Below are 72,089 nucleotides of genomic sequence, written 5' to 3'. Positions count from 1 at the left end.
ATAGATTTATATTATGTAACATATTAAATTAATGTCATCTTGCTTTGATTGTATACTGTAGGAAAGATGAGCAACGGTTTTCTTAAAAGTATAGTTACATTATGCAAATGGAAATTTTAATATGACTGATGCGTCTATAAATTGTACGGTCATACTATTTTTTGATGTGTCTTTGTCATTTGCCTCTTTCCTTTCCAAATTATTTTACACTTACTCATCGCGAATCATCGTGACACTTGCAAAGTTACGTGCAAAACACCTGTTTCTTGCCACGTTGCATGTTTCTTGTTCTTATGTCTTGGAAGCGATATTACATGGAATATTCCGCATTTTTTGAGTCATTAATGTGAAAAAAGTTATAAATTATAGTTTAATAAAAATGAAGTAGGCGTATATCTTCGGATTTCTATTTTTTATTTTATTATCATAATTCTTTTTGTAACATAATAGGTATATCTACAATTTTCTTTAAAATTCTTAAGAGGATCCTAAAGCGAAGCTCGAACTCCGACAAAGTCACTATGTCGCTGTTTTTCCAGCGCATCGACACGTCTTTATACTACCACATCAATATCTCACGCAACTTATGATACATTCAGTCGCAGATTCGTGTCAATTTTCGTATTACAAATTCGTCGCGATAAAGCGTCTAAGTCTAATTCTAAGAGCTCGACGTTGTTCGTGCAAATTACGTGTTTGTGGATTACTATTTCGTAAGTACAGGTTGCAAGACTTTCGTACCAAAATAAATGTTGTCACGACTTGACAGCTTGAGACGTCATATTACACTAAGAAATGATAAAAAATATATCAATTTCGAAATTTTTGGTCGTTCTCTCTCTCTCTCGGCATAAACTCACAAACACGTATTAATGCGTATAATTTAATCCTGGAAAAGGATTTTCGAATCTGCGAAAGAGAAAAAAGTATTTGTTATACAAAAATCATATGATTTAGTCGGTAATATAGACGGCTTTAGGATCCCCTTAAAAACTTTCGGAAAACTTCCAGATTATTATGAAAAACGGAGAACGTATAAGATTGTTGCGGATTCTTACATTGAAGTCATTTCATTGCTTTTTGTCCGAACGACTCCTGGCACAATCGTCGTGAGGAACATCGAGATAATTGAATTGTACATTTCTACTCTTTATTTTTGCAGTTTCGGACACCCTACTAAATGGTAATAAATTTGCTTCAGTGTATTAATTAATATGTGTTTTTATTACTGAATATAATTTAATATTTATTATTTAATAATATATTCTAGTATCTAAAATTATTGTACTTCTAAAATACTTTATTTTACTAACTCTGCTGATCTGTTCAAATTCGAACAGATTTGCAGGATTAATTATATGAAAATGCTATTCAAATTTTTTTAAAAGATTTTTATAGAAATTAATAAAATCGATAAATTTTTGTGTCATTTTTTAAATACTATAATACTTTATATATATTTTGAATTAGAATAAATATATTCGAAACATAAGATTAGATTTACAGTATCATAAAATTAGAGATTAGGGTTTAGAATCTGATTTCTTGGAAGATTCTCTTTAGAACTCAGGTTTTTGAAATATTATTAAATTGATTAATCTAATAATTAATAAAACTGAGTAAAATTAAATTAATTTCTATTAAATTAAAATTTGTGTCGAGAACCTTTTAATTTTTTTTATTTCAATTGCATATTAAAGTATAATGATATATGGTATAAATATATACATATATATAATGTTTAAGTATATTGATTAGTTTAGTAAATGATTTGAAAAATAGTTTAAAATTAATTTTATAAATATTTTCATAATTTTTTTATATACAATGGTAGAAATGCTAAAGAGCAAATTATTTTAATTTATATAATTCTTTAAAATGTAATTTTATGTTAAACATTTGCAAATGCAACAAGTTGCAGTCAGCCAATATTGATTGCAGGACAAATTGTGTACGGAGTGCAGCCATGAACTAAGAGCAACGCAATTTATGTGAGTAATGTCCTACTACTTACTTTTTTCATAAAAATCAGCAGTTTTTACATAATGTTTTTTTGTGTGATTTTATTTAAATAGTTAGCAAACATAAATAGATACATATTAGAAAGAATAATTATCAATTGTTATAATACAATATAATAAAATCTGACTGCGCAAGATGGATATTTTATGAATCACTAAAAATAAGAAATAAAAATTTCAGTATAAATGCTTTATATTGAATTTTTATTGATTTTTCGCGTAAGGTTTTGCTTGGTGATTTCTTGTGAGCTTTCTTACAGTTCGTTGGTAGTCTTTTCGTATAACAGAGCACTGTGTTATCCGTCGATATGTCGGTAAATATATAATTTTTTAATTTTAATGAAAATAATAAATAATATAGATATATATTGTATATTCTTTATCAAATCGGCCACCCCCTGCCCATTTCAATTTTTGAGATAAAATTCTTCAAAAGAACTTAAAATTTTCCTTGAAATTTATTATTTATTATACTACAACAATAATTTCTTATATCTAGAGGTCTGTTCTTTTTAGCTGAACTTTTTGCATTCTCCAACGTGGAGAAAAAAGGAGAAAAGATAAATTGTGCAAGAAATTTAGCCCAAAAAGAACAGACCTTTGCATTAATGCAGAGATGGCTAATCCACGGCACGTGTGTCGCTAATGGCACGCGAAGGCATTCTCAGTGACACGCTTAAAGAAACACGCGCTGTCAGAAAAGAATTTAAAAAACCAGTTAAATAGCAATCCTATTTCACTAAAATCTATTTTTTGTACTTGCGCTCTCTGGCTGCATTTTATTCGTTTTCATGCTAAAGGCATTAGGTTTATATTTCATTGTTGCGTTTTTATGATAAAGATTTTAATTACATGACAAGAAGTATATTGATTGGCTATCGGATAATTTTCTGAGAAATTCTATCTAATTAAAAAACGAAAATAGAATAAATGTGAAAACGAACACAACATATGTAATCTCTAATTAATATTTGGTTTTTGGTTTATAATAATTTACTTTAAAACAAATATAAAACAAATATAAAACAGAATATAATAAAAGAAATGAACTTTATTAAACAAAAAAGTTTTTTGCTTCCAATGCAAAAAAAGATAAGTATTTTAGTCTTTCCTTTTTTTGCTTAATTTTGTAATAATGCACATCGAAGATTTCGAACTTCCATAACAAAGACCAGACAAAAAAGTTAGTCATTTCCGCATAATGATATACATATAGTCCATTTACGGAACTGTTGTTAAACTGAAATATATCTACTAAAATGTATCATAACTGCTTTTTCCAATTTATTTTATCTTTAATAAAAGTGAAATAAGTATATAATAGATAAGGACACTAAAAGCATCATTTGCTTATCCATCAGGTGTACTATTAATTCATAATCAAATAAATTTATAAATTAAACCAAATTTGAGTTATTTTTAATTATTTCTATATAGGTTGCCACTGCTTTTACTTAATGTAAATTTAATTAACAATGGACCCAGATAACAAAAAGTGACTAAAATCGGATCATAAGATCGGTCGTTTTTTGCGTCTAAAAGACGTCTTATGTCACAATTTTAGACTTTATGTTGTTTGGGGAATTAAACGATTTAATTCAAGCAAATCTATTTAACTCAAATTTAACTCAAATTTAACTCAAATTTAGTTTATTATTTACTAAGTGCATACGTTAAAATAGATATTGTTTACTTTGAAATTAATCATAGAAATGAATTGATTTGTATTTCAACATACATGGACGTTAAAAAAGACAAAATGTTATTTAATTTAAGGGATTGGGTTATTATTGCTCTTTTGATATCTCAAAGCGTATAGATCGATTGAGAACATCATGTTTCGATATATGTAAGTAAAGTTCAGGCAACTCTAATATGTATTATATCTTTCATAAGTGTGATGCTTTCGTGGCAACTTTTATCGCGCGAGAAACTAGCTTCTCGCATGCTGTGGCGCGTGTTTTGGCGAACAAGAATATAAGGCAGTAAACGAGAAAGCAGGGATAAGTTAGTGGTAGATGGGAGAACGTTTATATCGGGGTTCAACTTGCCAAGAGATAGGCCAACATCAAAGCTGAACGGAAGTAGTAGTCTTAGCAAAATTTCAATTTCCTTTATCTCTTTATGATAATCGCGGTTCATAAAATAATGCTATGATGACTAAATAATTCATTTCTGACAAATAAGATAATTCATTTCTGAATTCTGTTAACAGATATTAAATTTTTCATAATATTTCTCTTTTTCTTCTGAAAAATTGTCGATATGCTGATATTTTCTATATTAATTAAATTTTATGCATTTTTATATTAATAATACATTCTTCTTTAAATTTTATTATTAATTTTTGGAAAAAAATTTGATAATTTTAAAAGCGATTAATTAAATAACAGTTTTATATTCATTTTACATTCTCTTTATATAAATGACATATACGTGCGCGCAAGTAAAAGTTTTATCATGTGAAGATAATATACATATTCAAGATGATGTATCAATTAATTTCTTAAAATTTACTATTTCCTATTTACTATTTAAAAATGATTACACAAAAAAAGGATAAAATTATATTATCTATTAAAAATAAATAATATTTCTCCCCCTCTCCCCCTCCCTCCCTCCCTCCCCCCCTCTCTCTCTCCTGTACATACATCGATATAAGATAAGATATGCTAGCGAGTGCCATCTGACGTTTAAAACGTGAATCAGACAACATTTCCGAGAGCGATTATGATGATGACGTATCTTGATGTCAAAATTTGACAGTTCGGACTTCGCATCGCAATATCTCCATTCGTAGGATATGTAGGCCATAAAAAACAATTTTATTATATAATTTAAACTCTTGAGTAAATTAAATTCAGTAAATTAATCGATAATTCAGTCGTTTATTTTGAGATCTCCGATAATCTCGGGATATGCTCGAAACTCATCGTAAAGAACATGGGCGGTCTCGCTTCGCGTTCACTTGGTGCGAGACACTAACGTGTCTCTTGACTTTAGCTGCGACATATAACTTGTTAGCAAGCCAGTAATGAGTTTACTTTACTTTGATATCGCCCGTTATGTAAGGATTTGAGGCTGAGACAGTATGGCTCGACTTTGCTCATTAAGTACTTGATAGGAAGTCCGTGCGATAATTTGCCACTAGGGGACAGACTTTCCATTACCCTTTAATCGTTTCTTAATAAATTTGACGCTTTTACAATACATAGTTGAAGGATGAATAATATTAGAATTTAGTTTTATTAGAATTTAGTGAAAATTCTAGCTTAGATACAATTCTTAGTATTTGAATTATTAAAGACGATATGTGAAGAAGGATCTCCATCCTAATATTATTAAATATTTACATTATTTACTATTACAATTTATTAAAAATTAAAAAAATGGAAAATAGAATTTCAAAAACAGCAGCGTTTTTTGTAATTAAACTATTATATAGATTTATATATGTATAAGAATATTAGATAACGAAAGTGAGATAATAAGAGATATACGATTATATTCGTATAATAAGATTTTATTACTTCTCTCCATGTATTATAGAATAACATTTACGGTTGGGAATCTCGATCGACTCACCAGCTGTGTGCCACGGGTGGTGGTAGAATTTGACTTTAGCAGGCAATGCGATAGTGGCCGGAATAGAGAATTGCAGGCCAGGTCCCAGAATATGTACAAGAGTGCCGACGAAGGTGACTATCCAGCCCCATCCTCCCTCAGGGTAGTAGTGCCGGTATAGTAGTCGTTTTGCTTGCACCTGTGGGTGGTTTTCGGGTTGAAGAGTCGCGATGTTGCTTTTGTCTATGCCGTTAGTAGTTTCTACTGGACGATTTTTCTTCTTCAGGGACGAGTTGTTGACGGAAATCGCACAGTTTCGTTTGCCTGTCGTGTCCAGCAATGGCCAGGATCGCGCGCGAGGGATCGACATCACAGGTGGGGCAACGATTTCTTTCGTTACTACGTGCCCGTATCGTTGTCGATTATACTGCTCGTGTACATGGTGTTCGTATACATTCTTACCGCACGCATCGATTTTGCGTGCAATCGCACACATTTTGTCAGAAACATGCTGTCGATTGTTCTGACGGCAGCGTACGTTCTTCTCATGAATTTCTTCCTCGCGATAACTGCACGCCAACGTTTGTCGATTTGAAGACGTATGAGATGCACCTGTTATACACTCTATACTATTTCGAGTATTTTGGGGAATCGAGAGAATCTAGTTTATTTTTTTTATTGTCTTTTTCTATTACTTTAATGTCTTACAGCAATTGGCTTTGGTTCACAATTATTAGAAAGTGCTTAAAAAATGAAAGGTTAACAATAAATACGTATATTTATATTTGTAAGATATTTAATACGAAGACTTTCTGCTTTCGATTTGATATTAAAAGAATAATTAATTATTGTTATATATTTATTTACTTTTATCTTTATTTCAACACTTGTGCTTGATTGATCATAATTGATCATGCTATTTAAATTATTCAATTTTTTAGTTAGTCAATTTTTGCTAATGATACATTGTTATTAAATTCATAGTATTCAAACTATACCAAATTTGAGTTATTCTTAATCATTTCTAGATTGCTACTGCTTCTACAATATGTTATTAATTTAACTAAAACAAAGTTTAATACAAACAATTTAACTCAAGAAAATGTATTAAATTTGACTCAAATTTAGTTTATTTATTAAATGTATGTATAATATTAATATGGACGTTGTTTACTTTAAGATTAACCCCATAGAAATGGATTATTTTATATTTTGATGTACATGAAACAAGATGTTATCTAATTCAAGAAATTGGGTTATTATTGCTTTTTTGATACCTAACAAAATTAGGATATTTAGATTATGACATTAATTACTTTGGTATAGAACATCAACTTCGAATGACAGAAACGTTTTTAATATCAGTCATGTCGAATCCAAGTTTCGAATTATATTCAATAATAGAACCTCCTTTTCTTTTGTTCGCTGTATTAGTTCGTTGTATTAATTCAGTCTTGATACAAAATGAAGAGTAATGAAACATGTCGTCTTGCGGACAATGCCACTGTCAATTTCGAAAGTTCGGAAGTTAAGATTAATCGCGATTTTTGTTCGCGATATGTCCGGGTGCTGTGTAAAATATGACTGATGTGAGATATTTTCCCCATGGGTTATTACGATGAATTAATTTGACGTGCTCGCCGAATCAGCTATTATAAATTACCGCGCGTTGCTCCTTTGTATTGTGGGATCTATCCATTGGCGGTTTCACTCCCGTTAATGCGCTTAGAGGCCGGGCTCTCTAACCGCTCGATTTTAATAAATTCTCAGCATGAGCTCCTCTCATTGTGCAGCACCGCAATTTATTATGTCTATAAATGCATCGCTCGATAGTTCCGCGCACACATTTTGCTGCCGTTCTCTAAAAGCCTCGTTACCGAACTAGTTAAACTTTTCGGTAAAAACAACGTCGTCTAATATATATGATTCGTTATGTGCGAGATCGCATCATTTTTTTAATTATCCGTTGGTCATAGTTAGTAGTTTAACTAATAAAATGAATTATTGTAAGTCAATTGGTAAAATTATAAGCCTATGCTTTATAATAAGATAACGGTATCATAAGCAGATATGAAGAAATGTTAAAAAAATTAAAAAACGAATAAACAGATGCTGTATAATTTGATTCTTAATTCATTTTAATTTTTATCTGCACGTGTATTCATATATTACTAGTATTTCTAAAGAAACGAACAATAAATATCTCTTGCGTTGAATATTTTATATCTTCCTTCGATTTTTTTGTCATATGATGCAGATATTTAAAGAGCTATAAGAAATAAACGCGCGTGACGTAAAACAATAATTAAACATAGCTAACATGGAAATCTTATAAAAATCATTATTATCAATCATAAATCATAACCAGTTTAGGATTTCACGCGGTTGCAAGACTATCCGGAGGTAATTGTGCCGACATAATAGCTGCTCGAATGATAAACAAATATTGCATGCGCCGGATTACGCTCAACCGCGTTCAATTTCAAGTGAGCAAGGAATGCGCTATAAAATTATTACCGAAGTCAGTTAATGGGCTTGTCTCTCGTGACCGATTTACGACTTCGTGTGCTCGCGTAAATTCACAGTGAGAGCGAAACTCCCGCGCGAGTTTCTCGATTGGGTGAATCCAATGTGGTTACGAAGACGAGAAGAAAGAATGAAGTATTTGCGGGAAAAGGTCACAAAATTGAACTCGTTTTTGCGAAATTTGAGCGCGAAAACAATTTCGAGAGTCGATGCGCATTCGGATCACGTAGCCTTCCGATCGGGATGAAGTAACTGACTAAGCTGGGTAAGGTGACTGTTGTTAAAGTAAGGCCGGCGGATTTGTGGAACGTAGGGTTTCACGCGGTATCGTCGACTGATGCCGCGCTCCGACGAGAAACGGGCTTTCGCTCTATTCCCTCTGTCCCCTTCCATCTCCATGGTCGTCTCTCGGGCACCACCACTACTTGGCGGAGATCACATCGTCATTACCAATATCGTTATATCGCCTTGCAAGTCTCACTGTCCTCGCACCTGTATTTCTAGATCTGTATTCCTTAAAAGAACAAGTGTGAGCATGGCACATACTCATTGATATATAAGATTTGTATCATTGTAATATTTTCAGAAACGAACTAGTGTCTCATCGATACTTTTTCACATTAAACTGTAATATACTTTTATGTTTTCTCTATCTTGAATCGATTCTGATCTATACATATAAGGGTAAATAATTCGATATAAAGAGTCAGAATTTTATTTTCTCTTCATATTATTTCTAGGGATTATATCGGAAACAAAAATTAATTGCTAACATTATAAATTTTATTCGAATAACGTTTCTTAATAAGTATTATTGTTATTTTTCTCTTAATTCTTCATTTATCGCTGTGCAAAGTATTCAGTTTATCATGAATTTTCGTAAATTTTGCGAGGCGTGCAAAAAGAAATTGGCAGATGCATCTAATTCCTCGTAGTTGATGAACATACAGATAACAATACTATGATGAGAAATTATTAATAAATGTACATACGATTTCAAAGTATTTTTTTGAAATTCCTACTATTCTATAAAAGACGCGAGAACGAGAGACACGTGCTCATAATAGCGGTGCTGACTTGCGACTTCCGTTGTCGAGAAGCCAAGTTAATTTCTCGGTGTTACGGGTATCCGGTAGGTCACGAAAACAAAGTTGAAAATAAATAAATCGTAAATGTTATATAAAAATTGCAAGAAGCTTGTTGACACATTTAGATCGTAGATTTTTCAATTTCATTTTAAATCAGATTAAGCTTGGTATTTACGGATTACATGTGACGATTTATAGCCCGATTTAAGAGATACAAATAACCATGGTTAAAGATGACTTGGAATGAGCAGTGCAAGGGAGATTTAATCTTTTGGTATTTCAGACACAAAAAAAAACATGTAACACATCAATATATTATAATTTGTATTCATATATCTCGCTTTTATCAATAAATGCATTTATTTTTTTTGAGATTTTACAGTATGTATATGTATGACATATATATATAGGTATATATGTAAATATATACATATGTAAACTATATGCTAAATGCACATTTAAAAATTGCATTTATCAATAAAAAGTGAGGTATGAATTCCGGATTTGTGTTTTTATTAATTCATTATGGAAAACTGAACTCATTTAAATTCATCATTACTCTCTAAATCTGAATCAGTGGATAGTCACTAATTACCAAGTAGCATACTTGGCACTGATAATCAGTGAAGTTCAATTAAAAAAGGAAGAATATTCGAGCATTATATAATTAAAATACTGATATTTGCATGTTAATTTCAATCTTTCAATTCCATATTTATTGAATTTATGCACTAAAACAAGGTTGGTTAGATCACATAATAAAGATCAGCTAAGTTAGGGATCTCACATTTCATTTACTGATTACCAGTAGCATACTTGGCACTGATATCAGTGATTATCCACTGATTCAGATTTAGAGAGTATATTTCTATTATTTTACAATATATTTTTTATTTAAAAATAAATTCCCTGTTTAGTGACGATTATAGTATTTTTCATAATATTTGATAATATTTTCATTTTCGTGACTTTGATGGTAACTGATATCGCGTCGAGCGAAACGTGGTCGCGAAGAAGTGCGAGGGACAGCGAAAGAAATGTGTCTGTCACGCGTCATTGGCGTCGTACATCCAAGACTTTAGCACAACAGATTCGAGAGGCATCTGCTCCTTCATGGCAGATCTTAGAGTTCGAACTTTACGGCCGTTCGATATATATCTTTACAAAGCTGTCTTTATAGACAGAAAAAAAAATGGAATGGTAATCCCTGCGAAGGTTCATCCATGTGTCATGCATTCTTCTTCAGTGCGCGCGCTCTTTTCTCACCGCAGCGCGTGTATCACGGACACGCGAGTGGCGTGTATAAATTATATGGCGTAATTATATCTTCGCCTATATACCGGGCGACGTATGTCGGTTCATTTCCGTCGTGCCAGACCGTTCCCCCGATATAAACGTCACTGCTGGCGAGTGTTCCTCGTAAAGCGTTCCTCATATTCCTTAGTTCTTAAAGTGCCACCGGCATATATTTTGAGTCATCCCATGATTAAACGTACGCGTAATTGGCGAATCGATCGTTCCCACTACTGATTAATGAAATTTATTGACTATCTTTTCGAATTTCTGATAGTGCGAAAATGAAACAACGAATCGCCTTACATTTTATGAATTGTATATGACCAATTTCTTTTAGCTAACTGCATGTTCGTTAAAAATTAATTATTAAACTCATAATAATAGTGTACTACCATTCCACAATAATATGATAATTTAATAATATATAGGTACATGACTTATCTAAAAATGAGAGAGAGAGAGAGAGATAGATATTACAAATTTATATCATTAAAATAAAAATTTGTGTAGTATATTTCTTTTAGTACATATTTTATTTGATGATAATTATTTTAATCGTTATAAATAAGCAATGATTAAGAAATATAAATTTGATGAAAATTATTTTTCAAATCATATAATTTAGTTTTACAATTTATATCAATTTGACAAATTATTCTTTCGGAATTAAAGAATTTTCTTTTCATTGGAGTATGCTTGTGTCGTCTCTGAATTCTGTGTCGCAGACGGAGGATTATACTGTTGAAGCATCGAACGAGCGGTATTTTCTCATATCTTATCGCACGATTCCTCGAGCGACATACTAGAGCAATGTGAATTCTGCCTTGTGGATGCAATTTACAAACCGACATAAAGAAAGTCCTGCTCGAGTTTCGCAAGGATACAAATAGCTTCGTTCTGTCCAGAATGTTTTCACGAACTAGGTTCATATACTTTTGCGTTTTGCGTGTTTTATGAAAAATTATTCTCAGAGAATAAGGTTATCTACAGAAAACTAAGGGTGATCCTCAGATAGTGATGTAAATATGGATATAAAAAGATTTTACAGACTTTATATAAGTAATATAACGGTTCTTTTATTGAAATAGTTAACATATATTCTGCTGTCACATTATAATTGTATGTAGAAAAATTTTCGCAATTTTTTTATATTCTTTTTTATAAGAAAACATTTTGATGATAAATTTGTTAATTTTTTTCTTGAAAATATTATAAAATTAAAAATTTTACAACGAATATATATATATATATACATATAAAACTGTAAGCAAATAGAAAGAACAAAATTATTAGTAATTAAATATTATAATTAATATGGTCAATTTTTTGTCTGGTGTTGATTAGTATTGTCAAAGAATCGCTTTTAAAAAACAAAACTCTTAACTGTTTACTAAAGAAGTTTAAAGAAATTTTCGTTTTCGTGCAAACTTTGATCCATCAGTGTCAGTTCTTCCAAACCGGCTCAGTGAAAATGCGTATAAGAGAGTTGCGAGTGTTATCAATTGCATATCGCTTCCTTACTTAAAAAATAACACAACTTAAAACACGTGATTTTCGAATTATTACATGAATGAACATGAATATGAATGAAATATAAACGTTACCCTATCACAGTCATAAAAAAATGAATTAATTTACTTCATATACGCATAAAAAATCGTTAAAATGTCATACTAAAAAATAATTTTTTAAAATTATCAAAATTATTACATAATTTAGAAAAAAAGAATGTTTTTTTGAAGATTATGAAATGAAAATGACAAAAGTGATATTTGATCATACTGACAATATATTCTTTTGCTGAAATTTGATTAGTAATAATTTTCTGTGTGTGAAAAATGAAAAATAATTTTCTCTCTTTCTGAGAAGCTAATTTTTTTTAGTTATATCACTTTTGTAAGAAAGTGCTTAATCACAATGTGAGAATAATCAACTATGATTGGTCAGTTTCTTACAACTTCATACTTTACAACCATTACGACTCCTTATATTGTAGATCCCGCTTTACATTGGTCAATGGTGCATTAGCCATATCCTCTTTATGTCACTTAAATATAGATAATACATAATTTTTGAAAATAACTTTTAGGTACGGTAAATAAGAGAGTTAGCGATCTAGTGTATAGTACAGAAGTGTGTTATATCTACATATATATACCGCGAAATTGCCAGTTTACACAGTTTGATCGTTTGCGTTCTGCTTTCCTACTTTGACCTAACGGTTTCAATTACGTTGATGGAAAAGAAAGGAAATATTCTACCAAACGCTTTTTCTTAAATTCGGTATTTGTCTAAGTGGGTTCCAATGTAGAATCTATCATAATTGTGATGCAATCTATACAGACATCACGTAAGCGTTGAATCATTTAATTTAATTTTTTAAATTTTGATTAAATTTTTTTAAATGTTTTGTATTTCTAAAATCTTAAATATAATTATAAATATATAATTATAAATATATGTATATTATGAATATGTAACATATAAATATGCACAGAAAAAACTATTTTGTTGAAGTATATAAAAATTTAGTTAGATGTAGATCTGAGAATAATTTTGTTTGACTACGAAAATAATTATGTAGGATTTTTAAACTGGTTGCTAAAATGTAAAAATTTTTTTGTAGCATTGCCTTATCATGCTTGAAGTTTATTATATAATTATTTTGATAGTTTAACAAAATCATTTTCAGATTTGTATCTACTTAAATTTTTAGCTACTTCAACACAATCATTCTTTCCATGTATGAGTGATCTTTGTTAGATATAATTGCAGTTAATAGAGATATTTACTGGATATTTTTATTTATCGCGGATATATAATAATATGTTGTATTACATTTTATGTAATATTTTTGTGTTATAAGAGTTGATTACGATTTAATTTTGCTCTAAAGGGGTTTGCTCTAATAGGAGTTTAGAAGTGAGTGGAAATAATTCGAGATTTTAATTCAATGTTTTAATGGTTGAAATCTAAACATTTAATTTTTAAATAATAAACGTTTAATTGTTTAAACAATAAAAAGTTTACTTTGTACTGAAAGTATTAAAGTTTCAATCAAATACATAACTGTTATTTAAATTTTGTACGTTTATCAGATTTGTCATAAGACAATTAATTAAGTAAATGTGAACAACAATTTAGTATTATATATCGCGCTTTTAAGAGATTCGTAAAAAATTATATTATAGAAATCGCTGTAGTTCCAGTGTTGTTCGCGATTGTGGAAAGAGACGATTGTTTCGGAAGGAATCAAGAAAGAAACGTTTATTACTTGGTGAGCATTATGCTGCGATGGTGGAGGTAGAAGAAAGGAACGGAAAAAAGTGCACGCGTCTGATAAACTCGTTGCGAGCGCGAAGATCCGGCCAGGGGGGTACTACTTTCACCGAATGAAAGTAAAACTTGATTCGGCAAGCGTGGTCGATCGAGCATTCATGGCGATGTCATCGCGGACATGCTTTCGGATGTCATTAACCGACCTAGCCGATTCCATTTCATTTGCCGTTGTATATGGCTGACATATTTGTGAACTATAAACTTTTGTTACGTACTAGTAACTAGAGAACCACTAGTTCCAATAAAGTTTTATGAGAACGAGAAGGAAGGAAACATTTGACATTTGAGAGGAAGAAGCGTGTATTCGTGTTGGGACGAATCAATAGCGCAAGCTGCATCCTTCTTCTATCTTAAGAAGATACATTGCTGATTCACGAGATGTTAAAGTTTATAGCACGCCGCGACATGTGGAAGCGACAGGATGTCTGCACAATTATTTATACATATATGCGATTCGCGAGCGATGCGTTCGTCTGGCTCGTTGATTTTTATGCTATGAATTCATAAGCAATGGCAAATTAGCACGCAATAATTATGGCAAATAATACTCTAATTTAGACGTCGTATTTTTTATATGACGTTTTCGTTAAACTTATAATTCGAACTATTAAATTTGTTGTAACGTAATTTTTGAAAACAATTTTTAACATTCTGTGATATTTATTTCGACAGAAATAATTTTTACTAGATCATTTATATGCAATTTAATATATTATTTAATACATTATTTCAAATATTATTGTATAAATACTTTATTATATCTATATATTATATATATATATATGTATATATATATCTTTATGAAATAAAATAATACACGAAAAGTGTATTAGAAGAATTTTGTTGAATCTAAAAATTTAGCTAGATATATACTTAAAAATAATTTTGTTGGATGATCAAAATAATTATGTAGAATGCTCAAGCATGATAATGCTTGTTGCAAAAGGTTTGATATTCTAGCAATCAGTTTGAGCATTCTACCTATTTATTTTGAACCAACAAAAATGTAATGCAAGTATCATATTTTTTCTGCAAAACCGTTTTTGTGTGTATGAATGCGTTGAAATTAGTTATAACTTTACTTATTTGCAAAATTTATTTATGCAGTTATCAATCTGACTAATTAATTAAATAAGATTCGACTGATTAATTAGCAACAAAATTACTCTCTAAATCTGAATCAGTGGATAGTCACTAATTACCAGTGGCATACTTGGCAATGGTAATCAGTGAAGTTCAACTAAAAAAGAAAGAATATTTGAGCATTATATGAAATACTGATATTTGCACATTAATTTCAATCTTCCAATACCATATTCATTGAATTTAACCATTAAAACAAGATTAGATAGATCACATAATAAAGATTAGCTAGGTTAGGAATCTCACATTTAATTCACTAATTACCAGTGGCATACTTGGCACTAATATCAGTGATTATCCACTAATTCAGATTTAGACAGTATATTTTTAATTTTCAACAAAATTAAATTTTAATTAAATGCATTTGCACGATCTTTCTGTTTCGTTTCGTCTTTGTATTTGATCTTTAATTTTACGTCTTCAGTATAAGAACGCAATATATGTTGTTAACATGACAGCCGAGTTTTCTCAGATATTCTTTTTATAGCTATCTGTGATTACTGGATTTTAATTTTAGATTTTTACATTTTCACGCTCGTATAACTGCCTCATATTATAACATTATTTTCATCTGGTTATTATAACCTTTAATTTATAGCCTTACGTCGTTAGTTGCCTGTTCTCCTTAAATCATCTTGATGCAAGTATATCTGGTTTTATGGTTGTTACTGCGACTGTCTATGAATTCCTTCAAAATGTTATTTGAGGCTTCGTGTCTCCTCTTATTTAATGTAGTGCGTCTGAGATAATTATGTACTGCATAATTATGCAAATGTCCACCATTGGATGTGTATCACAGCAATTAGCAATTCAATAACTTAGTTATGATAATGAATTAATCATTTCACTATATATATGCATGTCAAACAGCTGTAATTTATTTGCCGTTTCGAATGCATTGAGATGCATCTTGTATATAATATGATGATATGCGCAAATATTGATTGATTAGGTAATAATTGAACCAATGAAAGGAAAGCTAATATGTAAAATGCAAATTATTTATAAACAAATAATAATATCTAGAGCGTATTAATCGGATTTATTGCGATTTGCTTGTTAATTATTTAGCAATTTTTGTAGAAATTATACAGAATGAATATTAAGTACTTTCTAAAAGATTTTAAGACGAGTGATTTCTCATACAAATTCAGGCCTAAAATTTCATATGACTGTATGTCTGAAACAGCTTAGTTTCAAAGATACAGGGCATCAAAGTTGAAAAAAAATTTCTTTTTTCCAAATACTTAGAATACCATTCGAATTATTTTGATGAAACTTTAAATATATATAAAATTTTAAAAAAGTCATACATATTTAAAAAATTGCCTATTTTAAAATTGCCTATTGTGATCCCTTAATTTCTAGCGTACAGTGTTGTTTATTATATTTTATTTTTATCTTAGATTTCATTATAATATTTCTTTCTTTCCGATTTTAAAATGCAAGCATGCATGGCTGCATGTCGACAGCGAACTATGGTATCTACTAATCTGGAGTACTTTGCATTCACGACAGATGAGATGCATTTGTCTTTGCTCGCTCTCGTAATTCGGTAGAATAAAACGACATATATCGACGGCCGTGTCTCTTACACCATTAGTCACGCTCGCAACAAGCTTCTCACTTATTCTCGTGATTTCCTTTCGCTGCACGTCGAAAAGAAACACATTTGAGTCAGGCATCGTTAAACATGATAAATTTAAAACTTCGACAGATGTCATGCGAAATAAAATATATCCTTTTTATCTTTTTTAGCATGAATTTCTGTTTACTATTTGTGTATCTGTGATAATCAGTTATTTTTAACCACTTAGTAATTTATGACTTAATTTATGACGGGTCGAATTATTTTAAGAGTTCGATATAACATTATTTTCAGATCCGTATTTATAGCTTTTGTTGATACTTACAGTAAAATCGTTGTAAGTAAAGTTGTAAGTAATAAAATCACAGCTGTTTCTTTACTCCTCGTTGAGATTAAAATGCACATAATAAAATGATCTAAAAATATCCTTACATGATATCGTGGAATTCCATGTATTAACGCAAATCGAACTTGAGTAAAACAAAAGTATCATTATCTAGAATGGTAGTTGAAAGTTTGTCGCGAACATAAAAGGATGGGTATTTGATAAAGATCGTGCATTGACTAAAAACAGTTCTTTATGACACTTGACGAGGGATAATAAAATTTAACGACTACATAGTTGGCTAGTGGTTATCGTAAAAGTTATACTGGATTATTAACTGTTTATATTCTTTCACGATTTTCATAAAGATGATATTAGATTTTCTCTAGTTGACCAAACAATGTACCATTATAAATTTGAGTAATTTTTAGAAAAGTTACGAACCAGTTATTCGACTTTAGTGATTTTAGTGTTAATATAGATTGGATACATATATTTATTTTAATAATTTTAATATTTGTTATTCCATCATGTGAACATATGCGTTTATAAAGACACGAATATACATATTTATATTAATATAAATTACATTAATATAAATTTAACAAATTTCAAATAAAAATTATTAGTTGCTTGTATAACTCGTAGTATGCGCAGAATATCAAGAGAATAATTTGTTTAACACCCGAATAACTTATTCAATTAGAAATGTAGTGTAAAATGGAACTCACAGGATAACTACATGGAATTACAGACAGCTAGTACATGTAACACTATGAGTTTAATTAGTTTTAGTTTTTCATGTATATAAACAAACTTATTTAATCTAAAACAAGATTAGAACATGTTATAATTTATAATTTGCTTTTTTGTAAAAATCATTGTTTGAAACAGAATATTTCGTAAAAAGATCAACTCTCGGTAAACGTACGTAGAACCGAGTTGTCGGTAAGTTAGTATAAGCTGATAAAACGGTCTACGAGTAAGAGAGAATCGCAGTATCTACTTTATCAGAAAATGATTGCTAGAATATCAAGCGGTTTGATTTGTTTAAATATATAACGCATATTATATAATATATGATATAATATTGTATACAGAAATATATTATCTAATTCTATATTTATCTATCAAAATAAATATCACGGTGTGCAAATTTTGATTATTTTATTGATTATTATATTCATATTATTTGAAAGATATATGGTATTTACATAAAATGATACATATTATTAAATGTTACGTATAAGAATTATTTATTTATGTTGACTGTATGTGTACTTTAATTACGATTTTGTCTCAGAATTACATATATTTTTGTAAATTTAATATAAATGACTATGTTTACGTGATGATAGGTTAAAAGTTTGAGTTACTGGGAGACCAAGATTAATTCACTACTATTTATTTAGCGGCATTAGATTTGTTATAGTCAATCCAGCATGATGCATATCCAGTAATTTTTTCAGAATCCCGTAAGAAGTTTTTATGCGCGACTTGTCGTAGCGGATTCTGTAACTAAGAAAATGTTTGTCGTTTTTATATTTGTAAAAATACTCTCGCTTTAATAGTGGGTATACACAGAATTTGCGGAAATGCAATTCAGCAAAATAACAAATTTATTGAGCAGAGAATTTATTGAGAACATATTTCATTCGTAATGAAAAGGTGAATGTCAATAATTTATTGAAATAAAAATTGGTTAAAACTAACCTATATTGGTTTAAACTGACCTATATAAAAATCGATAGGGAGAACAAGGATTCGAAGAGGAAACGTATTGAAAGGGAAATGATAAAACAGACAATGAAGACAAATCTATCCAATGAAAAATTCGTTGAAGGAGTACTGACCCACTTATAACTGGACATGGTCAAGACAAATCACATCTACCAAATCGTAGGTCAAGCGATATCAAATCTTTTGTGTAATAATTCAAAAAAGTTTTCTGTTGGAGTAATTTTCTTTTCTATGATTTTTTTTCTTTTTGATAAATGTTCATCTCGATGAAGTGTTTTCGAATAATTTACCATTTGATTAAATACTCGGTCGTGAGTTGTTACCTCATTCCGTTTTCCATTATGTAGTTGAAATTTTCATCTGATTTAACATTCTCTTCGACAAATAGTTTCTGATTAATTATAATTCGTGCATTTATCACTGATGAACTTTTGGGTATATTACGAAACTGTGTCATAAATATAGATTTAATCCCATTATTATCTTCAAATTAAAGATTAAATTAAAAAATTATGCATTATTTCTATATTTTAATATATATATATATATTATACATTTTTTTAAACAGAAAAATGAATGTTAGGTTAATTCATAGCAAATGCTTAAAACACCGTATTAGTTTTTTATAAATAAATAAAATACTCAAAATGATACAAACGTAAATTGCAAAGAGAGAATTTATAAGTGTAAAATAATATTTATAAGATTCTCTGCAGTTGACGTAAATAATTTATATTAATTTATTCCTCGTATCGCTGCGAAATGATGTGCATTTTAAATTATTGATTTAGGTAAATATTAATCTATTGCTAAAATTATGATATTAATTGATTTTGCCATACATATGATCTTACATGTATCTTTAGTAAATAATATTGTTTAATATGATGTAATAGATATTTGGATCAGTGATCGTGTTAATCTAATCAGTGACGTAACTAACAGATGTGTTTGCATCCACGTTGTGCATGACACTTTACGTACGTGCGTATAAACGCGTGCTCTAAATTGCAGATCGTAAGATAGAGGCAAATTTGTACGCTGCTGTTCTAACGTAGTTTACGGTAGATGAGTACCGTTTGGACGACAGTTGTTGCAGGTATATCGAATCGTTTACATAATGCATATCTTGGTATCTCCTCTCTGCAACTCTTGCAGCTTCAATTTACTAAAAGTTTCGCAAAGTCTTACCAGAGCTCAAAGTACAAACAACATGTCTTTGGCCGGATATTAATCGACGTGGGTGGCGTACATTTGCATATTAATGAGTACCGTAATGTGACGTATATGTTCACCTCGTTTCGGTTACTCACTCGACTGTGATCGATTAGTTTCAGTAGAGAAGAGAGGTCAGTTCTCCTGATTTCGCGCGCCTGTGAACGCCTTGTCTTGATTGGATTTACTAATTATGACGCGGAACGAGATGTGCTAAGACGTTGTCTTATTATATTATTTTTGCTTTACGAACATCATAAATTTCTTAAGATACATCTTTTGAAATAAAGCACACAGTCGCGTTATTAATTTTTTTTTACGGTTGGAACGAGCACGATAGGAATTAATCATTTCTTATGCATCATTTATGACCTACATTTCTTAATATATTTTTGATACTAACATAAGTGTGTCAGTCTGATTCTGGTTATTTTTAATGCGTAAATCGCATTTGTAATTAACATTTGTAATTAACGTATACATTCTGAGAAAAGTTTGTGGTATTTGTGATTATAATTGCATCGTAAAATAATTATGGTTTACTCTACTTTACTTTAATTAAGGAAATTCTATTTTTATAGTTATTACTACTATAAAATCAACAATAATAATTTTATTTATAGTTTTATATACTAAAAAAACATAATATATAATATATAAATCGTTTCCCTGAAAACTACTATAATTTTATAGTCGTTTTTGAGGAAAACTCTTTTTGGTACATCTTATGTCTGTCTTATCATGCATTAATTAACTTTACTAATGAAAAAATAATTGAGCACGGAAATTTAAATATACCATTGTTAGCACCATCTAAGTTAACCGCGGGAACTTATGTATACACCTAATGCCTGGTTCCACCAATGTAAATTAACTTTAATCTCGGTTCATTTATTACTCTTCATCTTTTTCTAACTCTTATAATTAGAAAAAAATAAAAGTAAATTAAATCGAGATTAAGATTAATCTACATTAATGGAAACGAGCATTAAATGTATAAATAAAATTCCCGCGATCAATTTTAGATAGTGCTAATAACGATGTATTTAAATTTCCATATCCAATTATTTTTCTATTACTGACGCTGGTTTATTTCAATTAAACAATTAATTACATATATTTAATGTAAATGTTGAAAGGTGCATATTCGTTATTTATTACATTAATATTTTGCTTTGCTATTTTTATCGGGGGGTTTTTATAAAACTGTATGCCAGTGAAGCAACCTGCAGAATAATTTATGAGACTTATAATATTATCGGAAAGAACGTGCTAAGCTTAAAAGATTTGAAAGTGATGATTTCGATATGAATAATATAAATCGCTGCGAAGTATTTTTTTGCCACGGCATCCTTATGCTGGCAAAAAGTTAAAGATTTGAAAGGGAAATAATTTGATAGAAATGTTTATACCGTTTTTTTTATATATCAATAGATGTATTTAAAAAAAACCGTGAGTATACTTATATATTTAATAGATCTATAAATATAAAATAATTATTATTAACATTACAGCAGTAATGACTAAAAATGGAGCTTCTTACCATATTATTCTACTGTATAGTTATAGTCATAAATACCAAACTTTTCTCTTAGCGTGAGAAACGAACATTTGATGATAAATACGCAATCGGGGGGGGTCATGTGATATTTCCCCTAGGACGGAAACGTGAAAAGTGAAAAGTTACGTGAACTCTACGATCATCTACGATCGCGGTGTCATGTAACTCTTCCAACCGTGAAAATATGATATGAAATTGTTTACGTGAACTTTTTCGCCATGATCCGTAGCGGAAATTTGAGGAATTAATAAATATACTTCGAAATTAAAATAAATGTAGTCTGGCCATGTTATGTTCTTTGATAGATTATCTTGGCAGATATACGTACTATTATCTAGAAATAAGTTAACGTACTGTGAATATCGACTTAGAAGCTAGCGCATCCAAGCTATATACATAATCGCTATGCGTGAAAAGTTTCACCTTAATAAAAAATAAAAAGTGAAAAGTAAAAAATGGAACGTGAAAATTTTCACGTGAAATTACATAATCAATCACTAAAGCATGGAAACACGGTTTTCACAAGTATCTGTTTTTTATAAGTTTATTTATTGTTATAATTGACATCTCATTAAACTATAAAATAAATAGATTAGCGTCAAATCGATCGTTAAGCAAATCAATAATGTCGTTCTGTATATATAGTACCTGAGTTTTCAACTGTCTGCTCATATCGTGTCATTGCCGGGCTCATCAGCAAGCCGAACGCCAGTTGCAGCCCATGAGAGATTAGATGCACGAGAATCGTTATTATGATAATAACATATCCCCAGCCACCTTCCGGATAGTAATGCTTATTGAGCGTAATTTTTTTTCGAGCGTTTATCGCAGTGAAGGATTCCTCTGCCTCCTCCACGTTCTCAAGGTGATCGAACAGATTCTCAGATTCGCCAACGCTGCCGAGGCCTCCCTCGAGAATTAGTTGTTCGGAGAATCGCCTTCTCATCATCTTAGGTGTAATCGGAAGGATGCTATTTTTACGGTCAGTAAAAGCACTGGTACTTTTTCTGTTAGCAGCGAGATGCGCATTACTGTTAGATTTGTTAGCAGTTCGAGATTTACTATTTTTTGAATCTTTAATATCGATGGGCGTGGAATTCTCAGGATGAAACGAAACGACTGATTGTGTCATGTGAACTGTCGCTTTCGGAAATGTTCGCGGACGGGTATTACTAGCGATGATTGGTTCTGCGGCACCTCTGGTGCCTTCGCAGTTTCCGATTGCATCACCGACGAGTGGCTGCTCGGAGAGTCTGCGATTATCTACGCGGCCGATCTTGCAGCCGCGCAACGAGTGCGTTTGATCCGAGTACCGACGCTGGGGTATCGGACCGGCGGCGATCGAGTGCCGACGCTGAATCGTCGTCGTCCCGTTGTCCCCGATGTCGACGTAAAGGCTGCCAGCAGAGTTTCTGCCGGAGGAAGGAGGCAAGAAGCTCTGACAAGTAGACACAGAGTTTCCGGAGTCTTTCCGCCTCGCGCCGACTCCCTGAACCGAGTCGGCCCTGGCGAAGCAGGAGGACGTGGACGAAATCTTCCGGCGCTGATACTGACACTGAACGCAACGGCACCGGTATTGGTACGCGGAGAATTGCGCCAGGAAGCAACGGCATCGCATCATACGTGATAGGATCTCCGGATGCGCTAACAGTAACTCGGGCAGCTCGATCTCGCTCCATGATTTCGCAATGTCGCCGGAAGACTCTCTCGTCGACGCCCGTTTCGAAACGAGGCTCTCGGTCGACGTGCGAGTCTCGGATTCCACACTGTATATTTTCCGCGCGATGCATTCGCGTTGCCGGCAGCAACGTGCCCGCGTTGCATCGTCACGATGGGGATAGGATTCCTCTTCCTCTGGCTCTTCGTCGTTGTCATCTTCGTCGAGCGAATTCTCCTCGCTCATAGCCGCGCTGTAAGAACGGCGACGTTTGCGATATGCCGGTTCCTCGTACGACCTCGCCGAGTCAGCTTGTTCATCCATTTCGCGGTTCGTTTCTCAAACTCTTACAATTGAAGCGGATGCAGTCTCAGAATCTACGTGCTGAGAAAACGATTCGAAATCGAGTTATGTTACTGTTACGCGCCGTCGCTTTACTTATCGCGATATTTAAATGAGTCACAAACAATGCAGTCTTATCGTATATATTTAATCTGCTTTTCTTCTAAAAGAGGTGTTTATGATGCGTTTATCTCTCTCTCTCTCGTGCTCTTATCTGTTTCTAAAGCAAATAAAATTCACTATCAGTGAAATTCACTATAGTATTTACGGATACGCGTAGCATGGTAACAACGATACACCGGGAATGCGAAGCACTTTTTCACTCATTGTAACAATTCCACATTTTTCAAGTTTTGGTATTTATTCTTTTTTTTTTCACTTTTGTAATTGGATTCATCGTGAAAGGGTGCCTACAAATAAAACCGAGTATTAAGTTACACCAACATCGGTGGATTGCAAACGAGAACTATCCTCGATGTGTGAAATCCAGCGATGTTTCGTAGGTGCATCGCAATTCTTTGCACGCATTAGGCTGAACGTGAGCCGCGCGACGCGTTTCGACTGTCGATTCGTTGTCCTGATTTTTCTCGCACGTACGTTTTACGATGTTACGCATGATAGGTATTGTTCTTTCGTATGCATTAATCCCGAAAATAGTAAGCCCCGGATGAAAAGTATCCTTACGTTTTCGGAATAAATGATGATGCTAGGAAATACATACAGAAATTATTATCGTTGGAAAAACTTACTAAATTTTTTATTATGAAATGAGAAATTATGATCTTAGTTGATACAAACTTGAAATTTGATTGCGGTTTATAGATTTATATTCATTTTTATCTGCGTTATGGAGTTAATATCTATTTATTACTGTAAAAAAGATTTATTTGTTTTGTTTATTCGATCGAACTTTCTTACCTCCTATATACATATACTAATTGAATAAAATTTCTTAAAATTGTATATGCAAAAAATGATGTTATTGGTAGTAACTAATAGCAGTTTAATTGAAAATAATTTTGTTAATTTATAATAGTATTAATAAAAGCAAATACAGCATACTGTTGTTTTAATAAAAACTGTTTAACAAGATTATTTTTTTCTCAATTAGATTGCTGTTAGCTAATATTGTTAATACATCGTTAATACGTCTTTTTGATGTAGTATTAATGAAAAGTAACATTGAAAGAAATACTTTATTTCGTCAGAATCAAAAGATTCTGTGGAGATTGTAAAAACTGCGTTTGAACATGACAAGGCAAACAAATTGCGGTCAATTCATTGAAACTTGGCCTGTGGGAAACGCGGCAAGAAAATCAATGTGTGTCAGAGGTGCAAAGTTGAGTATAACTTTGATCTCAACTTTGACTACAGTTATCGAGTTTCTTTAGAAATGGTAAGCATTATTTCCTTTTAATGTTACTCAATGGCACATTTCATTTTAGATAAAACTTTTACAATTATTTTATTGTTATGTAATAAAGTTTCGTCAAGTTATATAAACTGCATTCTTAAGAATTCCTGAGAAATAAACATTACATTGAAAAAAATTTACTATTTAGGTACTATTTAAAATTTACTTTACTTAATAAATATTTTTTTAAATATTTATAAGTAAACATTTACTGAATATTAACATATGTTTATTTGATACAAGAACCATTAATTTAACTATTATTTTTTTCATTGAGTAAATGTTTATTTACTGTAAGTAAACTACTTACAAATATTAAAAAAAATATTTATTGAGATATAGTAAATTTTTTTAGAGAAACATAATAGTAACAGAATTAAAATTTTTTTGTATATGTAGGTCTGGTTTGGATTTATCATTCAGTATTTTCTAATAAAAAACTAATTTATTTGTTACGTCAATATTTAATCTATTACGGATTTTATTTTGGATAAAGCTTAAATTGAAAACACACTCTCTCAACTGTGCTAAATTAGAATTCTGATATTAGAATATTGAATTAGTGATAATAAAATTTTCTATTGTTTTATCATTTTTCTAGTGGTAAAAAATATTTTACCACTGGCACAAACTCTTTATTTAAAAAATGTGTAATTTTCCAACTTTGTATGAATAATAGAGAGAGAGAGAGAGAGAGAGAGAAAAATATAATACTTTATTTTAATAATTTTATATATATTTTTATTAAAAAGTATGAAATATAGGTGATAAATATAATAGACAATATTTACGAGGATCGCACATTGATTGAAGATCTGGATTTCTCGAGCTTTCATCTCTTCGCTCTGTGTCCAATGTGTCCATAGTACCTCTGGGATTATAATTTATGATACGACTAGATTTGAGAGGGTGTATGAATAGTTACGTGATCAAAATATCATCCGTAAGGAGACATATCCAGGTCAGAATTAGGATACTTATCATCGTCAAGATTTATCTCGATTTACTTCGATTATTTACCTCCGATGATGATAAATAGTCTTCTATTAGTTCGTGAAAAATAACGATGTTGTTCAAGAAAGATAGAAAGTATAACATTATTTTAACTAAATATGTAATAAAAAATATTTAATAAAAATAAGACTTTTTTTCACACATGAACATCAGAAATCAGCTGCAGTAATAACATACTGCAGTTTATTTTTAAATTTAAAAAATTTTGATTTATATTTAAGATTTATCTGAGAATATTAATGAATGATTAAAATTTTCATAAATACATTTGCGTTAAATTTGCATTATCATTCATAATTAGCATGTAGAATTTGTAAATAATAGCCACTGACAATTAACGAATAGAATATTGATGTGATACACATATTACCAGAATACATAGAGATTTGATTCATCAACTTTATTATATCTATCGGGAATTGTATTTATTTATTATGTTATATAACTAAGTACTATTATATTACAAGTTTTAGATGTTTAGATAAAATTAATTTCCGATGCATTAAGAATATCAAATTTCATACCTGCACTGTGTAACGGGGGATGTCGGAACTGCAATTCGGCTGTTATATGCCAGCATCCGGGCGCGGCGAGTTGCAGACCCACCCCGATGAAATGCACCAATACTGAACACGTGACAATGACATATCCCCAACCTCCCTCGGGGTAATAATGCCGTCTCAAAGTAGCCTCCTTTCTGAAGTCCATTGCCGGTCGCATCGGCGATAAATCGTAATTTTTTCTTTGTTGCTGCAGTTTTTTGCTATTTTTATCCACGTTTCTTGCTTCCCCGATTAGGCGGTCCGCGTACCAGGTATCTTTGCTTTGATGCTTCTCGATTTCCATTTTTTCGCGTGCGATCAGATCGCTTCGAACGCTACGCGCGTTCGTAGCATCGTTTTTCTTGTTCTGCGAAGGGGAACGAAAAGGATCGATCTGCGAGCGAAGGACACCCTCGGACGTGCACTTTGGACAGGCATGAAGATCATTCTTCGATGAAAATGACATGGATGTCACATAATCGTCATAGTCCACCACCTTGATATGCGGTGGCGAAGATGTGTGTCTCGCTGAGGATGTGGGCGAAACGAGAGTTTGATATTTTTTCCTCATCTCATCTGTTTCTCGCGTTTGTGAATGATTTGTTTGCGCGATGCTCACTGTGTGTTGACTTTCATTTGCAATATTTACTATGACATCAAAAGCATTCGTTTCTGCGAATGAAGGAGATTTATTTTTCAGTTGTGCGGATACTTCCTTTCCTTCCTCGACATGCACATTTTTCGAAAGCAACTTTGAAAAGTCTATATCTGATGTAGTTCTCGAGATGGAGTTTCTTTTCATATCTCGCGTCCTTGTTTCATTATTAATCTTTTCGAGCGAGTCCGATTTACATTTCAATGGATTTCGGACGATGTTTTCTTCTAACACAATGACCGAGTTTTGATGAGTTGCAGTTGTCTCGATTAAAGAAAGACTGCGCGGCATGAAATATCGACTGGTATTTTTTATGATCTTCGTCTCGTTAGTCACATCGGACGAATTCTCAGAGAAATTCGCGGGTTTCTTATTTATAGATGGCCTTCCGTCGATTAATCTTCGTTTTATCATCACGGACGTGACTCCTCCTGGGGCACATCGATCTAGAAGGATGACTTCTTCCAGGCAATTAGATCGCGGTGCAGTTTGTTCCAATCGATATACCGTCTCGCGGCTCGTTGGGATAATTGTAAAGGCACGAGATAAGGGATCAACGCGCACCTTCACTTTTTGCGGTGCTCGATCGGGCCAAGAACTGCTGTGCCTCATTTTATTACGTCTGTGTATTGTCATGCTATGTTAGAAACTTTTACGGTCCACTCGAGCGAACACATTGTTGGGTAAAATTCTTTCCTGTATCCTTTAGTGGATAGATAACTCTTGTCCTCGAAGGTGAGGATTTGGCAATTCGCCTTGCCATACCGACGATTTGTATCCGTGTGGAAATAATAGAAATTATAGTCGCTAGTAGAATTTGTCGGGAGTATTTAATAATATGTAAATGAGTCGCATTCTTGATGCAGTATACGCGCAGGGCACGCGCATACGTGTAATCGTGCCGTAACTCTTCGTGGTAATCGTACATATTTTATACGTGTCACCAGACGTTTGCGACGTTCACTCTATATATTTCCACTAGAGTGCGTTTAAAATAAATCAAAAAGTAATTCTGAGATGTTAATTCCTTGGAAATCCTTCTACCACCATGAATAATGTTTAATTTATTTTAAGACGAGCTCGAATTAAAGGAAGATTTAATATTTGTGATATGAAAAATGTAACGAAGCAATAGTATAATCGCTAATTTTAAGAATTTTCGCGGGCGAAATGCGGATACGAGTGTTGATGTGATTGCAAATGTTTATTGCGCGAGGTAATGATCTATAACATCCGATGATGGAAAGATAACTTCCGAGATGCAAGCGGTCCTGGCGAATGCGCCAGGATGACTGTTACGCACGTGCTGCTTACTTGCGATCAACCCTCTCTCTATGTTCTCTCTCTTTCTCTCTCCCTCTCACTTTAGCGGATGGCAGGCGCATGCTTGCAGATACCCGACGAATCGCGAAAGCTATGTTTTCCAACTTTTTTGTGCTACAATATGAGCGCTCGTGTCGCGTGCTCATATTGTAGCTCATATGCCCCTGATTCTCGCGAATATCATGACGCGCGCATAATTTAGCAGAACACTTCTTGCAGATTTAGGCCTTGATTAAGCTAAGCTCTTAGTATCTGTATTTTATGTCGAGCTTTGTTAATGATTAAAGATTAACCTTTTACAGGATAAAATTGTAACGAAAAAATAGTATAATGTAAATCTGCAAATTTGTGTTTGAAAAATTTTAGAAAAATGAATCAAGTAAACATATATAAAATATATAAAATAAAAATAGATTCTCATGAATGTTTTCTCTTTTTTTAAATTTAATATTAAAAGTTGTTTTTTAAAATAAAATTATTTAACATGTTAGTTTTAATTAACTGGATGTAGTTGACAGATATGATTCCATATGAATCTGGCACGAAAACGTTATTTGTATGCTTCGTAAATTTCAAATGATGTCTCTAATTACATAATCCGTAGAGTGTAGAGGATTGCTATAAATATACAACTTGCGAGGTTGAGACTAATCCGCACAGTCATTTAGATTTAGTAAACGAACTCGAGCTCATCATACTGTACTCACATATGTTTACATGTGCACATATTTCTCTACACATACACATACATACACACGTTTAAGTGAGTAATAGTGCAATAGATAGTTGAAAAGAAATAAAAATAAAAGATTAACTATATCAGTATTTAACTATTTTTTATAGAAATAAAAGATTAATTATATAAATATTTAATTATTTCTTACAATTTCTTATAATTACAATTAGATATAAGTTCATTGATAAATTTGAAAAAAATTACACATTTATAATATCATAAATCATCTGTAAATTGTCTTCTTCATACAATTTCAACTTCATAATGTTTTAAATACGTTATCTCAAAGAAGCATTACATACTTTCTTGACGTTGAACGCTCCAATTTGTCTCGCGACGAGAAAACTGTAGTCTCGGAGAATTCAAGCTTGTTTCTAGAGCCATCTCTGTAATGCTATTATGTTTTCCATTTACCCCTCATCGTGCAGAAACTGACCTACCTTTATGACGCGTGCGATCAGTCGTTCACAATAATACAAGAGAAGCGTCGTTTAAACAAGAGATACAACTTGGGGCGGTGACGGGATGAATGATGAATTCTTCAACGGGAAAAATGGGTAGTGAAGTGCAGAGGTAGAAACAGACACAGGAGAAGAATCGATCTCTGAAGAAAAGTACCCTGGATTCCTTTCCAAAGGAGGAAAGGAATAGAGAATCGTAAAAATTTGTTCGCTCAGGAGATTACTTGCGGCGATGTCATCATCGACGAGGTCGGCGATCATGTTTGTTCAACTGCTCGGGTTTTATAATATGATTTCTCCACGGAAAGAACGATTTTAAAGCATTTAAAAATTTAATTAGATACACATCTGAAAATAAATTTGACCATCGAAATAATTATGTAGGAATTTCAATCGTGATGAGCAATATTGCAAAAAGTTTTGACATTCCAGCAGTCAACTTGAGCGTTCTACATAATTATTTTGATGGATCAACAAAATCATTTTCAGATCTATATATCTAGCTAAATTTTTAGATACTTTAGTAAAATTGATCTTTCTGTGGATACTTTTTCCGGAAATAACAGCTCAAGTTGACCTTATTCAAGTAAGGGGATCGCGATCAGAATGCAGGTGCACACGACTGACGGAAACATTATTACCGATGATATATGCGAATTCCATGCGGAAGTTTGCGGGGATGAAAGATAAAGCTTTCATCATCGTCATGACATCGTCGTCGTTTTCGTTGTTGTCGTTGTCGTCGCTGACGCGATATGAAAGGGATAGACAGGGATTCGGGCATTCGGTGCATGGTAGTATGCTGATAAATTTAGGCAGGCGATGAGCACATGTACTTCCTTTAGGCGCGTACAGCCTCTCTTAAAGTTCGCGTGATTTATTACCGCATTAATTCAGGATCGGTCTTAGCTCCAGCGAGCGGTGAACGTGACACCGGTGCGAATTTTATCACGTGTTGTCAGACGAACGTCTTTTCGTGGATACTTTGTTAAGTGGAGCACGGCTCCTCGTCGTCGTGCCGCGCGAAAATATTCTGTGGTCGAATTAACGTGCCTCGCGCGAAACGTTCAATGAAACCCTTCAGGCGTGACTTAGCGAGATTACTTTGTCAGCTTGGAAAAAACGTTGTAACTCAAACGCCGCAGATATAAATCAGTAAAGAGATACGTGCGTTAACGTGCATGAGCTGAAGGATATAATGAGATTTATGATGGATTGGATGCTCTTCAGTTAAAATTTTAATTCCCGAAATTGTATACGCCGCGAGAATGTTAACTCATTTATATCCAACGTTTCGCTTTCGCAACATGTTGTACCAATCGTAAAGTCTGTATAACAATGCAATTAGATCTAACCATGAATGTAAAGTAGCTACTTGCACAATTAGGTTGTGAACATATTGCACTATACATAGCTGTAACCAAATATATGTTTTCATTTGGTACCTTTTTTGCGAATATTGAAGTTTATGATTTATTAAAGATGTTCTATTTTTTTGACAAAAACTATATAAAATGGAAAATCTTTATGAACTAAAAATGTTAAAATTTTAGAGGCTAGAAGTAGGATTGCCTCGAACTCTTATTAGACTAACAAAATGGTTGTATAAAAATCGTGATCGATAAAAGAGTGAGTATATATGGGTTAGATAAATTTATTCAAATTGACGACCGGCGTGACGAGGCTAATCTTGAACTAGGCGAAAAATCAGGAGCAAGATTTCCATGGTGTAATAGCAAGTTTGTGAGTATAGTGGCTGGCGAGTTTCTCTCCATTTTAGCGATACGTTATCAGGTTGATCTGTCTCGCTTGTACGAGACATTATTGTATGTATGTAACTAGAACGATCTAGATGCGTATGTTTCTCGGTGCTTGCAACCTGTCGCCCTAAATGCCGAAAGCAACCCCGGCTGATCGATATACTTGAAGAGTACGACGGAAAACTTTTTCTTCGTCTTACAACCATCGCGTCTCTTTAAAAGTTTGCGAGTTCAGTTATTGCATTTTGAAGTTGCAGTGACATTTGAAGAATCGGCGAAGCGACGTCCAAGAGTGCCTGGCACGCCGTGAATGTCTGGGAATAATTTTAGCATTCCGCGAACTGACTTATCTCCTTCTCTCTTGAACGGAAATGGCATTCCGCTTTTATCTTTGTGCCTTGTAACAAGTTTCAGAGAATGCGAATACGATGGCTTTCTTATGATCTATTAAATCTAGTTACGACCTTGATCGCGCACTTGCACTGCGCCCGATACGAATCGTAAAACTTATCTAAGAGAATCGCGGTCGCATTTGAAACGAATCGTACCTTTGTTTGCTTCCGGAATTTATCTTCCGTTTCGGATGCTTTCGCACAGGAATCGTCTCCGTCTCCGTCTCCTCTTCGATTTAATCTATGAAAAATATGTTTGATGACGGTTGCGCGTAATGCCGTTCTGCATCGAGAGATTCGATCTGAATCTAATCAGTCGATAACGATAGCGATAGAAATTCCCTTGGAGCCGTTTGAAGCGCGAGGCATTTGACCCTTGTATAGAACGAGATCTTGAACGCTAATGGATGACCACCAAACCGCCACTTTAGCGAGATTGAAACTGTCGTTCACACGTACCGAGCATGATGGATGCGGTGCTTTATAAAGTCGTTCGCTTCTCGTACGTACTCGTTAACTCAAGAGACTCTTACCTTTCCTATTCTTTCCTTCGCGTAAATAGCGCGTTCGTTTCGTCTCATTTGATAAACGTGTCAGACGGCTGAAGTCACGACGGCGCGAAAGGCAGTTATAGTTGTTAAAGTCGTTTGAATATTCGAAGCGCTCCGAGTCTCATGCCTCGAAAGCTATCATCTTTGCTTTTGTCGTTTTAGATGGTTTCCAATTATTGCGTCCGACTGTTACAAACTTAAGCATCAATCTTGAAGGCTCATCAAACGCGCTTTTGTCATTTTAAATGCTTTCCAATTATTGTACCTCAGCTGCAATAATTTCAAGCAGCAAGACTAAAAAGTATGAAGCTTGCTTTTGTCATTTTACACATTTTCCAATTATCACGCTCGACCGCAATATCATTTTTTACTTGTCAAGGCTGAAAAGTGTCAAGCTTGCTTTTATCTTTTTACATGTTTCCAATTATTTCACTTGACCGTAATAATTTTAAGTATAACGCTCGAAAAATGTCATTGTTACTCTTGTTTTGGATCACTGGTTCTTGGCACTATCATTTCTAGGTGACCTGTTTCATTTCAAAGGGGACGGTATGAATGGTAGAGGGGAGAAGAGTTTAGATTATTTCTGTACCGTAACTTTAATAGGATAAATCAAGTCTTTCTCTCTATTTTCATATATATATTATTAAATTATATCTTTTAAATTTTTTTCTGAAGCAGCTGCTAATCAACATAACGCTAATCAACAAACTTAAATTAGTAAAAACGTGAATAAACTTAATCGGTCTGCTAAAAGAACAAGAAAATTATTTATGCGTTTACTTCTAATTCATTTTGTTATTATATTAATGCAAAGCAAACATTGAATATTAAATTTAATATGTTTTGATATTTTGACTATTTAAAGATAAATGTTAAAATTATCTTAAAGGATATTGCAAGGATTGGCTGATAGATAATAAGAGACGAAGATTTCAAAAAGAATTTTTATTATTTACAACATCACTAGTCTATGGCAGGGCATCAAGATCGGCTAAGGCGATCTTCATCCTCGTTTTCAGTTCGTCCGCGTAGCGTAAAGCGGATTCGTCGATCCTAACGTCCTCCATTAAGAGATCGCAATCGAGATGTCGGCTGTCGCAAGCTCGGTGATGGTGTTTGAGCACGTCGTTTGAGTCCAGATGATGAGCCCGTATAGTGGATGGGTTCAGCGTGGTTAGAGCATAGTGATTGTGCACCGTTAACGCGCGCTTCGTGGAGACGAAACTTTTCACCGAGTCGCCCTCGGGCGAAATACTGGCCGTTCTCATGGTATCCAGATAGTCTGTATACTCGGCCGAGCGACGGATCTTCTCATCCAGTCCGGTCAACCGATCGGTTTGACTCCTATTTTGCAGCTCGAGAAAGAAATAGGCGTTCCGTACAGAATACGAGGCGAAGTCTTTAAAGCTCCTGCCCAGCTTCGCGCGTTCATCTAACAGCAATTCGTGCCAGGTCTTCCGGCGCGTTGGCACAATCGCCTCATCGATGTCGATTGGTACCACAAACTCCGAGCGGTAAATATTTTCATAGAAGCAGTGATTGTATGGGATCAACTCCATTCGCCTCTTCGTCCAGATGTCCTCGCTGAAGAATCGCCTTCGGGCCGTCTTCTCGTTTGGCAAATCACCCGGCAGGTCAAGCGTGAACCATCGCACCACGTTCGATCGTTCGTATAAGCGTAGCACTTTGAGTACGTTCTCGTGCACGTTGAATACGTAGAAGTAAAAGAACTGAGCGCCTAAAATACGATGTAGCTCGACGAAAGCTATTAGTTTATGCGATATATCCTCATCGAAGTCCAATCCTTTAATGCACAGAGTGAATCTTCCGATCGGCAAAAGTCTCGTCACCGAATTCCGAGCGAATCGTTAAACTATGACTAGCATTCTCGTAGCAAGAACTCGGACCTACATAAATCCGAGATGTATGGCGTATTGAGCCGTCTAACGGCAATTGACAATTCACGAGGATTCCGATATAACTGTTCGCCATCTCACCCCATTCGTCCAACCAGATTGTCGAGATGAGCGCCTCCACGCTCAACGATAGCATCCCTCCGTTCTCCCAATACCTGAAACGTAATAAAACCAAGACGCTTAATCTATCTTTTCCGATCGAAAAGACACGTTAATGTTGAGTATCCTACCGGAAAACACCTGCACGCATGGTGGAAGGCATTTATAGAGACATTTATAACGCGGTCTCTCAACCGTATATTTTAAGCGAATATGCTCCATTTCGCGTCGTTGCTAATGTTTGCTTTACTCACTCCTAACGCTACTTGAAATAACTAACTTGTGTACGTTCAACCCGCGTTAACAAAGTTTAATTTCACCGAAATTAATAGTATAAAATGAATTAATATACTTTATTTAATAAGTTTGATATTAACGTGTTTTTATGTCCTATATAATACATCTATTTTAAGTATATTAAAAAGAAGCAAGACTCTAGCATTTTTTTTTTAATGAAGAAACAAACAGACGAATACGCAAAGCAATTTTATATTTCAACTGATAACATTAGGAGTTAAACATCTGTTATTTTCAATTTGAAAAATAGTTTAAAATTGTATTTTGTTATGTAAGTAAGGCAGAGATAAGCATGAAATTTAAAGCATATTGTTCAATTTTTACAACTTAATTGACAGTGTCATTTTGACTAGATAATAGAAATAGAAAAAATATTTATAATTTTATTAAATAATTAAAATAATAAATTTAATTATAATCTCATTGAATTTTCGTTAGAGAAGGTTGATATTAATTTTGGTCGATTTGTCACTGCAGAGGCAATAGATGACGTCACTCGTTTATAAGCAATCTTTAGTGATTCTCTTTTCCTTGATACTTAACGTTCGTCAGAGATAGACGAGTAACGGGCTGCATCGCGACATGAAAAATGGCTCACCATATAGTGCAGAAGAGCGCGGAGGACGGCAGGGCTCCTCGTTTAACGCCAATCACTCTGATGCTCGGGTAACCAGCGATTCTGAGGTCCAAGTGGGCGCTGTACAGGAAGAGCTGTCCCGGGATTGTCTCAAGCCATTTCGTGCCGGGCAGCTTGTATGCGTTTAACGCCATTCCGCGCGTACCATTACCGTCGCACTGCTTGGTGGGCCTGTAATCGAGTGCCAATCTTCGGGCCCACGAATAAGCGACGATGCTTCTTGTGCCCGGCGGTTCACCTCCTAGAACATGCGCAAGGAATGACGCTAAGTTGTTTGATCGGAACGAATGGAGAAAGCATTTGGAGAAGTTAATTATGTGGCTTGGTGAAGAGAATAATGCTAATTCAAGTTTTTGATAAGAAAGTAATATGCACACATTTCGTACTAGCTATCAAGGTCCGTTTATAATACACGTAGTAAGCTTGATTTAAGAAGTAAGAGTAAGAAATAAAATTAATTTATTTCGCTTATGCCTATAGGCTCATCTACAATATACGTAATAAGCTTGGTTTAAGAAGTAAGAATAGGTATAAGAGTTTAGAGTATAGGTGTAGATGTAGGCGTAAGCGAAATAAATTAATTTTATTTCTTACTCTTCTTACTTTTTAAACCAAGCTTACTACTATATTGTAAACGGGCCTTCACAGAGTCGGCATTATCCTTGTGCTGCGATTTATATTTATATTTTTAAAAATTATAATTAAAACTTCCGATTTTTATTTTCCTGTTCAAGTAGTGTCTCATAAAAAATAACATATCTAGCGTTCGTATTCAGCAAATGCATTTTGTGTCGAACTACTAGAGATTGTTATACGTATTATATTGAAGTAAAAAATAAAAAACTGAATTAGTGAATTGTTGAATTATAGTATATTATTTAATAATTCTTTTTCATATGATGAAATATGTATCTTCCAAATGTATAATATATTTGTAGGAAAATAGGTTACTGTTTTCAGATACTTATAAAATCAACTCTGTTAAGCTTCTTATAGCTAACAAAGGAACATTGTCGACATAAGATGCATTTAAGGAGACCCTATTAGCGATATTTGTGTCATTTCTTCTTTATCGTTCATTAGACGGAAAACAAGGATAGAATGACACAAAGAGCGCTAATTTTCTCCCATGCTCCTACAGAATCCATAAATATGGATAAAATTTTGTGTGAGCTTTATTTCATATCCATCGCTCTTAGAAAGTATAATATTAAGCAATTATAAAAGACAATTTTTAGCACGTGACACTAATATTTTAATAAGGGAAAATATTTTGAATAAAAATTTGCAAATAAGTTTAGCTGCAAGTTTGGCTGCAAAGCCAAAAATCGTAAACAAATAGGATTGCAAAATATTAGAACATTATTAAAAGATATTTAAACATCTTTTTATCATTAACAAAAAATTTTCTTCCTAAATTTTTGCATTTTTAAATATGAACATTGAGAAAAAATTGTTCATTTGACTAAATTAATTGGATTGTCTTTATTTCTTTTAAAAAACTGTTTATTTGACCAAATTAATTTAGCTCTTTATTTCTTTCGATGAAGAATTATGTATTTAAATCAAATATATCATATTTGGCTTAAATACATATAATTTTTCCAACGAAAGAAATAAAGAGCTAAATTAATTTGGTCAAATAAACAGTTTTTTCTCAGTGAAACGTTAGACATTAAAATCATGTTAGAATGCAATGTTAGGGCAATATTTATAGTACTCGTACTTATATTTTATTAATATGATACGCTGATTTTAATATATTACAGAATATAGCATTATAATTTATTTATTTAATAAAATTAATTCTGCTGGATTTAGCATTTACAACATTTATAGGCATGACGTTGCCTTCATGTATTTCTAAATTATCCACATTTAAAGGCGAATAATGCATATTCATGTAGTTCGAGTTACTCTATACTCAAAGTTTCATCCGAGTTAACTAGTTAACTAGTTTCGGTTGACTATGTTTTCTTGTAATAGCAAGTGCCTGCGCTGCCGTCAATACACGTTGTATATATAATAAACTGTATACTGTCTGTAGCTTATCAAAACTTTTACGTTATTACACCGATAGTATCGCTCGCATTCCACTTACTGGCATATCATCTTATCATTTCTCTGCGAGTGTGATGTCTCGGCTGTGTTCGTTTTACTAAATGTCGACTTATTGTCGAAGCCGCGCGATCGATTCTCTATCTTATCCGTCACGAGGATCATGAATCAACGCAAAGACATTGACTCTATACACAACCGGACGGAAGTGACGTGTCTACGTGCTAGAAACAAACACACCGTATTATAAATACATTCACGATCGTTTAGTCTGTTATGCTTGCGTTAGGAAACATTCGCTTTAAGTATCGCTCACTCGCTTATCAGTGCCGCACGATAGTTCTCATAATTGCAATTTCCATATATTCCAGCGCGACGCTCTAGTGATATTCAAAGAGAGAAAGGCAGGTAGAGAAAATTAGTTGGGCGGAATTTCAATCGTCATGACCACTAATTAGGCTCCCTAATGTTGAATACGCCGCATATCCAGTATTCCGCGGAGAAACTCGTTCTCAGTGTAATCATGAGCTAAAATGGACCCGTAGAGGAGATATTCATTCTTTTTTTTCACACATTAATGCATTTGTAGAATACGACAGGGTTCGCACAGACACGTCCAACTGCGCTCTACTCTTTGAGAATGATAATAAATCTATACCGATGATGGCTTTAAAGACTCTCGTTACGTCTTGTTTATAATTATTTCTACGAGACTGGGACCCGTGACGGCGGCGGCGGCGGCGGCGGCCAGACGAGGAAAAAGAGAGAAAAAAAATAAGACGTCACGCGCCGTGTTGGCGTCTGCGGGTAAATTTATGGCACTATATACGTTTCGTGACTCGTCTCGTTTGCAATTACTCGTCTTCAACGTATATGGATCGCGAGCGTTATTGACGGGACGCCTGGGACTATTTCCCGAACGATTTCGACGTCGAGGTAACGAGACTGGTCGAGCCTACTGATCCATGGAGTCCGCGGGCAACGGGGTGGATGATGGTCCCGTCATGGTGTGTCGTTAAAAGTCGGCGTTTGACCCAACCGGGACCGACGGTGGGTATTACGTGTTTGCGTGCCGCGAGTATTCTTCGTGACTCCATGCCCTTTACTTGCCCTTCTCTCCTCAACCGTTCGTCGCGGCCACGCTCCACGAGGTTTACGAGAAGGTAAACGCGGCCCCACGAGAGAGGCATTCGTACCATGCTAGGAATACGATAATGCACACCAGCGTTCTCATGGAAATCGCACTGTCAGGGCGGAGAGTGAATCTACAGCCGGCTACAGAGATAAATCAGCAAATAAATCGTGTTGATTTTTAAGGTCCGTCACTAATTAGTTAGAAATTACTCTCGACAAGAGGAACACTTATCTTTAACTAATTGAAGTGCGTGACCTCAAAACACGGATACATCTGGATAAGAATCGTAATTATTACCTGTGAATCGTTATTACCCGTGTAATTAACTGAATCTACTCATTTCCACATCGTAAAAACAGTCTGAATTCATGTTCATATTCTATATACATATAACGTTAAATAAGTACGCGTGGCTATTTAATTCTTATCCATGAAAGACGGTCTTCGTATAAGATAGACAAATCTCGAGGGTTTGTTGAGCTGGTCCTTGAATGAAATATCTCGATGTAGTTTTGGACTCGGCCGTACGATCGACTGTCATAATTCCTGCGAAATGTTTGTATGGTAAAAGCGAAGGTGAATTACGCGAAAGCGTACGAGTCAACGGGCGGTCACTCGATGAATCATGTCATAAATTACGTCGACTAATGAAGTCGCTACTACCAAAGAACAGCGGCGAGATTTACGTCCTTGGCAAGCTTTATGCCAAAGCTTCGGGGTTTATTTATAACTTCGTATCGCGTTCCTTTTGCGCTCGGGCACTCGGTGCGTTATCTTCGTATCTTTTTAGCTTCTCTCGTGAGGGAGGGGGTGCGTGTACGCACATTGCGTGCAGGGCCTTGCTGAATCTTTGCGGTGCGTAGCGCAGGTTGATCGGTATCGGCCCTCGAAGCGAGCTATTTATGTGGTCATATTCGTTGTTAGTATTAGAAAGCGTAACACCCATGCAATTATTCGCGATGAACGTGCATTTAAAAAAGCAGATAGCAGCTCTTTATTATTCGCTCGGCCGGATAACATTTCAATGCTGAGAAACTTCACGTAACTAGGAAATAGCGTGTAGGTACTGAACAACAAACGCTTGCGGGTATTTCGAACAAGTTTATTGCGTGCGAATCTTCTTTCATACCGTGTCAAGGAACTTAACACTTTACAAACCGCAACCTGTATTAAACTATAGTAATATTTGACTAGTAATGAAACAAATTACAATATGGTGAGTCACACATTTTTTTAATGTTAACAAATGCTAATATAAAATCACCGATTAAATTTAAGTATCTTGTTTTGTTAATGTAAAGTTTACATTTTTTTTATTATCTATTGTTAATAGTTATTAGCTATAACTTTCTTTCATAATTTCCTTTTGTTTCAGGGCGTCGCTATTAAATACATAAAAAGATAGACCTTTTGTTCTACATGAGACATATCACGTGTATCCGCGATCACGCCCGTGCGTTTATAATATTAGTAGATAATTTTTATAAAACGTTATGTATATAATAAAATATTTAAAAAAAATTATTAACAATATTTGCATTGCTTAGATTTGAAATTTGTCAATGATTAAAATACCTACGTAATGATTAAAATTTTGACCAGATAATTTCAATTTTTATAAGCTTATTGAAATCAATATATTTTATTTTTTAAATATTGTGTATTGAATTTAAATTAATATCTACACTCCAAATTTATTGGGAGTGAAATTTCACTTCAAGAAAAGTGATAGTTGCATTAGTATGGCAAGAGTGAATTTCACTTTACTCCTTCAAAGAGTGAATTTCCTAAAAGTTCAACTTTAATGATAATGATCCTGTCAAATTTGTTCGTTTTATGCAAAAGCATGTCGAATGAGCCTAATTTTCGTCAAGATTGGATGTAGGGGGGCTAAAATTAATATTTACATTTAGTCTCTTCTTTCGGAGAGTGAAATTATTCATTTTCCGCAGAGATTGAAAATTAACTCTCACTTGGAGTGATTCTTCACTCTTTAAAAATGAAAGTCTTGTTTCACTCCTTCCGGACCTGCAGCTACCACTCTTCGGGAGTGAAATTTTCTTCCAAAAATTTAAAGTGTATTGTGAAAAATGTATTTTTTAATCTTTATATATAAAATTTATACATTAAAATGTAGCATTGTTGATTTGATGGATACAGTAACTCATGGAAACAGATTGTTGCCTTAATAACTAAAAGAAAATTAAAACGTTCTTCTTAAATGAGTTCATTTGTGAAGACAAATTGTTCCTCAAAGTTTTTTTAGTGGTAGCTTTATGAACTCAAAAAGAATTCCTTTCTAATAATTCAAAAAGGATTCCATAGAAACCTTCTACTTCTTATGGAGTTAAATTGAAGTTTCTGTGAAAGAGAAGTTTTTTTTGTTCGTAATAGGTTTGAAAAGAATCGCTCGATACGTAGCACCGTCGCTAAATGAACGCGACGGAATTGTATTTCTCGTAAGTAAAAACCATACAGGTAAGACCATATAAGTAAAAATCATATAGTTAGAGTAAAAAGCGCAACATTATGAGATTTTTCAATTATGTCCTAATGCAGAGTTTTTTTAAATGTGCCACTGCATATTGGTATAAAAGGTCCCGAGTGTGCCGCAAAAATGTTAGAAAAGAAAGCGAAAAAATTTGAAAATAAGTTAGAAAAATGAGGTGCAAAATGAAAAATATTTTAAAAAGTGTGAAAATTACTTAAGTAATGTCGTGTTTGCTCTCATTTTAACTGAAGCGATATTAATTTTAAGTGAAAATCGACCGAGAAATATTCATAAATGAGCGAAAAAGATCATGTTTGATCAAAGTGGGTCATGGTACTTAATAATATTTTTGTGTAAATAATATTTTACAATTTCTAGTTAAAGCAAATTGCGCAAATTCCGATTGTCTTGAAACAGTCTTCAACTGAAGCTGAAATACATAATATAGGTAAATTGACTGGCAATTTAATAATATATTGATGTTAATGAGCATTTCTAAACACTGTAAAAAATTTATTGCAAAAAATATTGCCTCAGTCGGGATAATATCACCTTATGTCTCAATGGTTGAATTTGTAAGACGCCTGCATGGAATGAGAAAATTCCACCTTCAAATCTCGACTGAGATGATATTTTTCGCAATAAATTCTTTACAGTACTTTAAAGATGCTCATTAGCATCGGTATTATTAAATTGCTTATTAATTTAATTTATGATATTACACATTCCATCTTCAGTTTGAGACTATTTCAAGACTGACAAATAATCGATATGCTTGAACTGGAAATTAAGAGTTACTTATTTATGTTTATTTTTGCTGAAATATTATTTAAAAGCTATTTTGACTTCATTGCGAATTCTTACAGACTATAAAAGGATTTTTTTTGTATCTAAGAAAAGAATTCAGAATTAGTTCAAAAGTGAAATTTTTTGGAGTTCTTAAGAATGTTCTTTTAGAATAAAAATGAAATGGGAAAAGAATATATTTCATAATTTACTGAATCAAAAAGAATTCTTTTTCGATTCTTTGTACTGTCTGAGTTCTTAAAAAGAAATTTTTCTACACTAAGGTATATACTGATTTTTTTAGTTCAATATATGTATTAATATTTTGTTAACTGATTAAAATTCAAAATTATAATTCCGAAAGGACAGAATTATATTTACTAATTTTTTTTCTAAACAATTTAAGATAAGTTTAATTCGATGAAAGGTATTAATGATTAAAGTTATTGCTTAAACAACGTGTTTTCCGAGAATTTTTCAAGAAGACTAGGAGGAGAAGTATACGGTCTCAGATTTCAATAAACGACTTCACAGCAAAATCACTCAAGTTCAAGAGGTTAAACTCATTCGCGAGACATCACGTTACATGAAATAATATCGATTTGTCTCACGATTTTATCTATAGTCACGACTAATTCGCATGGCAGCAAAAATCCCGCTAGATGCCAATGCGTAGCGTTAGCATTTTCAGGTTGTGTCGGTGAACCGTTCGCCGATAACAAAAGGGCAAGGGTCGCAGCAGTTGCGCTGGAGGAGGAAAATTGCTTACCAGGCGTGGGAGGAGGATCGGTCGGTGGATCCGGGAGTCGTGCTGGCGGCGAGTCCAGCAGAGTCAGAATGCACAACGCGGTGACCAAGACCGCGACGAGTCCCATTCTGCATAATCTCCTCGTTCCCGCGACCGGCATGCTGCTCGTTTCCTTTATTATTATTTTTACCCGCGAAAATCTTCATTCGTCATGCGCGTTCGTCACGAGCGCAATGGCGACGACATGTCTTGGACAGTTTTTATTTCGCGAGATTCCTCTGTAAGCGGAGCATGCCGATAATGCACCTCAGCCACGAACGCATCTCGGACGTTGACACGACAGGTCAACGCTATGCATTCTACACAGTTTTCATCTCATTCCGCATGCGATTCTTTCATCACGCGATATGACGCACGTAGTCTTTTCAAGCGGTTTATAAATTCGTAGTTCGCTCACATGGTCTCATTTTATTCTTCCTTTTCCTGCGACATTCCTTTCGTTTTGTTTTCAAATTTCTTGATTTCATTCACTCGCGGCGATGTGATTTGCATAGAGATTTAGCTACGGTTTGCTAACGAACTAGTTGCAGGTGATTATTCGAGTTGCTGCCTACTTGGCGGCACGAACTTGCTCTGGATCAGGTTCCCTTCATCTCTCGGGTGATCTCATCCAGATCGATCTGTTGGCCGCCTTTGGCTCGGCACGCGTTTTCGCGATATATTGAAGAAATTGGTGCTAGTCACATGCTTAGTTCTTAAACGATCCGTTCGTAATAAAATCAGTGCATTTTTAATAGAACAGAATAAAAGCGCGGTTTAAACAAAGTCGCTCTATCCGCGTGTGGGTTCCGGAATCAACGCACGAATCTGTTTCTCCGCTTCGTTTCGCGCGTAAAAAGCGCCGTACGCGATGCCTCGACCTCCCACGCGATCACGACGACATACTGCTGCTTCTTCCTCGGCTTTGTAGGTAGACGACGACCATGTATGGTCGTCCTGAAAGGTTCGCGTTTTCCTGCCTCCGGGCTTTCGATAATTCAATTATTCCAATCCGTTGCGATCGATCGATCTCCGTGTCGAAGGGTTTTTCTGACCGATTCCGGTTTTTTTTTTATTTTACGATTCATTGAAGCGTGAAAATTTTTGAAGAGCCCAAAGGCTATACCGTACCGTTGCGATCGCATTTCTCCGTGGTAAAAAAGCGTGGCTCACGCGCGTCGCACACGGGCGTGACCATTTCGAATTCATTTTTGCCTCGGCCTGTCGATTTTAAACACGGCCACCGAAAGTGGAACGCTGAGAATGATGGCGCGTCTCTTTTTAATCGTCACATTCCACGCGCAGTTGGACTGATTTCGCAGGCGTGAGAAACGCGTCTGGAAATTAAATTTGCCGCCAGTCGGCGTCACGGTGTAATACCCCCGATATAAACTGTTCGCAAACCAAACCCAAGAGCGCGATCGGAATCTCTCGCGAATTAATTTACGATGTCCGTTTTAATCCGTGGCTCTTCCCAGTCGAGCACCGTGACTTCCCTCGGATTATCTTCTCGTGCACTTCGAAATTAAATTCTCATGACCGCGAAACACATGGGAGATATAAATTGCGAGAGAGCTCGAGCTTGATCTTTACGATTATCTTGATTTGCACTATTTTGTTGGCTTTTGGTTATCATTGAATAGCAATTAATAGAATGCGTTTCACACGACACATTACACGAACCGGAGGACTCTCTTTTTAAGAAAGATTCTTTATTATTGTCTATCCCTCTTTTGTTCCTTTTCGTGCCGGCGATATCGTCGCTGGTGCATGAGGGACACGTGCACGTGGCTTCTCTCTCGCAGCTGCCTGTTGGCTGGTTGCACGTGGTCGGCGGATCGACCGACAGGATTAATGCAACCTGGCCTGCGCGAGAGTCGAGAGCGTACTGCGTTCGAGCGGGAGGTTAACGCGCCACCGGGGCCTCGTACGGAGGTAAGACGACGACTTTGGACCCGTTGCCTTAGCATGCCTCACCAATGCGCCTTGCTATACTCCGTCCCTACTCGCCTTTACCTTGCCTCGCTTCGACCTAGCTCTTCTCGACTTGCTTTGACTTGCCTCTTAGCTTAGCTTTATCCCACTCTTCGGTTGGTTGGTTGGTTGGTTGGTTGGTTGGTCGGTCGGTCGGTCGGTTGTCGATTGTGCTCCTTGTCCACCCTGACAACGTTAGTTGAGTTTACCTTGTCGCAGCCTTGTGAATCGCGTCGCGTTTCACGTGCTCCTCTCTTTTCATGTCTTCTTCGTTCTTTTTCCTTGTCGTTTTGCACCTCCGTTTTGTCGCTTCTGTATACCATTAGTCTCCTCTAAGCTCATTACGCAGCACTAACTAGTTTTTGTGGTATTTCTCGTTTTGATAAATCGATTTTCGACTAATGGATAAATATCATTGCACAATATATAGTATATTTATATTAAATTGTTAGATATTTATTGTAGAATAAATTATCATGAATTGATATATCTCGTTACTTTAATACGTTTTCTATTTTAAACTTTAATGTTGCATTTTTTCAGGATAAGTTTAGCAAATAAATACGCTAAAATTTTCTATATTACTTTATTTTAAACATATATACTGTTTAAATTTTAAGATTTTTATTTGAAACAATATAAGTATATTTTAAATAACAATAAAACGATTTATCGGTTACATTTTGTATTTTATAATTTGAAAATATCTTAAAAATAACTATATATTTATAGAAAAAGGGTATGATATTAAAAAAGGAGATATTTCCCATTTTCTGATATTAATTTATGTATTAATTCAGTATAGATTAAAATCTTTAGATTTTTTTATAACTCTTAAAAATTATATGTAGAAAATGATTTTTTTGTTTTATATTCTATTTTTAATAAAATTTTTTTAATTTTTATAATTTTTGTATATTATTTTTAATTTATTTTTAGATATTTTTTTTAATGAAGATACGTTGAAAGCATTTAAAAAATATTTAAATACGTTCTAAAAGCGCTTTAATACATTTTATTTTAAAAGTCTTGAAATTAATGTAATTCGCACACGGATATTTTTACTTTTTAGTGTTCATTTTTTAAATCACCTTTTGGCAATGCTTAATTTTACAACGATGTCGGGCGAGATATATTGTAAATTAGTCATACGCTTTTATGTTAGCTACATCTGTTTTCTAGGAGTATATAACCGCGGCGATTTCCTTGGTCACCGTAACGTCGTTATCCTCCAGGAGTCGTATCTCCGGCTGTAATAAAACACCTTTCCCCTTCTGTTTCTCTTTTCTCGTACCCGGCTTTATGCCCTTACATCCAACTTTATCTCATCTTATCTCTACACATTGCTTGACCTTTCCTCTTGTATCCCACTGTTTTCGCCTGTCCACCCGCGTACGTTGTTTCTCGCTGCTTCTCTCGTTCCTATCTCTCTTCCGTGAATTCTCTCACGTTCGTTCCTCTTCTCATTTTCATTTCCCTTTTTCTTTATCCGTCTGACCACCGTCAAGCGTGAGCTACTTGCTCGTGTCAAAATCGATCGCGTGCTGCATGATATTGACTATACGTGTGCTATCACACACAGCAGGCAGATTGCATTTAAATCTTCCTGACGCGTCTGTCGTTACAGAGCAATCGCTATGGATGATCTTTTTGCGGAAATTACGATAGACGCGGTTTTGTCTGCGGCGCGTGGAATGCGAGAAGAAGAGAGAAACCGCGTGCCAGTATTCGATGAGAGAATGCGAATGGTTGTTCTCGTTCATTTTTCGCTTCTACATCACGGCTCACACGATTTCCACGAATCATGGTGCGTGTGCACGACTGTCCTGAAGGCTAATGCAATGATATGTATTGAGGAATGATCGCTCATTACGAGGACCGGTTGAGTCTTCGAGTGTATGAGTGATAGGTAAAATCGGTCGGGATCAGATGGCGCCGGGATATATCGCCGCTTGTTCTCGCATTAACAAATCTCATAAAGCAAAATCACTATATTAATATCGACGAAAAAGAAGGTGCAAGTACAATACTGGATTCACCTGTTTTGCGCCTGTTGCACTGTGGGCTAAAATATTTCAAGCGCCTTTTTATATGTGATTCACCTGGGTAAATTTTTTTTCAAGAATTATCTATATTAGACTAATTTAAAAATTGATTTTCTCGAGATCTTGTTTTAAAAAATCCTTTATTTATTTTGATTCAAGTAAGAAAAACGAAAATAAAAAATTGAAGAATATAAACTGAAGATACGAATAAATTATATTAAGGGGATCCTAAAGCTGTCTGTATTACCGATTAAATCATAATTTTTGTATAACAAATACTTTTTTCTCTTTCACAGATTCAAAAATCCTTTTCCAGGATTAAAGTATACACATTAATATGTGTTTGTGAGGTGAAATTTATGCCCCGAGCACGACAAAAAATTTCGAAATTGAATACTTTAATCCTGGAAAAGGATTTTCGAATCTGTGAAAGAGAAAAAAGTATTTGTTATACAAAAATTACGATTTAGTCAATAATACAGATGACTTTAGAATCCCCTTAAAATGATTTTTTTTGCATTTTAACATAGAAAATTGATCAATAATGTCGTTATAATTTAAGTTTATGGTCATCGGATTCGATATGAAGAATGGAAAGCTTATTTAATCTTTTTATTGCGCAGTTGAACGTGTAGACAACTTTTTACTCTCTTTGTGGTGGAGAAACTATATCCTGCAATTAGTGCTTGCAATACAAAAACACAATCAAAAGACGACATTAATGTTTGGATATACATACAGTATGTAATTTAAAATCAAGAAACCAATTATAGAAAGAAATCATCTATGAATAATTTGAATGCATCCAGTAGTGCAATCGTTTACTAAGCGACTAAGGGCCAGTTTCACCAACGTCAGTTAACTTAATCGGTCGTTAACTGACCAATCATAATTGCTGTTTAGTAGAATTGACTAGAATTGACCAATCACGGTTGACAGTTAATCACCGATTAAGCTTAATCGGCGGCGTTGGTGAAACTGGCCCTAAGGCCCGATTGCACCAACGTTACTTTAACTTTAAGCGCGCGAGGCTTAAAACTTTCTCTCTCTCTCTCTCTGCCTCTCTCTCGATTTAAATAAAAAAGATTTTAAGCTTTACTTAAAGTCAAAGAAACGTTGATGCAATTGGGTCTAAGTAGCAATACTAAGAACAAATTCTGCTGCCCCTAAAAATCTTGCTGCCTTGGGTTATAGTTTGTTCAGCCCATGCCTTAATCAGATACTGCACAAATAAGGCACGAGAATACGGCACCGTACACCGCTAGATTTCAAAAGCAATGATAACCCAATCCCTTGAGTTAAAAATAACAAAATGTATCGAGTTAAATGTATTGAGTATATGTATTGAGTTAGAAATAACAGTTTGTTATTTTTAACTTTTATATGTATCAAAATGAAAATCAATCTATTTCTATGGTTAGTTTAAAAATAAATAACGTCTATATTAATGTATACACTATACTGAAAAAAATATTTGTGTAAAATTACATGATTATGCTGGGTTTTTTCCGACCCAGCATAATCATATAACATTACTTAAATATGATTGTAAAATTACCTAAATGACTGGAAAATTACACCTAAATATTTATGTAATTTTCTAGTCATTTAGAAAATTTTACAATCATATTTAAGTAATGTTATATGATTATGCTGGGTCGGAAAAAACCCAGCATAATCATGTAATTTTACACAAATATTTTTTTCAGTGTAGTAAATAAGAAACTAAGGCCCGTATTCAGAACTCGCTTTTATCGATAAAAGCGCGCTTTTATCTCTGAAATTCTATAATATGCGTGATGTAAAGTGTAGTATGTTAGCGCGCTACATCGTTATAAGTGCGTTCTGAATACGGGCCTACATTTGAGTCGAATTTAATACATTTTCTTGAGTTAAATTGTTTAACTGCATTGTGTTTTGATTTAATTGACGATATATTGAGTAAGAGCAGTGGCGACCTATAAAAATGATTAAAAGTTATTCAAATTGGGTATAATTTGACATTATGAATTTAGTGCAGTTTCTTTCTTGATACATGCACTCTCTTGCCCCACTCCCCAAGACGATCGTCCCAAGAATGTCATCGGGCAAAAGAACAGGAACGGGCGCAGTACACCTTGCGCAATGATACAAACAGCAATCGTTCCAAACTTATTATCGCCAGTAAGAAACTCATAAATGCTTATGACTTGCTTGCTGGTTTTTGCTATGGCGTTCGTACGATCCAGTTAAAGCGACGTTTCGCCGGATTGACTCGGCAACCAGCTGGAGATAGACTCCGGCGCGGAGAAGCTGAAGGAGATTCGCCGCGTCCCCGCTGTGTGTTGCGGGACAGAGCGAGAGAGAAAAAGGGGACAAATGAGAATGGCGGAGAGAGACAGAACGATAGGGCAAGGGGGCGAGAGAACGGGAGTACAAAGAAGAGGTGGAGGAGCCTGGGGAGTCCCTTCAACGTCATTTGTAATACCGGATGGCCTAATGATGCGACTGGTCGTGACAGGACGGGAATAAGAGTGGAAGCGTGCGAGCGCGTTGGAGATTCACCGTGGATCTCCTCGCTGCGTCGCGTACCAAGATATACGAAAGAGGGTATATAGAGCGGGCGCAGAGAAGAGACAGACGGTCATATACATCCACGTGTCTCGGTCACTCGGTTGTTAAGGACGCGCAGAAAGCCTCGGGGACGTATTCCACTCGTCTCGTGATGCGCGACGGCGATTTGCTTCACCGTGGTTGTAGATCACGGCAAAGAGGATCTAATATCTGTTCGTCGTGCATGCACCACTACAACCACCCGTAATATATACGCGAGCGTGGCTTTTTTTTGTCGTGTGGGGAAAAGTACGCTCGCGCGTTGAAATTAATCTCCCACTGGCTGGCTCCACGAGGAGCCAAGATAATTTACTCGCGCGGAGGAGGCGTTTGCGCTCATTGCTTGTGTCTCGAATCTGGCGACACGTGTGCGATCCGCAAAAAGCTGATAGATTCATGGAAGGTTTCGACAGTCATTCAAGACAGACTACGCGGTTTTTCGTCGATCGCAATGCGAAGTTACACGGTCCGTCCCATCATTGTCAAATAGAATTTCAATGGTACATTTTTTAAATATGGAATAGAATTCTAATTAAATCAATGTGAAGAGACAGATCTATTTATCTCGTTTACTTGCACTTCGTATTTCAAACAGGACGTTTTAAAATTTAGGTGTAGTTTTCAAGTTGAATTAAACCAATAGAAATAAAAAAGATACATGTACAAATATATAATATGGTCTGTTACTACGGTAGATTTCGAATAAAAATTGCAATGGTAAAATGCATAAAAAATCTTTATTATGATCATAATCACATTATAATTTATAAAATAGTGATGTAGGCTGTGGAATTGATAGATACCAAATAGTGAAAAAGAATATAGAAGGAAGAAAAATGGCTTTCTCACGTATCAGTCTCTCTTTCTAAACAACGTAGCGATTTTTTAATCAATAATGGATATTTTTTAATCAATAATAGATATTTTGCATTGGATACCGGAAATGCTTCAGAACATATAATCGATATATACACGTATATATATATATATATATACCGTGAAGTTGCGATATTGAAGGTATGCCCTCGAAGCGAAAACCCAAGCTGCACGCGATGATTCCCCCGCAAATCGTGACGATCTTCGACGCAACGCGCTTTTCTTCCCCGCGTCACTAAGGCACGACGGTGCACTTCGGTGCACAGCGTAGCTAATGATGCAGAACGTGCAACAGTGTTTTCTTGCGGCCAACTAAGTAGCGAGATTCAAAAAATCGACAACCCGCCGTAAGTTACGTCTGCGTGGTCGTCGTCTCGACGTTAAGAAGTCCACGCAGACGCGTCTATAAATTATAGACTGAGAATGATTTAAACGAAACTCCTCGGTTTGTTAGCTTTATTTAACGCAACGGGTGTCGCAGAATTATCGGTTCTCCGATGTTCGCATCGCGCTGATTTATTATTCATCTGGTAATATGGTATACAGCGGATATGGTATACGGAGGATTGAATGGAGGATAAATCGAACTGAGGCCAGACGTTTGTATGCAACGAAGATATTCAAATGTTTTCTGCCAAGAAATTGACCGGAGTAAAGTGAGTGAACTAGTTTTCAAATGACGATTGAAGAAGAAACTTATTAGTTTATCCAAGTAACTTACCGCTTCGATTCTGTTCAGCTGCTGACAGACGTGTGTATGCTATTAATTAAATGCTGTCAGTGATATTTTAATTATGACTGACACACACACATACACACACACACACACACACACAGAATTTTACATAGCATTTTACATATTTATTTACATATTGACAATATGTAATTCGATAAATCTGATCTATCATTCTTAACCCTCCAGAGTTAACGTCAAAATTTGTAATAAGGTGCGTTCGGGGAGGCGCTACTAGCGCTATTTGTGTCATTCTGTTCTTATTTTACGTCTAATAAACAATGAAGATAGAATGACAGAAATAGCGCTAATAGTGTCTTCCCAAACGCATCAATAGTTACTGACGGGTTTGTAATTTAATTTATATTTATTAAACGACACTAATTAATTTCAAAAAGCCAAAATAATACAAAAAACGAATAACAAGTATATTTTAACAAGAATAATTCAAATTTATACAGATGTAACGTAAAGAAAAGTTGAATTGTTTGACATTTTTGACAAAAAGATTTATAATTAAGTGAGTCCAATAGACTCATTGCCAGCTCCGAAGGGTTAAGAAAAGACTCTTAAAAGCAATTTTAAAATATTTTTTTTATTTATGGTATTTAAATATCTATGGATCGAATCTCTGAATTCGATTTTGTTTACTTTTATTCTAGTCGGTCAATTCTGTCGGCGCACAGCTGTGATCACCGAGGCTGAGCGATTGAACTTTCGCAATACGATATTGATCGTGACTCGAGCTAGCGGAAATGATTCGAGCTTTCTTTTCTTCAATCAACAACGCGACGCATTGAAATATAATCGACAGAATTGGACCGACAATGGAACCGCGTTGCTTGAGCGCTTTGGTTAGCAAGATTAATCAACGGCGTGCTTAGATTTATCTCGGATTATAATGGCAAGACATGCCGATTAACGATGCTGTTCGTCGCGTTCGTATACCTTTTGTACACGTTATAAATGCACATTCATTACGGTAAGCGATCTTTCACGGCACTTCTTTAATATCTTAAATCTTTTAACACCTTTTTTTAAATTTATACGTACAAAATGACCATAATGACTGATGTAAGCATGCGAAAGCAAATACTTTTATAACAACTTGAATAGTAAATACTTGCATATACGTATTTCTATGAAACACAAAATTTGCAAAATCGAAAAGATCTATATACATATAAAAAATTTTAAGATTAAAAGAAAATTTTTCGCGCAGCTCTGATATTAGTACTCTTTATATCAGTAATTTTAAATTAATACAATTAATTCTTTTTTGTATCATAACAGGTAGTAGCCAATATTATAGATAATGAAAAATTTTTTAACATTATTCTTAAATTTCAATATTTGGAATATAAAGTATTAAATTTTAAACAATTATTAATTTTTGTATCACAAAAATTGTTTTTTTTAAGACAAAAAAAAAGATTGTTATACTGATTTTTATATAACCACACATTATTTATTGTGTTTTAAATGCTTATTAGCAGAAAAATATAATATACCGTTTTCGGTTTCGTTATCGATCTTATTGGCTAAAGAAGAAAATAGGTAGAAAATAGGGGAAGGCAACATCCACGATTTCTACGTGGCGACGGCTTGGGTAGGCGTTACCGTGCGTGAGGAATCGCATGGGCCTTTCCGGCGTATGAGCCAGGTTCCAGCGCTAATTAAGTAGTTGAGGATCGGAGTAGAATACCTGCAATTATCCAGGATTATATCCCGATAATCCAGTGGACGCTTCCTGCTTCGCCGCCGGAACGCGCAAAACGGCCGGTTCGTACGTGACACGACTTGCACCTCGCGAATTACGAACGACGCTCGGAGACGCCACTTTCTAGTGTCCGTTATGCTTCCTCGCCGTAGGGCTTCCAATCGGCGGATTTATGCATCGGTAATTACTTTCCTATCTGGCGAGCTAATGGGTAGAGGCAAAGCCGATCGTTTCCTAGTTGAAAGACCTTGAGACGGCAGCGACCACTCACTACCGATCTCCTTACGTTGTTGGTCCGGTCTGAGTTGGTAGCAACTGTCAGACCGCCCATCGCGAGCGTCTATCCGCATCGTCTCCGATAAAATGGTCGGTACACCTGATAATTCTCATTGCGATTAATCGACGGAGATATATTACCGATTTTTTTCTCAAAGAATTCACAACGTTCTCCGTTACTTTGATGAGTTTGGAATTTCAATTCGATATTACGAATATTTTTTTATCAATAGAATAGTGTAAGTGTAATAAAAACCTGTCCGATGAGAAAGCAGTTTTTCATTCAATAAGATTAAGTAGTTATTCTATCTTTAAAAAGACGTAAGACGCTGACTAAGAGATTAATTTGATTTAATATGTGGAATTTTTTACTGAAAACAATTAGAATAGTTAGAATAGTTTGACTTCTTTGTGAAACGTATACACTTTCAAACTTGAAGTTTAAGTGTTTCAACTTCGAGCTTTTCGAATTCGTCTCATAAATCACTTGAATCTTTTATACTTTAGAATTTAATTTTATTTCGACGCGCGATTTACAGAATTAGATATGTATATAAATTCACACAGAAATATTTAAGCACTGAGATTCGCTTTAAATATATGGTATGTCTCTTATTTAATTAGATTAATTTTATTTATTGCATTCATATTTAATTATATGAAGATTTTTTTGAAATTCTTGTTTTTATTTATATTCTTTATGCCCTTGAAAAAGTAATTTATCTATAATATTTTAATTTTTTACATTAGATTAATATATATTTAACGGAAGTATACATTTAATTAATATATGTTTTTGCAATTTTTTCGTAAGCGAATATATGCATATGAAATTTTATCTAAGAAATGAATTCTTTAATATGATAACAATTAATGAAACATTCATTTTAAATAGCACATAGCAAGATGCGATACAAATGTAAGTTTTTTTCAGGTCTCGCGGTAAATTCTGTTTGCCGATCGCTGACTTGCCAATATTTGTGTAGACATTGGAGATGAGGCTACGCGGGTTTCTTTAGGAGTCAAACGCGATTCGTGATAGTCCCGATTGCAATTGCCGCCTCCGAAGATGCACCTTTCAGAAAAGAACGTTCGCCTTTTCGTTTACGAGTTCGCGGTTGCGTTTTATCTCCGGCGCACTTGAGCGCGCGTGAAACAGTAATCTTTATATTTCTGCTCTTCTCGAGGTTGCCAATTCTCGAAGCTGCCAGTAATGCGTTTCGATAAAGCAGTATCTGAAATTTCGCGCGATCGAGACCGCAATAAAACCCCTTCAGATCCTCGATATATAGTATACCTTCCGATTTATATCTTTACTTCAGTAATAGGCTCTTAAATTTTTTTCCGGTTGGTTAGTTTCTCGTTTGTTGCCGTTACATGTGTCTTACTTATTCCAGATACGTTTGAAAATAACTGCGCAGATTGCTATGATCTTCTTATTTCTGATTGGCATTTATTAACGGTCTTAATAAATTATCGTTTTCTAAATTTCCGGTTTTTAATTAAGAATATATTTAAAAAAATTGCGAAATATAAGATTAATTAGTGTAAAATCAATTTATAATACGATAAGAAACAAATAATCAGAGATTTTATGTTAATTTTTTAATTTGGAAATACACATGAACGTTTCAACGATATATTAATTAACCTATAAATCTCACTTTAAGATTCACATTTAAATAGATGATTTTTTGTTACAAAGCAATCATATAAATTATTTTACAATTATGTTTCTTCACTTTTGTTTATTGTATTAAGATACTTATATAAATGAGTATTTGAAGACATATGAATTATACATTTGAAATTTTATTTTCAAAAAAAGATAAAGATTGTTCTTGACGTAATTTCTCGCGCATTAAGCGCTCGCAAATCTGATAAACGACATGAATTGCGTTTCCAATATTTTTAGGAAATGTTGTTTTATATGTTAGCCAACGTCGTTACGAAGCAAAGTCTTCCTTGAAGGATTCCTCGAGTTCTCACAATTCCGATTCTTGCTACCGCGGACATTCGGATGATGGAGGTGGAAAGCCATAAGGAAGGTACGACGAGAAACGATTTCTCGATTCTTCGTCGAGTCATGACCTCTCTCTACAGAGTACAGACGTCTTCTCATCGGTCTTGTGTTATTTGCGTTCGGTTTATGCTTGCGGAAATTTCTCCCTCTACGCTTCTGTGAGAGAGAAACGTAACAACTCCCTAAAAGTTTCTTTTCGTTTACAACTAAACAGGTTAGCAGCAACTTTTGTTATTCGGGTCAGAATCAGCACGGGATATAAATACCCGATCTTTTCAATCTTCTTGATTATACGCACGAGATAAAGCGAATAAAAAGATGCCTTTAATATAATAATGGAAATTGATGCAAGTTCCGCGTTTATCGCTCTGTCTTCTTCCTCCTGTCATGGACGTCGACGAACCGAGCCCTCGTGATGGAATAGGACGCGAGGTAATTAAATGGACTGGTCATCCGGTCGCGAGGGTCCATCGTTCTTGTGCGCGCGTATTCCATTAACCGAGAAGAGAGCTCGTAAGTCTTCCTGGCGGGCTTGTGAATCGCACGGTGCGCATGCATACGTGCGCGTTTGCTCGCGTTAGCGCAAGAGTAAGGAATGGATGGCACATACAACCCTGAGGGAGAATAGGCAAGAAATTTAAGAGGATTCTCTCTCTCTTTTTCTCTTTCTTTCTATCTTTCTTTGTCTTTCTATCGAGGTGCACATGCCATGAAACGAGGCGTTACACGCGTGGGAGAGCGCATTACCGCGAAACAATGCTTGTTCAAGCGTTGCCTGTTGAAACGGTGTCAAGCATCACTGATTCGTGCGCTACTAAGCGACGAATTCTTCTTTTATATGCTATATATTGTTTGCGTTAAGCGGTTCTCTATTGAAATAAGCGGAAGGAAATATGTTTGATCTATAGCCAAATAATTTATCTTTAATCACGTTTTTCCTTCCTATATGCTATTTCTGAACTATATTTTTTATCTTTTACAAAATAATGTATTGTTTCTCGATAACACATTTCTCATTTAACGGAAGAAAGTATTGAAAAATATATTTTGTTTTTTAGCAAATATTTTATTTAAGTTGACCTTTTAGTCACTACACTGAAAAATGTACTAAATAGTTAATAATTTGTTTTAATAAATAATACTAACTGCACACATATTTACTAAATGTAAACATATCTTTATTTGGAACTATTTAAAAACTTTATAAAAACTATTAATTTGATTTTACTATCATGTTTTTAGTATGAATATTTACTGTAATTAAATGTTCATCAGTTAGTACTATTGAAATAAATATACATATATTTGTGAATTTTTTCTTAGCAAATGTATTATGTTTTTATATTTATGTCGTTTTGTACAGAAAAAAATGTAATCGTAATATTTAGTTTCAGTTCAATTAGTTTTCGTCATCAAATAAATTTTTTGTTTAAGATTTTATTACATTTGCCAATTTTGACATCATATTTATTAAATCGCATTTATCAGAGGATAAATTTTCGAAGAATTCCCAATTAATTTTTCATGTATACGATTATGATATCGTGTCATTTCTTGGCAAGTAATTAACTGGGTACTTCAATGAAATCAGTTAGCAACTATTCTCATTTATCTTATCGTCAAAACGTATCATGCAAATACAATGAAATTAAATTACTTTATAAGTACTAAGTGGTCGTTAAATGCTAAAAATCTATAATAAAAAACGAACATCCTACTCAATCATATCATCAGAATGATCTTTAATGTTTAACATTGTTTTGGAGGATATAATTTTTTTATGATAAAATCATAGAAGTATATAGAGGGCAGATATAGTAAACAGAGAAATGTTAGAGAAGGAAGTCGTTACAACTGCGACAGCTGTGCACAATTTCTCGCCTGTTTATATTGCCGTGAAATCGACTTTTGCGTAGGAAACATGATTAAACTTGTTTAAACTCGTTATACAAGCATGACGAGACGGCTCGACAAAAAAAGACGCATCCGGTTTTGGTACAGTTGAATCGATCGGCACACGAGGCGAATCGATCGAGGGCATTTCATCCGGCATTACTGAAGCGATCTATAAGATACCGCGATAGAGATTCGCCGCCGTGCACTTATGCTCGATTCGTGAATCGCAATTCATGGTCGTCCTCGTTTCTTCGACCGATCTCTCGGCGCAACGGTAATCGGACTTTCCTCTCGTTCTTAATACATCGCACCCCTTGGATTTGCCGTTATTCGCAACAAGTCTCTTATCCGGATATGTGAAATCGCAACGGTGCGGTCGCGGATACGCGATGGTAATCGTTGCAAAAGCGTGAATGGAAATCGTAATGCTCCTTCGGCCCCGGGCGATTTTGTTGCAGCCGTTAATTCTTCGTGAGGCGCGGAGGGCGCGGACGCTTAATAGATATTCCCCCGTCGTGGCCATGAAGATTGTTCGTTGTACTCTGTTTTTCCTGACGTTTATGCAACGGGTTCTTATCCACGCCGCAACAAAAGTCCTTCTCGCCCTACTGGCGTGAGGTAGCAACTTGAGTCGTTAGTATTATATTTCCGAGAGGAAAGATCGCGACCGTGATGATGCGCGGAAACTATAGTCAGTACAATGAAGGAAGAAGTACCCTTTGTATAATCGTTGCGCTTCGGGATGAAGAAAAAGTATATCCCGTTCCGTCGAATGCCGGCCCCTACAAAGGCCAAAGCGAAGAAGGGAGAGTGTCGGAAGGACCGCGTTGAAGAAGCGTAGAAATCGAAACCGAGCGAGGCAAAACCGCTGCGGCCAAGCGGTTACAGGTTGCAGCGTCTCGGGATGCGAGAAAGACGGAAAGCGAGATAAAGAGAATAGAGCAAGAGAAGAGGATCTCGATTCGTGCACGGTGGCTTTAAATGCATGTAAAATGCGTGGAGTGCGCCGGCAAACGCGGCGCTACTCCAGAAGTAACAAAACCGCTAAATTATCGGCTTGTCCCGCTTCTCCGGAGCCGAGTCAGCCTGACTGCAACTGCGAGCGGGCGAGGTCTGGATAGGCCTCGTCAGTATTCGAAGGATTATGAGTGAAGCTGATGTACCTAAAGGATTCAACATGATAGACGTGAGTCATAATACGCGCAGTCGCCTACCCGTTGATCAAACTATTTTTTCTCCCATCTCATTCTCGATGATGAAGGTGTAGCGGCGATACCTGCGTACGTACGTAGTAATTATGTACGCCGTGACGTCTACCGAAGCCAGAATTCAGGATTCTTATGCGCCGTTCCTTTACATTCCTCCCTGTCGTAGAACACTTTGAATTTGCCATTAGATGAAAATTTCTATATTAAACAAGGTATCTTTACGACCGTAATGTGAATATACAATTACGGGAATAATGTGGAAACAAAAGCCTCATACGGTCTGAGCCGGATCTCGAGTGCTTAAACGATTCGATGTGAATTTTACCTCTATATACATATTCAATTCTGCAAACTGCGCCATGAAATTAATTTTCAGTCTTGAAACGCAATTATAAATAGAACTAAAGTGGTAATATCTCAAATTAAATTGACAGCAATTTAAGCAATGTAATAATATTGATGCTAGGAATTTTACACTGTTAAATTCATAATGTTAAATTATACTCAATTTGAGTTATTTTTAATCATTTATTCGTCGTCATTGCTCCTGCTCAATATATCGTTAATTTAATTAAAACGAAGTTAAATAATTTAACTCAAGAAAATTTATTAAATTTGACTGAAATTTAGTTTGTTATTTCCTATGGATTAATTTCCCGGGAAAAAATGTTTCACATATAATTATATAAAATTATATAAAATTATATATAACTATATAAAAAATTGACATATTTTATATACAATTATATATAATTATACATAAAATATGTCCATATATGAAATTTCACTCCCAAAAATTTAATGGAAGTTAAAAATAACACAAACTGTTATTTAACTTAAGGGATTGGATTAGGTACTGTTATCCCTTTGATATTTAACAATGTAGAAGAACGTTAATAGTCTGATGCTAATAAGAATCTTAAAATCTATGAAAGATTTCTATCTCATTGTAAAGAAATACGACATGATATTCATATCACGTAAGCGTTTATGTTCATCATAAAGTTTACTGTAGCTGAAATCTGTTTGAGTTCCGTGTATTTATATTTACTCAGTACTATGGCTCTAGTAAACTTATGGTTTAATGTCGGGATGTTGAATGTGCAATATCACTATCGCGATAGTACCTAGAGAAGGACGTAAGTAGCTGAGTTAAGTCTATAACGCCGCCTGTAGAGAATCGTGATGTTCCTCGCGTGATCTTTATTGTAGTCACGACTTATTTCTATGGTTTCATCGAACCGTGACTCTTGATCGAGGTGACGAGAGATCCTAGATCCTGAGTAACGGAAATCTTGCATTCTTGACCCATTCTGACAGCATACGATATTATCTCTCCTATTTTCTATCGTTTTGTCTAATTTTTATTTATTTTAAAAAATTTTCTTCGTGTTTTTTTCGTGCCATGTAATTTTATATTAATATATTTTAAACAATTTTTATTTTTAACTTTTTTACATCGATAAAAAATTAATTGAAAGATTTACTTAAAAAAGAGAGTAGTACATTAACAATGTTAAATATTAATAAATGTATATATTCTCCAGTATTTTAATTATAATTAATAATCTAGCGAGAAGTAAGAATAGATTAAGTAATAAAAAATATTGTTATTGTATCGTCATTCATTGTTATGCAGAAATTAGGAATTTTTTTATTCTTTATTTGTCTTGAGATGTGAATGTCTCAAGGTTCTTCGAAACGAATGTAATCACAGAAATGCAAGCGGTAGATTTGCATATTTCACGGATTGAGGGACGCGTTGGGGCAAGGTGAGGCGCATTAATAATCACAGAGATCCATCTTCGAGGAGTAATTTCGCGCCTCGACGTGTATCGAAGGGCAACGACTGACAGAGTACATTGCGATGCTCGATTAATTGGAGGATAACCTTCCTCAGAGCGGTCAGTGTCATCTGCACACAACGAGATCGTTCTGTATGTGTACTCTCTTGGGATCCTTTCGATATGCGAAGGCAAAACATAACCATAACCATAAACGAGAAAAGGAAGAGAAAGATAAAAAAAGGGAAATGCGGAAAGGGCGACGATGAAAAGTGAGAAAAACGTAAGCGAGGCTAAAGAATAAGAGAGAGACGATACACGAGCTGATTAAAGTATAGAGTTCATGTACGCTCGGAGCATCAGAATGTCGGAACGTCACTTGTGGAAACATTTACACGGCCTCCTCTCGTTGAACTAATAATATATGTAAGTTCACTTACAAGGTTTATAATCCGTATCAGAATCAACGTATGTTCTCTCTCGTTTGACTCAGCGCTTATCAAGTCCTGCGGCAGTACGTGCACAATGACCACGAGCAAAGATTATGTCTACTACCGTGTCGCTCGCATTGGGGCATGGAGAACGAGTGCCTCGAGATGCATTGCCGAAAACGACTCTGTAGATTGCTCTTTCCAGAAAGTACGTACGTAACAGATAGCTGCTTGGTGAGTTAACTTGTTAGTTCTGTGACGGGAGGGTAATGACTCTTGAGAATTATATGTTTCCTTCCTAATTCGCCCTGATCTTGGATGCGGAAAATTAAATTTCAGTCATTTTAATAATTTGACAAACGAATGCCTGTAACTAAAATATAACAATAAATATAGAGATAATGTTACAGAGGCTGCTTTAAAAATAGAATAAAACGACATAGATTAACATTCATAAAGGAAACTTTTTTTACTAAAAATAAATTTTTAAATAAATTATTTTAGTAATTATTATATGGATAATTTTTATTTCTCTCTCATAATATTAATATAATTGATAATAAGACAAAAAAGTATTAAAAAAATTTCTTTTAATTATTTAAAATGATTGACTAACGAAATTTCATTTTTACAATGCAATTATAAGTGCAATATATATAATACATAACATAGAATACGTAAAAAAATTTAGTAATCGTGTAATAAGTTGACATGCCATAGATATAAATTTTGCTGACGGTTGCAATCTAAAAATATTTTATTTTAAAGATCGATGTAAATATATCGCTTTTGAAATAGTCCGTTTGTTAGTTCTTGATAATTATCGTTGAGTGACGTTCTCTCACTTTGCCTTGACGAAAATATTCACGGGTGGCAAAGCATCCATTAGATTATCTACGCGGTAACGTTCGACACTAATTAAATGCGAGGCCTAACAGTGTTGCAAATGCGTGACGCGTTACGCGTGCGATACGCGACTTTGTTATCCAACTGCATCGTCAGCGTCCAACGCTCATCGAGTCTGACCAGAAAATCGATGCCTCGAAGCGATCATCGTTTTTATTCATTCTTGGTTATGCCCACCGATCTCTTCCTGCGCGGATCATAAGACTGATGTGTTCATATATCATCGTCATGAAACGCATGTTTTGAATCTTCCCAGGAAAGTACACACCATATGGTGGGACTCGATAAGATTACGTTTGCGTTTTTAAATTTATTTAATATTTAAGAAAAGGTGTCGATTGGCAGAAATCAAACGAAGTTTTATAAATTACTTTATCAAACACTAGAGAGAAGATTTATGCTTTCTAACTAAATATAATTGATTGATGCTAATATGTCCTATTTATAGCGAATTTTTATATTAAGCTAATAAAATTTGTAATTAATTAATCACATTTAGTATTAAATGCGCGATATATAGGCTGTGTTCCAAAATTCACTGTCAGTGCTGCAATGTATAGTACATATAAATGTATAGTAAATGTAACCGTAAATTGTAGATTTTCAGCGCTAGTAGTGAATTTTGGAGCCATAGCTTACATCATTTTCAAGTATTTTTGTCTTTAATGCAAAAGTTAGCATTGTATTGTGCACTTTATTATCTACCGTGCTTTCTATTAGATTATATTCTCTGGAGAACGTACCGTGTCTTTTGCAAGACTCGCTGTTAAGTTATTGAATGCCTTACTATATTGATCGACGTTCGCGATTGTAGCTAACTCATCGCCACGATGATTTGCAAGTAATGCGAAGACAGAGGACGATAATTAAATTCATCAAAGAACTCTAAGCCATTCCGCTGCAAGAAGAACTATGTGATCGTCAGATAAAACATTATTTTCAACCGTTCGAAAATAAGCAATAAGAAAGTATTATTCTTTAGGGAGTAGATTAAACTGAAAGTTATTATAAAAGAAAGTTTGTATGTATTTCAAAATATTGCAGTGTTGCTTTTTTACACAAGATAATTTACCTCATCATTATCGTTAAAGAAAAATCAGTATTATAAAAAAAATTGTTATTAAGTATTCACATGATAAAGGTGCAATGTCTTGCATTTATTATCAAGAATCGTTGCTCTCTTTTAACTATCTATAAAGTGCTAAGATAACCATTAATAACATTCATACATCTTAAATACTCTTGAAAATCCCAACACGTATCGTGGGGAATACAAATGAGCGGAGAAACCATTTAGCAGACACCTGCGTACCGGTCACGTCGGATATTAAAGGGTTAACGGTGGTACCGAGTCTAGGCTAGAATGCAAAAATCTGCGGCACGTTTGTGTAGCTCATTAAAGAGGCCTGTTTTCGCTAGAGACGAGATACGAAACTGGTAGTCCGTCCGAATAATTTTCATAATTGACAGACGCTCGACCGTGTTCTAACGGCAGTGAGAAAGTCTGGAAAAGTCGTGCATGCATCGTAACATAAATTCCGCCGATAATGAGATAGGTAAATATCGGTTGCCACGCACGTTTAACCGGAATGCCTTGGAACGACTCGGCCGTTCTCGGGAGAGTTATTGAATCCGTCCGGTCGCGCTTAAATCGATGCACGATGCGCAATCCGTTCGTTTCTTCTCGCGGGGCTGTATGGCCCACGGCCGTGCCGCTGCATTGCCGCTTGGAACGAAGCGATGATCCGGCCCACAGCTATGCCATATACGCCGTGCACGCGGGCGTTTCATTACTCAATTAACCGGCCCACGCGCCGTACGCACCGCGAAGGATGACGACGTGCGTGTCGTTCGGCCTGTACAGGTAAATCGAGTGGCAGCATACCGTACACGATACTTCGTAAATATGGAGAACGGCGTCGCCAGCTCAATGATATGCGAATATTCTCGACCAGTAATCAGCGAGTCGTGTCTCGTGGAATATAGGTACGTCGCAACTTTAAGCGGTCTCTCGAAAGCTCGAGTGGTCGGATAGGTGGTAATAAACAAGACGTTGTGTTATTATTACCATTATTATTGTTACTCGTATTCTGCAGCTGTCGGTGGCGATTTTACATAATTCAACAGCCTTGAGAGAGCAAGGGACGCGCCAGCATCTCGTGACAATATTTAAAGCGACAGCCATATCCTTTGATGCCAGAAGACGATGCCAGAAAGTGCATCGTGAAAACATTCCTTGAGTGATATTAGTGGTTCACATTCTTTTATGAATTTTTTAAAATAAAGTGTTAGAATATCGAAACAAATATGATTTACTGTTTTAAGTTGTCTATGTAAAATTGTCCATATAAAAAAGTTTTATTAAAGTGCATAAAAAAATTTTTGAAGAAATAAAAAAAATCATCATTTAGGTATCGAGAAACAGAAATCTTGCAACACTGTATTATTTTTCTTAAAAGAATTTTACATCTTTGTGTGTGTGTGTTTGTGTGTGTGTGTGTGTGTGTGTGTATAAGTATTATATCTTTGTACATTTTTAAATTTAGTCACGGTTTACCACCTGGAACCTTGGACATTATATAATTACGCACACGTAAATTATAAGTGTATAACTAATAATTTTCCACAGTAACTGGTGTAACTAGGCGGGAATAATAATAAAGATCGTTAACCCCGCCATCGCTTGTCGCAGCGTTGTTATGCGGGCACATTAGAGTTGTAGGAACTTTACGCGTCGCGGCGGCTCCCTCTTTCACCACATTGTTCATCCCATGACCGCGACAATTTACTCGTCCTTGTTTGTCGGATGCTCCGTGCCCCGTGACGAGAACGGGATCTTGTCGAGGCTTAAGATTTTACGATGCCGTTTCCGCTAATTTTAACGAGAAACAGTTAAATGTCTCGAGCGTTAGAGCGCGGACACGAATGTTAAGGAAGCAACATTTCACGGTTTCAGGACACATACGCAAACGCTTGCTCTGCGTTACTCGTTTATGTAGCTCATTGGTATGTTCGATCGACTATGTTTGCGCAAGTACTGCTCGTCGAATATGAAATCGATGACCTCGGAGGTAAATCTTTAGAATTTTAATCCAGTTCGCTAAATATTCCTTTATTTCTATTAGTCTTTAACAGATATTTAATATTATAAAACTATTATTGAGAAATTATAATATTTATTAATTAATATAATATTTAATGAATTATAATATTGAATTTAATTTATATTATCGTTTTGTTCATAAAAATCACAGTTGAATTACTTATCTAACGTATCGATATACAGAGTTGAATGAAGAATTAAATTTCTTTTAAACAGTAATTTCTCAAATATCTGGAATAATCGCATTCCGTGTCGTAGCTTATAATGATATTTAAACTGTTCTTGATAAACGAGTGAGCGAAGAAGAATAGGAAGGAAAAGAGGTCGAGTGTCGAAGAAGTGGGCGAAGACACAATCGGTCGCACATATGCTAGGCCGACTGTCATAGGTGATTACATCAATCTCGTCTGTCAAGGCAGCTGGTAATTGTACGGTACCGTGAAGAAGTACGGTACACTCAGCATTGTTCTTGAATTACGGCTTTAGTGTAATTGTCCTTAGAGGCATGCTCGCTCGCGATTTTATAAGTCTCGTCCGTTAGACACGAAAGAATAGATGTCAAGTAAATGTCGCACACAAATTTTCTTACTAAAACCTTTTACACACACAGTTCTTTTTTTTACTGCATCTTTGGCAGAATACTCACATAAAAGAATTTATAATCTTTTTGTAAGTTTAATTAATTATATAATATGATTTTTTGATAACAAAACTAATAATGTATATCAACTTTTTTGTTTGTCTTGAATTTCTTTTTTTTAAATAATCACAATCTATGTTAGATTGTTTTAGCCAGTATATGAATCTCATCTAACGGAATAAAAAGAGATTAAGAAGGAGAACGAACTGATATACAATTGAACAATTATAAGTAACAGCCGAAAATAATTCACGGATTAAAATATTATAAATTTGTTCACATTTTTTATTGTTCACATTTATTTTAATAACCAATAAACTCCAACAGATACGATCTTTATGTGGTGATGGTTCAGTATACTTAAAAAAAAAACAACAAAACGGGAAAGCTAATTGTATCTATTGCACAAAACACAATATTGTCATGAATTTCTTTTATGTGGCTTACCCAGTTGATGAGCCCAATGTATTCAATGGACAATACATCGGTTTTCGACAAATCACTATAGCTGAATAAACGAAACCAATTCATTGCATTGCGCCTCGGAAGTGTCGTGCGCAAATAATCGAACCATAAGACTTTTTTTAAAGTAATTTGGATTTGTATTCTCTCTCTTGTTCGTGTCGATGGTCGCTCTTCCAATGTAGCGTGAGATCTCTCATTGAGGCGTTACTGAGCAATTTCACGTCAAGTGCATCGCAGCACGAAGTGATACTGACCGCATAAATTTGTACTCGAAACATGTTTTATGTTGCGTGATTTACGCGACTTTAGTAAGTTGCTGATAAATCGACTGATTAAGAATTCTGTTTCCAACAAACGATTTGGCTCTAGAGGCTTGATCGATGAAATCATTTCTCCTCTTGTCACGTCTATCAACTTTATCATTCACTATCCTTGGTCTTATATGAATCGGATCTATATACGATGATTAAACTAGAATTTGACATCTTTACTGAGAGAAATGATTTTGTTATAGGAACAAATCAAGAGAAAACAAATGTGATATTTGTTAAGAAAACGATCGATTAGTTACTATTGCAAATTAATTATTTCTCACTCGTCAATGTAATAAATAATCAATAGTATCGCTAGCAAATAAAAAGCTCATATATTACATAGAAGTCGTAGACGGTCGTAGGGTCTCCAATCGTAAGAAATTGACCAATTCTAGTCAAGTATTCTCCTTATATTTGACTGTTATTGGTCAGTTTCCTACGACTTAAGACCACACGATCATCTATGATTTCTGTGATAAACGATCCTAAAGTTTATTCAAAAGATGGGTTAGATTCTATATAGTTTGCTTCTATTACTAATAATTGGTTGGTATAGCAGAGTAGTAGCAATCACAACAAATAAATTTTGTTGTCACATATTTACCGATCACTTGTTAAAGATACTGGTGGCTTGTTAAATTAACAAAATCCTTTCTCTCAGTGTTGATTTTGTGCAGGATGAGAAGGTATTTCCTATTATCTAGATGTTTCAGATTTTTAGACATCTGATACTTTTTTCACGTTTTGTTTATCTCATCTTGTAATAACACTTGCGGTATAGGCGTATTCTGGTTTTCATGTAAATTGTTGACTAACTAGTCGAGATTAGATGTGATTCTTGTCCAGGACGAGAACCGGCCAAGCGTCTCATTCGCTTCGATCTTATCAATGTATCCGTCTTCTTACATTTAAGGTTTAATCCTTGCTCAAAGTTATTGTATGTCCACTTAGTCGTCGTCTCGAAGTATAGGCTCGTTTGACAGACTCGGATATTTTATCATGGATTTTATAAATGAGAGTGATGTACATTGTCGCGTGAAAGACTTGTATTGATAATTAATTCGCGTGTAATCGTAATTAACTGTGTTTTTCTCGAGATTTATACAAGCGTAATCTAAACAGAAAGTCTGATAACTTGAGAACAGGAAGTCTATATGAAAAATACACAATGGGCGTCGACGAAGCAACTTTGTGATATTTTTTTATTTATGTAAGAAATCATTCTTTTCTGTTTATTCTGATTGTCTTAGTTTAATGATTAAAAAAAATAATTAGAAGATTTGTATCTTATGAATTTTGCTAAATTAGCCAGTAAGGATCAATTATTATAACGTCACGAGTTAGAAAATCACGGATTATTCCATTAATAATGGATTAACCAGCACGATAGGTTGTACGTCATATAATTATAACCACTGTACTTGGCAACGATATAGTTTTGCAAACAGAATTTAAAGAAACAATTTAAAATTTATAAAGAAAGAATATTTTAAATTTGTGTTAAACTATAGGTAAACTATATAAGGCAGCTCGGATTGTTAAAGATATTAGGGTTACTAAGAAAATTAGGGATATTAATCAGCAAAAAACTAACATTGTTCAAATTTTTAAAGAATTAATAAGGCAGACAAAATAACGTCTTAAAGTTAAAATTATTTTTAAAGATTAATTTTTTTTTAATTCAAAATTAAGTATAATATTTATCATAAATTATGTAATAAGATTAATTGTACATGTTATTAGCACCTAATATTTGTAAAATATTGAATGAAAATATAATAAATTATTTAAAAACGTAAATAATTATTCTTTTATTTTATTATTTCAATTTATAAATTGTATTCAATACTGATAACATTAATTATATATTTCTAAACTATATAAAATTATACTAAAATTTTATAGCTTTTTGATCCATATCAAAATATTAATTTACAAAAAATTGAAATTTAGAAATAAAATAAAAATAATAAATAGTTAAAAATTAAAATTTTAAAGAACAACACAACAACAACAAGAAGACTGTCAATTAGAATTGATAAAAGTGCTGGAGTACCTTTATAAATTGGTTCATTTTTATTGGAAAAAGTTTTAACAAATTTAAATTCTATTTTGATTTCTGCAGAGATGACTGATTTGCACAGTCATTTGAACTTATGTTAGCAAACTTACGGACCCGATCTCGACATTCTCAACACACTGCGAACGCATACATACATACATGTGCTTTTGTAAGCGATAGTTCAATGAATAGTTGAAGAAAAGTAGAAGTAAAAGCCAATAGCCGCCGACGGTTTGCTAATGCATTTCCGATGTACATCCGCTTTGTAATCGACATGCGAACCTTGGACAGGCCATTCCAAGACCAAGGCACCATGAAACTGATCACTCTGTTTTGAAAGCACGGTCTTGTTCTCTAGAGAGCATCTCTAACGACGTATTCTCGAGTATAAATCTTATCAGTGGGATTCGCTTGGCGAAGAAAACATTTGCTTTGTTTTATTTTCTTCTCTTATTTTTTTATATTTTTATGGTAATACTGACAATGAGCATTAATATTAGTCTTGTCAAATATATTAACAATTTTAGTGTTAATTCCATTAAATCTAATGTTAATACATTTTATGTATTTTTTTAAGTAGACAAGCGAAAATAAGAATACGAAACTACGCGAACATAATATTATATTTTTTTTTACTAAATGAATTTACCTATTCTCTTTAACTCAATTTCTGAAACTTAAGATAAATTTTAAGATAAATATTAGTTTAACGAGTTATCTACTTTGAAGTTCACTTTTGCCTTGGATTTTATACTTAACGAAGAAAATGAGAAAGAGCACATAAACTCTTTCAAGCAATTTGTGTTTTTATTGGTTTAATAAGTTATACATTATAAGAGCATCATATTTTTAAAGAAAATCAATTTGTTTTTTGGATTATTTAGCTATTTTTATTGATTTTTTATAAAAATTTATTGAAAATGTATTAATTATAGAAAATAAATATAAAAGCTCTTTTACTAAAAATGTTTTGTCGAAATGTAATACAATGCAATGTGTAAAAAAATAAAGTCAAATAAAGTTTTACAAAAATGAATTTTTTAAATTATTTATATTTTTTAAAGAAGGAAGGAATTCTGATATGTGTAAAAAGTTAAAAGTTCGTATATCGCGATTTCACTGATTAAAAATAAAATTAAAATATAAGAGAGATGCAAGAATCTTATGATTTTTTAATATTTTGGAAGTTCTTAGAATTGTAAATTTTTTAAATTTAACTTGAATAAAAATTCAATATTAAATTTACAATGTCAAAGGCTATCTTTCAGTTATTTAATTTTTCTCTCTATCTATGATATTAAAAATAAATAGCACAAGTGATAAATTTTAATTCTTTTAAATTAAAGAAATTATGAATGATGTTATTATACTGTAAGTGTTCAAGAAAGTAAGCTAATTTTTAAAAAATAATGGATGAAAAGGTTTTGGATTTCAAACTTGTTGTAAAAAAATAGGACATATATTAAAATAAAGGCAAGAGAACGAAATGAAGGATCGAAAAAGACTGACGAGAAACGTAGGCAGGGACAAGCTGTGTAGGTGGATAACCGCAAAATGGACAAAGTATTGTATATCTGTCTCGAGAGTACGGTGACACACACTTAGTGTGAGAAGCAAAAATCGGGAACATGATATTCCACTTGGCACACCGGATCGTCCGTGGCATAGCATAGCATGGCAGGTTAAGAAATTGAAATCAATTTGGTGAATCTTTCGCTTCGATGGCCGTCGCGGCTGCGGTCGCCGCGTCAATAATGCTGGACGATTTGCCGCTAATTGAGATTAATGCCGGCCGCGAATTCTCCAAGGTAAACGGAAAGTCCCGCGTAGACGGGATAACTGCAGCGACAGCTATCTGGTACAACGGTTCGCGTTGTAATAAGACTCGTGCGTACTTAACTGCTCCTCAGAACGAGACGAGTACTGATAACTGCCACGGTGAACGTGCTGTGCGTGCCTGTGTACCTGTCTGCCTGCATACTAGAGAGAGAGAGGGAGAGAGAGAGAATCTATCGTATCTCTTATCGGGAAAACGAACCTTTGTCGCCTTTGTCGATTTGGAATTCCCTTTGCGGCGGTGATCTTTCTTCTTGAGCTAAAACGTATCGATGTAAAGATTGTTAATCGAGGCTTTTATTGCCGGCGAAAGCGTGAAATAGCGTGCACACATTCTGTATAAACGCGCACGGTCAGATGAGAGATTCAAGCGATTGGCTCCGCTTCGACTAGCACCACTAGTAAAAACTTTACGTTCACGTAATTGAATTCTCTCAAAACACTGTTATGTCCCACGCGTGATCGATAAGGCTGCGGTTATAGTGGACGGAATATATGTGGGTATACCAAACTATAGGTCACTCCGATGAATTTAGAATGAATATCAGAACTAATCAAATATATTGAGGGAAATATATATATATATATTTCCCTTGTTAATTATTTTATCAGTTTTCTTTTGTGTTATCTAATTTCGTTTATATTAGAGAAACAGAATTAGAGTCGAAAATTTTTCCGAAAGTTACATTATAAATTTCACTTTATTAATGTAACAGTGTAATATTACACTGTTAAATCTATAGTGTCAAATTTAATCTACCGTGAGTCGCCACTGCTCCTACTCAATCATGTCGTTATTTTATACTAAAACAATGGTTATATTTGACACTATAGTGTTAATTTGATATTGTATAGTGTCAAATTGACACGGTATAGGGTCAAATTTAACTATCATTTTGATAAAAAATAACGATATATTTAGAGCAGTAGGAGCAGTGGTGACTCACGGTAGGTTATATTTGACACTATAAATTTAACAGTGTAATATAATATTAAATTGAAATATGATAAGAAATAGAAGAATTTGCAATAATTATTAAATCATCCTGATAATTCAGAATATTAATTCTATGGCGCACGTGGAAATTAACTAATATATTATTAATTATAAAATATTGATCATCTTGACATTGGCTGCGTCAGCAGAAAAAGCAGCTTTGCAACTGTTCTTTAATATGATTCTTTAATATGATTGATCTTGCCCTTAGTTCCTCATTGGATCTAAATATATAAACCAATCATATTCAAGAATTTTACAACAGTTGCAAAGCTGCTTTTTCTGCTGAACGCAGCCATTGTTTCATACCTTCAAACTTATGGTAACTATATTACTTTTTCAATTTTCAAACACATAAATCTCTTCTAAATCAAAAGATATAATCGCGGCAATATATCGGAGCAGGATTATATGTATCTCATAGATCTGAAAAAGATTAATCGGTGATTTATTACTGACCTAGCTTTATATGTTGTGTCCTTCTTTCCCTTCAGACTTCGTCTCAATCCTTAGTGAATCGCGCGACGCTACCAGCGAAAATAGTTTAATTATAATGATTAATAACAATCGTTTCAATTTTTTCACTCATTTTTTTCTCCAATCGACGACAGCGTTCCGCTATTGACCAAAAGGGAAAAGCGCTACACGGTTACGACCTTGGTAACCTCCACAGCATCTAATTAGTTCGGCCGCTTCTGCCGTGATGTCTGGCGACGACGATGGCGTCGGCGACGCCAGCTGCAGCGCGGATTAACGGCAGTATTTCAGTCGATGGTTTTCTCCATGGTAATAAGCGAACGAGACCGCGGCAGCGAGTGTCAGCAAAAACTAGTTTATTAATATGGATAGCACGTTTGGTGTAATCTACGTCTTTACCTCCGCCGTGACGTCGCCGCTGCGCCGCCACGATATTCATCCGGGTCGGTCCTGTCGTTCTCTTTGGTACGTGAGAGAAACGACACACCGAAGAAGTCGTTTCCCAGATCGTTGTCGTCGATTTTTTCCTCGGATACGATTATCTGATGAATCGATCGACCTAGTCGCTGCAAAATATTTCACGATTGATAGATGGTTTTGCACAGGTTCTGATTGTCGGATCAATCATTGTATTGAGAACGATATGTCGGCTCGAAAAGTGCATTGATCTATTTCATTGGCGATACTTTATCAAGTTTATGAGCTCTACTCTCTAGTTGTTACTTCCATTTCTGGCGATCTTTGAGAAAAGCCGCTGTAATGCTCAAATAACTTAAGCAGTTTATGTATGCATACCTATATGAATTTTATTTTCTCAAGTAATCTTATCAAGTAATCTGTTGTGAAATCTTTAAAAGAAATATATTATACGCTTATCCTAGAAGCATTCTTTTAGTATCTGGTGAAACTTATCTTAATTATAATCTTGCTCATCATAAAATTGTTATTTGTACTCTTTAATAATATATTCCGTAATATATACCTCTCTCGTCTTTTCACTTACTAAACAAACTTTTTGTTTACCAGTAAAATGTGTTTTAAAAACTTAAAGTTTACCACAAAAATTACATTTACGTATAAATTATCTTCGAATTATATATCATCAAATTTTTTGTTTTATATATAGCGGGAAAATATACGGATTACAATTTTTAATGTTTTATGAGAATTCTGGTGTATTTTGTTTTATTTCTTTTTATTTTTATATATTTTATACTTTACATTTTTAGATCATAATGTAACCTCGAGTTTATTTACTTTGTTGAGTTT

At 34.4% G+C, this 72,089-nt stretch overlaps 2 protein-coding genes across 2 annotated transcripts; both read right to left on the bottom strand.

Annotated features, from left to right (window-relative positions):
• Window positions 1-26,310: 26,310 nt before the first annotated feature.
• On the bottom strand, window positions 26,311-27,666 carry LOC108722039 (uncharacterized). The gene has a single exon (XM_018446939.1). The coding sequence runs from the start codon at window positions 27,664-27,666 to the stop codon at window positions 26,311-26,313; it is 1,356 nt and encodes a 451-aa protein (XP_018302441.1).
• A 5,558-nt stretch (window positions 27,667-33,224) lies between these two features.
• LOC108722046 (uncharacterized) lies at window positions 33,225-44,394 on the bottom strand. Its single transcript, XM_018446951.1, is given in 4 exon segments — window positions 33,225-34,085; window positions 34,087-34,327; window positions 35,167-35,446; window positions 42,445-44,394. Coding segments are annotated over 4 exon segments (1,521 nt in total). The 5' UTR covers window positions 42,584-44,394.
• Window positions 44,395-72,089: the final 27,695 nt, after the last annotated feature.

The sequence above is a fragment of the Mycetomoellerius zeteki genome, unplaced genomic scaffold (genome assembly GCF_001594055.1).
Source record: "Mycetomoellerius zeteki isolate Tzet28-1 unplaced genomic scaffold, Tzet1.0 scaffold191, whole genome shotgun sequence".
Lineage (NCBI taxonomy): Eukaryota > Metazoa > Arthropoda > Insecta > Hymenoptera > Formicidae > Mycetomoellerius > Mycetomoellerius zeteki.
The sequence above is the reverse complement of the archived record's forward strand: the minus strand, read 5'-3'. Positions and strand labels throughout refer to the sequence as shown.

Excerpts from the sequence above, each read along its gene's own strand:
- LOC108722039 (XM_018446939.1), bottom strand. The coding sequence starts at position 27,666 with ATGACAATACACAGACGTAATAAAATGAGGCACAGCAGTTCTTGGCCC.